The sequence below is a fragment of the Oncorhynchus masou genome, chromosome 3 (genome assembly GCF_036934945.1).
Source record: "Oncorhynchus masou masou isolate Uvic2021 chromosome 3, UVic_Omas_1.1, whole genome shotgun sequence".
Classification (NCBI taxonomy): Eukaryota; Metazoa; Chordata; class Actinopteri; order Salmoniformes; family Salmonidae; genus Oncorhynchus; species Oncorhynchus masou.
This window is the reverse complement of record NC_088214.1, coordinates 7,527,583-7,598,301: the sequence shown is the minus strand read 5'-3', so window position 1 is coordinate 7,598,301 and position 70,719 is coordinate 7,527,583. Positions and strand designations below refer to the sequence as shown.

Sequence of the window (70,719 nt, the reverse complement as noted above, 5' to 3'; positions counted from 1 at the left end):
GGGTTAGGGTTGCAGTCTAAAAATATTTATTTTATTATGTTCCAGCCCCCCAGCCATCCGCTCAAGAAACAATTGGCCCGCGTCTGAATCTAGATAATGATCTCTGTCTTAGAGACTTACTCAGACTCACAGCTTTAATCACTTCCAAAGGTGATTCTAACATGTATTGACTCAGGGGCGTGAATACTTATGTAAATTAGATATTCCATTATTTCCTTTTTGAAGAAATGTGACAAAATGTCTAAAAACACATTTTCACTTTATCATTATGGGGTATTGTGTGTAGACTAGTGAGATAACTATTGAATCCATTTTGAATTCCGGCTGTAACACAACAAAATGTGGAATGAATCATGGGGTATGAATGCTTTCTGAAGGCACTGTAACAGGTGCTAGTCATCAGTAAGGGACAAGGGTTCATGTAATGAGATTGTATCAGAGAAGGTCACTCCATAGCTTGAAATAGTACCAATGACGTTTTCCGGTGCCAGGGCAACTGGTTTGTACATTGTCAAGCAGGGCATTCCCGTGTGTTGATGAGCAGAGTGTCACTAGTTCCAGCCATGGAAAGTGACAGTGGAGGAAGCGATACTGTTTGCAGCACAGTGATTTCTGTCACGTTTTACTTTTACTCTCGTCTATAGTCAGAGACAGAACATCTCAGAATCAAACTCTCTAAACCTTTAGATATAAACAAAACATATCTGACCTAAACTCTCTAAACCTTTAGATATAAACAGAACATCTCTGACCTAAACTCTCTAAACCTTTAGATATAAACAGAACATATCTGACCTAAACTCTCTAAACCTTTAGATATAAACAGAACATCTCTGACCTAAACTCTCTAAACCTTTAGATACAAACAGAACATCTCTGACCTAAACTCTCTAAACCTATAGATAGAGACTGAACATCTCTGTGTCACGCCCTGATCTGTTTCACCTGTCCTTGTGCCTGACTCCACCAGGTGTCGCCCATCTTCTCCATTATCCTGTGTACTTATACCTGTGTTTTCTGTTTGTCTGTTGCCAGTTCATCTTGTTTGTCAAGCTCACCAGCGTTTGTCCTGTCAGCACCTGTCTTTTCCCAGCCTCTCTTTTTCTCGTCCTCCTGGTTTTTGACCCTTGTCTGTCCTGACCCTGTACCCACCTGCCTGACCACTCTGTCCTGTCCTGACCCTGTACCCACCTGCCGGACCACTCTGCCTGTCCTGACCCTGTACCCACCTGCCTGACCACTCTGCCTGTCCTGACCCTGTACCCACCTGCCGGACCACTCTGCCTGTCCTGACCCTGTACCCACCTGCCGGACCACTCTGCCTGTCCTGACCCTGTACCCACCTGCCTGACCACTCTGCCTGTCCTGACCCTGTACCCACCTGCCGGACCACTCTGCCTGTCCTGACCCTGTACCCACCTGCCGGACCACTCTGCCTGTCCTGACCCTGTACCCACCTGCCTGACCACTCTGCCTGTCCTGACCCTGTACCCACCTGCCGGACCACTCTGCCTGTCCTGACCCTGTACCCACCTGCCGGACCACTCTGCCTGTCCTGACCCTGTACCCACCTGCCTGACCACTCTGCCTGTCCTGACCCTGTACCCACCTGCCGGACCACTCTGCCTGTCCTGACCCTGTACCCACCTGCCTGACCACTCTGCCTGTCCTGACCCTGTACCCACCTGCCTGACCACTCTGCCTGTCCTGACCCTGTACCCACCTGCCGGACCACTCTGCCTGTCCTGACCCTGTACCCACCTGCCTGGACCACTCTGCCTGTCCTGACCCTGTACCCACCTGCCGGACCACTCTGCCTGTCCTGACCCTGTACCCGCCCGCCGGACCACTCTGCCTGTCCTGACCCTGTACCCACCTGCCTGACCACTCTGCCTGTCCTGACCCTGTACCCGCCTGCCTGACCACTCTGCCTGTCCTGACCCTGTACCCGCCCGCCTGACCACTCTGCCTGTCCTGACCCTGTACCCGCCTGCCTGACCACTCTGCCTGTCCTGACCCTGTACCCACCTGCCTGACCACTCTGCCTGTCCTGACCCTGTACCCACCTGCCTGACCACTCTGCCTGTCCTGACCCTGTACCTGCCCGCCTGACCACTCTGTCTGTCCTGACCCTGTACCCGCCTGCCTGACCACTCTGCCTGTCCTGACCCTGTACCCACCTGCCTGACCACTCTGCCTGTCCTGACCCTGTACCCACCTGCCTGACCACTCTGTCTGTCCTGACCCTGTACCCACCCGCCTGACCACTCTGCCTGTCCTGACCCTGTACCCGCCCGCCTGACCACTCTGCCTGTCCTGACCCTGTACCCACCTGCCTGACCACTCTGCCTGTCCTGACTCTGTACCCACCTGCCTGACCACTCTGCCTGTCCTGACCCTGTACCCACCCGCCTGACCACTCTGCCTGTCCTGACCCTGTACCCGCCCGCCTGACCACTCTGCCTGTCCTGACCCTGTACCCGCCCGCCTGACCACTCTGCCTGTCCTGACCCTGTACCCGCCTGCCTGACCACTCTGCCTGTCCTGACCCTGTACCCACCTGCCTGACCACTCTGCCTGTCCTGACCCTGTACCCACCTGCCTGACCACTCTGCCTGTCCTGACCCTGTACCCGCCCGCCTGACCACTCTGCCTGTCCTGACCCTGTACCCGCCCGCCTGACCACTCTGCCTGTCCTGACCCTGTACCCACCTGCCTGACCACTCTGCCTGTCCTGACCCTGTACCCACCTGCCGGACCACTCTGCCTGTCCTGACCCTGTACCCGCCCGCCTGACCACTCTGCCTGTCCTGACCCTGTACCCACCTGCCTGACCACTCTGCCTGTCCTGACCCTGTACCCGCCCGCCTGACCACTCTGCCTGTCCTGACCCTGTACCCGCCTGCCTGACCACTCTGCCTGTCCTGACCCTGTACCCACCTGCCTGACCACTCTGCCTGTCCTGACCCTGTACCTGCCCGCCTGACCACTCTGCCTGTCCTGACCCTGTACCCACCTGCCTGACCACTCTGCCTGTCCTGACCCTGTACCCACCTGCCTGACCACTCTGCCTGTCCTGACCCTGTACCCACCTGCCTGACCACTCTGCCTGTCCTGACCCTGTACCCACCTGCCTGACCACTCTGCCTTTGCTCTACCTCTGGATTACTGAACTCTGCCTGTCACTGACCCTGTACCTGCCTGCCGACCACTCTGCCTGTCCTACTCTGGATAATCGACCACTCTGCCGGCCTTGACCTGTCCCACCTGCCTGACCACCTGCCTGTTACAATAAACCCTGTTACCTCACACTGTCTGCACTTGCCTGTCTTACTGTACCTCCCCCTGACCACTCTGGAGATTCCAGAATCTGCCCTGGCCCCTTCCACTCCCTGTCCTGACCCTGTTTCCACCTGCTGCAGCCTGTCCTGACCCTGTCCCGCCCGCCTGACCACTCTGCCTGTCCCGAAGATAGCATACATTACCATGCTGATGTCCTGACCCTGCACCTGCCTGACCACTCTGCCTGTCCTGACCCTGTACAATCCGCCACTTTGCCTGTCTGGAGGTATTCTGCCTGTCCTGACCCTGAGGTGGTGGACCAGTTTGTCCTGACCCTGTACCCGTATCTGGGAGAGACTCTGCACTGTCCTGACCTGTCAGGATACCCTCAGTGTGTCAGACTATACGGTAGAGTTCTGCATGCTAGCAGTGGAGGGTACCTGGAACCCAGAAGCTGTTTGACACGTTCCTGCACAGATTATCAGAGGGGTCTGACCACTCTGGACCCTTACCCGCCAGCCCGACCACTCTGCCTGTCCTGGATCTCAACCCAGTCATCCTGAACCTTCCGGATCGATGGTACCCGCCCGGAACTCTGCCTGTCCTGAGAAGTACCCGCCCGCCTGACCACTCTGCCTGTCCTGACCCTGGGATCCCGCCCGCCTGACCACTCTGCCTGTCCCAGACCCTGTACCCGTCCCGCCTGGCCATCTCTGCCTGTCCTGACCCTGTACCCACCTCCTGAGCCTCCGGACCCTGACTGCCCGCCTGACCACCTCTTCCCGACCCTGCAGCTCAGCAGGGCTGCCTGTCCTCCCTGACCCACTTGGACCACTCTGCCTGTCCTGACCTCTGGGACCCGCCCGCCTGACCAGCCTGTTGTCTGTATTTCCATTTGCCTGTCCCTGACCCTGAGCCATCCTGTACCTTTGCTCTACCTCTGGATTACTGTTCTGAGTCTTAAAGATAACCTGTTCCTGCCTGCCGTCCTTACTTCTGCTCCCTCTCCATGCCACCCTGCTGTGGGGCTTGACCAGTCGTTTGTCTCTCCAGGTACTCATCAACTTTGTTACCTCACACGGTCTGCACTTGGATGTTACCCTGACCTCCCCGAGCTGGAGCATCCCAGAATCTGCCAGGCCCTTTCCATTCCCAGGGCTGTTAGTTTCCAAGCTGGCTCTCTTAAGTCGGGTCACCCACCAGATCACCCCATCAATTATGCTGATGTCCGGGGGCACCATTGACTGGGCCATCCAGTTCCTGCTGGTTGAGTCTCCGCTGGTTCTGGAGGTATTCTTGGGATTCTCTGGGCTCCAGCGACATCAGATCTCTCCCTTGATCAGGGCTACTGGTGTCAGACTATACTGGGAGTTCTGCATGCTACACTGGAGGGCTCTGCCTGCAGCTGGACGTTCCTCTTATCAGAGGGGGTGGAAATTGCCCCGAACCTTCCACCAGCTCCACAGAGTACCAGGACCTTCCGGATCGATGTTCGGCTATGGGAACGTAGGTGGGAGAAGAGGCCTGATTGTGGTCCCAATCACTCACTCAGGGATCCCACCTTGCAGCTGATAAACTCCAGAAGTCCCAGGTGTCTACGTCCCGAGAGGATCCGGCGTACCCGAGTACCTCCAAGAGCCTCCGGAGACTGCTTTCCCCCCCGAGCCCAAGCTCAGCAGGGCTCTGCTGTCTCCGGAGGCTCTTGCCCATCCCTCTGGGTACGCTCGGATCCTCTTGGGACGCAGACGTGACAGAGTTGTCTGTATTTAATTTTGTGTCCCTGCAAGAGACCTAGCTCATTCGTTGGAGTGAGTTACTAAAGATAACTGTCCTGTTACTCCCCTGTTCACCTCCCTCTCCATGCCACCCTGCCTGTTACTACATGTTGATGAGTGTCCTGTTACTACACGTTGATGGTACTCACTACATGGAGACCGATGTGCCTGTCTCATGGATGTGTACCCTGTTACCATATTAGCTGGGTCCCCACTACCCCTGTTGATCCATTCCCATGTTACTACATGTTGATGAGTGTCCTGGACATGTTGATGAGTGTCGTCACCCATGAGTGTCACTACCGTTGAACCTACATGAGTGTCCTGTTACCATGTTGAGCCTGACCATCCAGTTCCTGCTGGTTGAGTGTCCTGTTACTCCGTTGATGAGTGTCCTGTTAGCGACATGAGTGTCCTCCCTTGATGGGCTACTGTCCTGTGGACTGGATGAATGTCCTGTTACGATGAGTGTCTGCCACACTTGATGAGTGTCCTGTTACTACAGCGGAGTGTCCTGTTACTGATGAGTGTCCTGTTACTACATGTTGATGAGTGTCCTGTTACTACACCAGCTGATGAGTGTCCTGTTACTCTGGGAGGGGTTCATGAGTGTCCTGTTACACTTTGCTTGTCCTGTTACTCACCGTTGATGGTATCCAAGAAGTTGTCAAGCCTGTTAACGTTGTGGCACACCGTTGCCCCGCGGGTGTCCCCCTGAAACAGAGACCTTTGAGTGTCCTGTTACTACACGTTGATGAGTGTCCTGTTACTACACGTTGATGAGTGTCCTGTTACTACATGTTGATGAGTGTCCTGTTACTACACGTTGATGAGTGTCCTGTTACTACTATTCAAATCTGAATCTAACTGGACAAACTACACAGTGGGATGGATGGCTGTGGAGCAAACTGACTTGAGAATGTTGTGTCCTTCGTTTTCTCTTGTATCCTACATCGCCCTCTGCTCAGTCATCACAGAATGCTTGGATTGAAATGTTAAGGAGAGTAACACATCTGACCACTAGAGGGCCATGTTGTCTATATATCACATCATATCACATCTGACCACTAGAGGGCCATGCTGTCTACATATCACATCATATCACATCTGACCACTAGAGGGCAATGTTGTCTACATATCACATCATATCACATCTGACCACTAGAGGGCAATGTTGTCTACATATCACGGCATAGAAATGAGTGAAAGCCTACTGCCCAGCCATCAGTGGTCAGAGGGAACCTGATCGCCCTCTTGAGTGAAATAACTTGCTTCTGTCTGCACCTTGGACGAAAATGTAAACATCAACATAAAGTGTCTGTTGACCTATGCCAGTACCCAGTCAGTCTTTTAGCCGACTTCAAAGCTGAAGCTGGGTCCTGACTGACACGTGGAAAGACGGCAGACTGAAAAACAGACAGACAGACACACACACACACACACACACACACTTAAGAGGGGATAGGAAACCTGAGTTACCTCAGGGAGACACGAGGAGAAGAACAGGATGATATTTCACCACTATGCTGCTTGAATCCCCCGTCTCAAGCTCCCCCAACCTACGCCACTGTCTCAGAATAGAAGTGATTGGAATGATGACGGACGGAGGGTGTCCGCCGAGGGAGATGACCGTCCTGAATAGAAATACAATACAACATGTCTAGCCTGGGCTTTAATATAAACGCTGTGGGAACCTTTTAGTCCAGGACCGGGGCTTAACCCAGGCCTCTCTGGAAAGCGGTGGCAAGTGCATCCCAGGTGAATCTAGTCCCTGTACATTCCATCCCAACAGTCACAAACTAGAGGTCTACCCTGGGGTTAGGAGAAAGGGCTGTGTTTCATTAAGGGGGGGCAACTGTTACTGAGAGGACTACCGAGTTGCAAAGCGGTCTAAGACACTGCGGTCTAAGACACTGCATCTCAGTGCTTGAGGCATCACTACAGACCCTGGTTCGGTCCTGGGCTCTATCACAACCGGGATACAGGGCTGGGTTTCATCAAAAGTAGCTGAGGTGGGCTCCAGAAATGAGTCCCCTGATCCCGAGGATGATAATATAAAATGTTCCAGACGTCAAACATAAGCACAAATGGAGTGGCCAGTGGGTTCCCAAACCTGTGTGTGTGTGTGTGTGTGTGTGGGGGTGTCATAACCCTTTATGTATTCCGATCTGTGACACACACAAACATACATACACACAGTGTATCCATTCCCATAGCGTTTGTGTATGAACTTAGCTGTACTTTGGCTGGACTGCATGGTCCCTCGGGGACCTGGCTGCTTTTAGGGGAGTTTTTACCATACAAGGAGAAGAGGATTTGAGCTGCATTTCCTGTGGGAGGGTTCTGATTTCTCTCTCTCTCTTTCCTTCCTTCCCTCTCTCTCTCTCTCTCTCTCTCTCTCTATCTCCTTCATTCCCCCCTCTCTCTCTCTCTCTCTCTCTCTCTCTCTCTCTCTCACTCTCTCTCTCTCTCTCTCTCTCTCTCTCCTTCCCTTCCCTCTCTCTCTCTCTCTCTCTCCTTCCCTCTCTCTCTCTCTCCTTCCTTCCCCCTCTCTCTCTCTCCTTCCCTCTCTCTCTCTTCTACCTTCCCTCTCTCTCTTTCTCTCTCTCTCTCTCTAAAAGGGTCTACCCACCTCTCTACTCACTCTCTGTCCATCCTGAAGGAATGTGACACTCTTAGGACAAAAAAGGTTCTACAGTGCCTTGCGAAAGTATTCGGCCCCCTTGAACTTTGCGACCTTTTGCCACATTTCAGGCTTCAAACATAAAGATATAAAACTGTATTTTTTTGTGAAGAATCAACAACAAGTGGGACACAATCATGAAGTGGAACGACATTACAGCTGTAAGTCGCTTGGGGTATGTCTCTATCAGTTTTGCACATCGAGAGACTGAAATTTTTCCCAAATGCACTGTCCGTATCCATCCACTACAATGGCTGTCAAAGATTCCCCTCAACAACGTAATCTGAGTTTTAGAGGGTCAAAGACTTCCTCGGGACATGAACTATAGACTTATGTCTCACTCATGTTGATTTTAGTAGTTGTGGGGGATTTGTACCTTAGTGATGTATTCAGATGCTACTACAGGGTAACCTGATATACAGAGAGTGTGTGTGTGTGTGTGTGTGTGTGTGTGTGTGTGTGTGTGTGTGTGTGTGTGTGTGTGTGTGTGTGTGTGTGTGTGTGTGTGTGTGTGTGTGTGTGTGTGTGTGTGTGTGTGTGTGTGTGTGTGTGTGTGTGTGTGTGTGTGTGTGTGTGTGTGTGTGTGGGTGTGTGTGTGGGTGTTCTGCTCTACTTTCACCCAAACCCTAACCATCAATAGTCGGTGTCTCATTGTCTTCCTCTCTGACCATCATCACAATCATCATTATCACCATATTTCTCAAACATAACATTACATTCTTTTAATTTGATCCCCTGGGGCATTTGTCTGTATTCAACAAGCTCACACAGTTTCAAGTCAGAATTAATGTTATTCCCTGGGGTTTTAGTCTAAATTCAACAAGTTCATACAGTTTCAAGTCAGAATTCATTTTATTCCCTGGTTTCAAGTCAGAATTAGACATTAATCTGTGGTTCTCAAACATCAAATGTATATGTTGTTCCAAACGTCAAATTTCAAAGTGTTTAAGTTCAGACATTAACTCCGAAATCTTAAGTTTAGACATTAACTCTGAATGGTTAAAATAAGGGTTAAGTTTTGGGATAGGCTTAAAACAAAATCTCAAAAACAACTTTTTATTACCGTTGTGACAACACTGCTCTATAATTTCACCACCCTTTATTTTTAGACAGAGCAGCTGTTAGTGTTCGTGAAAGTCAATTCCACAGGCACGGAATTACGCTATGATTCTATTTTAACTTTAAAATGCCAAACCAAAACCACTGATTTCAAAGTTAAACAAGCCATACAACTCTATGCACAAGAACTACTTTGAACAATTTACACAGACATTTTCAGGCTCCTGAGTGGAGCAGCAGTCTAAAGCACTGCATCTCAATACTAGGGGTGTCACTACAGACCCCGGTTTGATTCCAGGCTGTATCACAACCAGCCGTGACTGGGAGTCCCATAGGGCAGTGCACAATTGGCCCAGCGTCGTCTGGGTTAGAGTTTGGCCTGGGTAGGCCGTCATTGCAAATAAGAATTTGTTCTTAACTGACTTGCCTAGTTAAATAAAGGTTCAATAAAATAAAAATGTTTTAAAAAATCACACATTAACTGAAAGAACTGTGGAAGTGCAAAGCTTGGTAACAGAATTACGGTAAATCTCTTGTCAGGTTTTTATTTTCCATCAAGTTTTCTAAAAACTATGTTGAATATCTGCTCTGAATTAAAACCCAGAGATGTCTGCAGGGAATTGCACATCCAGGTGCAGGACAGAAGAACGTATCGAAGAAGAAAAAAATCATGTCCGCAACTCTGGTATGCTCCCATGGTGATTTAATCAGACACACAATAAAGACAACGTTTTTCGATGACCTGACGAAGATCCATTGTCTTTATTGTGATTTAAATCACCTAGAGCTGTGGACATTTCTTTTAGCTATAACATGACACCTTGAGTCTGATCTATTTTTATTTGCTTATTGAACTACAGTAGGTGAAGGAATTACTGTAACAGAATCACATTATGGGTCCCTGATCTGTACTATAGAGAAATAGATAATTATGGATAAAAATATAATTCTCTTCATGGTGATGTATGTTAATTAAATTGGTGGTAGATACATGCAATGGTAGAAATATGCCCCTACCCCACCCCCCCACACCCACACCCCCCACCCCCTTGCACACGTGTCCACACCACGTCTATTTTAACCCCAACCCTAAAGCTAATATTCTTGCAATTCTATACATTTTACCATGTCTAATGTGTCTTCATGTGATATTTGAGTGACAAAGAAATGACAACAATATCTATGGGCTAAAAAATAGTTGACATGGTCTAGTTGACCTTTCTGACAAGTTGTAAATATCTCTCTAAGGTCGACAATGACTGACATGACAAGAGGAACTGATGATGCACTACCCAATTCAGAAATGGCACCTTGTGCGTTCTACTATTAGATCTTTAACGAGTAAAGGTTCAAACCGGACAGAGTAAAAAAATATATAATAGAAATAATGATCAAATCATTTGAAACTAATCCGATCAGTTAGTTAGATTTATTGCACCCGTTACGGAGATGGTCGTTCCAGTTTAAATGGTTTAGGTCATCTCCTTTGTCAGTGTTCCTGACCCTGACAGTCATTCTGAATGTTGCAGGTGATTTCCAACTGTTGGATGTGTCTGCATAACGAGACTTACAGGCCTGATGTGGCCTGTAAACCAGGAGATTCCTAACACCACTATGGTAAGAAACTCACTTGGTGAAGTCCACAAGACTGAAAATGAATGAATTCAACAACCATGTCTCTGTCACTAACAAATACAGTCATGGGTAGTAACTCTACAATTCACTCAAAAAAAAACAAGGCTCAATGGAAATTATATTGGAAGTGAGGCTTGTTGGAGGCGTGACTTTCAATGAATTATTTTTGGCTCCCCGTGAGTGTAAGTGTTGTACCAGTTTAAGTGGTTATGTTAATTAAAGATTGAGAGTGTCTGCTGCCAGTTCTGATGTTTTTGTAAATGTTTACATAAGAGTATGTGACAATAAAGACTTAAATATAAATATTAGTGTAATGTCTTAACTCAGCACTGAGTGACCTTGTCAAGATATACGGACCACTTGGTGTATCGATTAAAAATACTATAGGAGGTGTTATTGCATAACACTGACAAAGTGTAACAGCATCAGCACGAAGCACAGTGTTGAATTAACACTGGAGAATTTGCTGTGCAGAGACAGTAGCTGGCAGCTGACGGAGTCTTTCTGTCCCTAGTCATCAGAGACAGTAGTTCCCAGCTGCCTTCTGTCACGTGTGGTGAAATCAACCTATCCTCACACTTTCTTTACAGCACATCACATCGCCGTGCCGACAAACGGTTAAAAACAGCCGTTGGCCACCTGCTTAGTTACAAACCCATTTTCAGACACAGGGAGGTAATCACCTTACTAAACTATAGTAGTGATGCTGCTCTTCTAAAAAATATATACAAAATACAGCAAGTATTCAAATCATACACATAGGTTGGTCAACCGAGCAGTAATTAAAGAGATCTTAATTAGAAAGTAGGGTAATTGTATTCATTTGGAGTTTTAGTTTACAGCCTTGAATGTAAATTCTTTTGAAGATAATATGTGCACACATACAGAAATTCTACCCCATTTCCTTGGCTGGGTCTTTTTCCGTCTGACTCTTTTTAATCCACGGTAGAATGATAACTATGTCTCCCCCAACCAACGCTGGTATTAACATCAATTTCAGCATTCCTCAGTGAGGGAGGAAACCCAAGCCTGGAATAAAATGCTTTACAGAGCATATAGCATTATAGAGCCCCGTGTTGTTCAGACAGAGACTGAAACTTATGTTTCAGTTATTTATCTTGTAAAAAATGTTTTGGAAACCCTGCTCACACATACTACTAATTGTAGATTTTTTGTGGAATGTGTGGTGCGTAGACCAAGCGTTAATCTGTTATGAACGTCTATCAACGGTTATTTCTTTGTGAATAATACACTGTGTCTGTGGTGCCACAGGTTCTTCTCCAGACAGGTGTGTGTTATCTCAGCAATGATGCTTTTCCTCTGATCTTTCTCTCTCCCTTCCTCAAGATCTTTCTCTCTCTACGTTCCTCAAGATCTTTTTCTCTCCCTTCCTCAAGATCTTTCTCTCTCTGTTCCTCAAGATCTTTCTCCTCAAGATCTTTTTCTCTCCCTTCCTCAAGATCTTTCTCTCTCTGTTCCTCAAGATATTTCTCTCTACGTTCCTCAAGATCTTTCTCTCTCCCTTCCTCAAGATCCTTCTCTCTCTGTTCCTCAAGATCTTTCTCTCTCTGTTCCTCAAGATATTTCTCTCTACGTTCCTCAAGATCTTTCTCTCTCTCTTCCTCAATATCTTTTTCTCTCTCTTCCTCAAGATCTTTCTCTCTCCGTTCCTCAAGATCTTTCTCTCTCTCTTCCTCAATATCTTTTTCTCTCTCTTCCTCAAGATCTTTCTCTCTCCGTTCCTCAAGATCCTTCTCTCTCTCTTCCTCAATATCTTTTTCTCAAGATCTTTCTCTCTCCGTTCCTCAAGATCTTTCTCTCTCCGTTCCAGCCCGTCCCCTTAAGAAAAAAAAGGAAATGAGAACATGCTTCCAAATAAGGAGAGCGGGTGAATATCGCCAGAGTGTCTGTTACGTTCTTAAGAAAGCCTTAGGAGGAGTGAGTGGGGAGGTTCAGACCAGAGAGGGAGGGGTAGAGGGAGGGGGGATACTGTGGCTGCTGAGGTTAGCTAGCTAACCAGGCGCGGGGGGTGGGGGGGGGGGGTGGAAGGGGGTAGTGGTCTATGTCACTGGGGACTGCATGGGGCTGTCTCTTCAAAACCAGTCAGGTTTAAATCACTTATATCAGCCCTGGTTTCCAGTCTGCATCCTCTGCTCTCTCCTCTCTCTCTCTCTCTCTCTCTCTTGCTCTCTGTATCAGCTGGCGTATTGGCTCTGGTGGACTTGGAAACTGAGAAAGGACTAGTCTCTCTCTCTCTCTCTCTCTCTGTGAGAGGGTTTGTCTTTAAGTGTCTAACTAGACCTTCCTGTCCCACGTTTCTGTAGCCACTGACCCCTAACAACCGTCAACCATGGAGGCCATCAAGAAGAAAATGCAGATGCTGAAGCTGGACAAAGAGAACGCCATCGACAGGGCGGAGCAGGCAGAGACCGACAAGAAATCAGCTGAGGACAAATGCAAACAGGTGAGGGAAGGATATTGAGAGGGGGGGGAGATAAGGTGAGGGAAGGATATTGAGAGGGGGGGGATAAGGTGAGGGAAGGACTGTAAAGAGGGGAGAGGAAAGATAAGGTGAGGAAGGACTGTAAAGAGGGGAGAGGAAAGATAAGGTGAGGGAAGGACTGTAAAGAGGGGAGAGGAAAGATAAGGTGAGTGAAGGAAGGTAAAGAGGGGAGAGGAAAGATAAGGTGAGTGAAGGAAGGTAAAGAGGGGAGAGGAAAGATAAGGTGAGTGAAGGAAGGTAAAGAGGGGAGAGGAAAGATAAGGTGAGTGAAGGAAGGTAAAGAGGAATTCTAGGGAAATAAGGTGAGTGAAGGAAGGTAAAGATTTCCTGGAAATTCTAAGGTGATTGCTTGGATATTGAGAACCAGGAAAGATCTGAGGAAATAAGGGGAAGAGCTGAGAGGGAAGAACTGAGAGGGGGAAAGGGAAAAAGAGCTGAGGAGGGGGAAAGGGAGAGTGGGAAGAGCTGAGGAGGGGAAAGGGTGAGAGGGAAGAGCTGAGGAGGGGGAAAGGGTGAGAGGGAAGAGCTGAGGAGGGGAAAGGGTGAGAGGGAAGAGCTGAGGAGGGGGAAGAGCTGAGAGGGAAGAGCTGAGGAGGGGGAAAGGGAGAGAGGGAAGAGCTGAGGAGGGGGAAGAGCTGAGAGGGAAGAACTGAGGAGGGGGAAAGGGAGAGAGGGAAGAGCTGAGGAGGGGAAAGGGAGAGAGGGAAGAGCTGAGGAGGGGAAAGGGTGAGAGGGAAGAGCTGAGGAGGGGGAAAGGGTGAGAGGGAAGAGCTGAGGAGGGGAAAGGGTGAGAGGGAAGAGCTGAGGAGGGGGAAAGGGAGAGAGGGAAGAGCTGAGGAGGGGGAAAGGGTGAGAGGGAAGAGCTGAGGAGGGGGAAAGGGTGAGAGGGAAGAGCTGAGGAGGGGGAAGGGTGAGAGGGAAGAGCTGAGGAGGGGGAAAGGGTGAGAGGGAAGAGCTGAGGAGGGGGAAGAGTTGAGAGGGAAGAGCTGAGGAGGGGGAAGAGCTGAGAGGGAAGAGCTGAGGAGGGGGAAGAGCTGAGAGGGAAGAGCTGAGGAGGGGGAGACAGAAAGCAGCTAATGGATACAAGTGATGAATTGTACAGAGTGGTAAAATATACATGGGTACTTAAAAAAAATCTAATGTAATATAGGCTAATGTTGAAGTACTTGATAATGAACGTGATGCTGTTCCTCTTGTGCTGTGTGCTTGAATGTCAATATCTCGGATCCAATGTATTAGATACATGGGTGGAAATTATCATTAGTAAATAGATGCTGTATATATATATATCATAAATGTCATTTCTGAGGTATAAATAAATGCAGTTCTTCTCATGGAAGAAATGGAAGAAACTAGCCCAAGGCAGAGTGTGATGGAATACATTTGTGGATGACCTATACTCCTCACAGAGTATAAAGTAGTTTATGCAGAGTAAAATTAGCCCGGGGAAAAGAGCTACTTAATTGATTGATTAAAATAAGCTCTGAGACATAGAACAGCTAGCTGATTGTATTGAGGATGGTTCTCCTTTCCTCTGATGGAGAGAGATGAAGCCCTCAGGGAGAGAGGGATGGAGAGAGAGATGAAGCCCTCAGGGAGAGAGGGATGGAGAGAGAGAGGGATGAAGAGATGAAGGCCTCAGGGAGAGAGGGATGGAGAGAGATGAAGCCCTCAGGGAGAGAGGGATGGAGAGATGGAGATGAAGCCCTCAGGGAGAGAGGGATGGAGAGAGAGAGATGAAGCCCTCAGGGAGAGAGGGATGGAGAGAGAGATGAAGCCCTCAGGGAGAGAGGGATGGAGAGAGGGATGAGGCATCAGGGAGAGAGGGATGGAGAGAGATGAAGCCCTCAGGGAGAGAGGGATGGAGAGAGATGAAGCCCTCAGGGAGAGAGGGATGGAGAGAGATGAAGCCCTCAGGGAGAGAGGGATGGAGAGAGAGATGAAGCCCTCAGGGAGAGAGGGATGGAGAGAGGGATGAAGCCCTCAGGGAGAGAGGGATGGAGAGAGAGATGAAGGCCTCAGGGAGAGAGGGATGGAGAGAGAGATGAAGCCCTCAGGGAGAGAGGGATGGAGAGAGAGATGAAGCCCTCAGGGAGAGAGGGATGGAGAGAGGGATGAAGCCCTCAGGGAGAGAGGGATGGAGAGAGAGATGAAGGCCTCAGGGAGAGAGGGATGGAGAGAGAGATGAAGCCCTCAGGGAGAGAGGGATGGATGGAGGGAGAGGGAGATGAAGCCCTCAGGGAGAGAGGGATGGAGAGAGAGATGAAGCCCTCAGGGAGAGAGGGATGGAGGGAGAGAGGGATGAAGCCCTCAGGGAGAGAGGGATGGAGAGAGGGATGAAGCCCTCAGGAAGAGAGAGGGATGGAGAGAGGGATGAAGCCCTCAGGGAGAGAGGGATGGAGAGAGAGATGAAGCCCTCAGGGAGAGAGGGATGGAGAGAGATGAAGCCCTCAGGGAGAGAGGGATGGAGAGAGATGAAGCCCTCAGGGAGAGAGGGATGGAGAGAGAGATGAAGTCCTCAGGGAGAGAGAGATGGAGAGAGAGATGAGTCATCAGGGAGAGAGGGATGAGTCATCAGCGAGAGAGGGATGGAGAGAGGGATGAAGCCCTCAGGGAGAGAGGGATGGAGAGAGGGATGAGTCATCAGGGAGAGAGGGATGAGTCATCAGCGAGAGAGGGATGGAGAGAGGGATGAAGTCCTCAGGGAGAGAGGGATGGAGAGAGGGATGATCCATTTGGGAGAGAGGGATGGAGAGAGAGATGAGCCCTCAGGGAGAGAGGAAAGAGCAGTGAAGGAGTTCTTCTGCATCCCAAACCCACCCCTTCCCCGTAACCTCCCGGACACTCCTGTAGACGTGAAAGGAAGAAATATGGCCCAAATTCCACCCAGCTTATCAGTTGATATGGTTGAAAATTCCAATGTGATAACAAATTCCATGCAGCACATCAGAAGGCTTGGTGAATCAATCTATGAATTATTAAAGCTACCAGATCTAATCATTTTGTATCTCCAGGCTAAGGGGACAGGGGTTCCCCTGTCCATTTGGTATCCAGCAGCAGGCTGCATCACGACTGATCATAGATAGATCGTAAGAGAGCCATAGAGCTCCAGAAGGATTAGCCCCCCCGCGTTGTACAGGGACAACAAGGGGTACCAGGAATAAAAAGCTAGCTATGCCAGCTGTCGCTCTGCTCCTCACTTTGGTGTGACTTTACATGGCCCTGGGGTGCAGATCCACTCACCAACATTCCTTTGTCTGATCTGTCTAAAGTTCAAGAACATACCAGAGGAGATACTAAGGATATGTCCCAAATGGCACCCTATTCCCTTTATAGTGCACTACTTTTGACCACAGCCCTGTAGGTATTGATCGAAAGTAGTGCACTATATAGGGAGTAGACTTCCATTGTGGACGTAGTCGAACGAACAACACAACATTCTTAGAACCGTGTGCGTAAGTGTGAGCACCGTGGTGGCAGGCAGTCGTCAGTAGCACTATCCACAATACCCTCAGCCATTTCAGATATGGGGAGGTTCCGTCTGCCTGTATCATGGTGGATTACACAGACCTCTTTAGACAGTTAGGTGGATAGAGTTAAACAGTGATGAGTGCTGATGCTTTCCTCTGGTATTCTATGAGTCTCTGGGGCTTTGTCCCCAAGGGCACCATATTACCTGTGTAGTGCACTGCGTTTGACCAGAGCCCCGTCAGCAGCCTGTGAGGCAAAGGCCAGCGGGGTAGTGAACACTTGTACCCTTCTGCCATCTACTGGGATCACACTTCGTGGCTATGAAGCACTGCAGGACAAAGTACGGTTGAATCCAACAACAACATTCTAGTCTTTGGAACAAGCACTAAACATTAGCAACATTAGCAATATACATGCAATGTTGGAGTCAATTCAATTCTATTTTTCTAGCTACAAAATACTGAGTGGTTGGTTATTCTCTTCCTTTGCAGGCCTTTTCTCCTGACTTCCCCACTGGAGGCACAATGTTGTAGATATACATCTGTTTAATATAGAGCTGACGTGATTCTGTTTTATATAGAGCTGATGTGATTCTGTTTTATAGAGCTGACGTGATTCTGTTTTATATAGAGCTGACGTGATTCTGTTTTATATAGAGCTGACGTGATTCTGTTTTATATAGAGCTGACGTGATTCTGTTTTATATAGAGCTGACGTGATTCTGTTTTATATAGAGCTGACGTGATTCTGTTTTATATAGAGCTGACGTGATTCTGTTTTATATAGAGCTGACGTGATTCTGTCTAATAGAGCTGACGTGATTCTGTTTTATATAGAGCTGACGTGATTCTGTCTAATATAGAGCTGACGTGATTCTGTCTAATAGAGCTGACGTGATTCTGTTTTATATAGAGCTGACGTGATTCTGTTTTATATAGAGCTGACGTGATTCTGTCTAATAGAGCTGACGTGATTCTGTCTAATAGAGCTGACGTGATTCTGTTTAATATAGAGCTGACGTGATTCTGTCTAATAGAGCTGACGTGATTCTGTCTAATAGAGCTGACGTGATTCTGTTTTATATAGAGCTGACGTGATTCTGTTTAATATAGAGCTGACGTGATTCTGTTTTATATAGAGCTGACGTGATTCTGTCTAATATAGAGCTGACGTGATTCTGTTTTATATAGAGCTGACGTGATTCTGTCTTATAGAGCTGACGTGATTCTGTTTTATATAGAGCTGACGTGATTCTGTTTTATATAGAGCTGACGTGATTCTGTCTTATAGAGCTGACGTGATTCTGTTTTATAGAGCTGACGTGATTCTGTTTTATATAGAGCTGACGTGATTCTGTTTTATAGAGCTGACGTGATTCTGTCTTATAGAGCTGACGTGATTCTGTTTTATATAGAGCTGACGTGATTCTGTTTTATATAGAGCTGACGTGATTCTGTTTTATATAGAGCTGACGTGATTCTGTCTAATAGAGCTGACGTGATTCTGTTTTATATAGAGCTGACGTGATTCTGTTTTATATAGAGCTGACGTGATTCTGTTTTATATAGAGCTGACGTGATTCTGTTTTATATAGAGCTGACGTGATTCTGTTTTATATAGAGCTGACGTGATTCTGTTTTATATAGAGCTGACGTGATTCTGTTTTATATAGAGCTGACGTGATTCTGTTTTATATAGAGCTGACGTGATTCTGTTTTATATAGAGCTGACGTGATTCTGTTTTATATAGAGCTGACGTGATTCTGTTTTATATAGAGCTGACGTGATTCTGTTTTATATAGAGCTGACGTGATTCTGTCTAATAGAGCTGACGTGATTCTGTTTTATATAGAGCTGACGTGATTCTGTCTTATAGAGCTGACGTGATTCTGTCTTATAGAGCTGACGTGATTCTGTTTTATATAGAGCTGACGTGATTCTGTTTTATATAGAGCTGACGTGATTCTGTCTTATAGAGCTGACGTGATTCTGTCTTATAGAGCTGACGTGATTCTGTTTTATATAGAGCTGACGTGATTCTGTTTTATATAGAGCTGACGTGATTCTGTTTTATATAGAGCTGACGTGATTCTGTTTTATATAGAGCTGACGTGATTCTGTTTTATATAGAGCTGACGTGATTCTGTTTTATATAGAGCTGACGTGATTCTGTTTTATATAGAGCTGACGTGATTCTGTTTTATATAGAGCTGACGTGATTCTGTTTTATATAGAGCTGACATGATTCTGTGTGACAGAACGCATATCTGAACATTTCCTGACTCTGTCACCTAGTCTGTCCTTTCTGTGACAGGGGTACAGGTATGTCTGTTGTATAAAATATTGATATCTGAACACCCTTCCCTGATTCTCTGCTTCGCTCTGACTCTGTGTGCCCCCAGTTGGAAGATGAGCTGCTAGGGCTGCATAAGAAGCTGAAGGGGACAGAAGATGAGTTGGATAAATACTCTGAGGCTCTGAAGGACGCACAGGAGAAACTGGAGCTGTCAGAGAAGAAGGCTACTGACGTGAGTACAGCACAGTACTAGAGATACTGCCGGGTTGTCACTGTAACGCTCAAATAATCCCTATTTCAGACACATACAGATGTTTTAAATGTATCATATCACATCCAAGGTTAAGCAATAAAACACCTTCCTTTGTACTCAAACATTTCACCAGTGTACACACATGGTTTAGAGAACTTTGGTTCTATCTTGGCAAGTTTGTTCAGACATCTTCGAATACCGTTGGACAACAGACTCTGATCTAGTCTGGTTGCATCATCAAAAGAGCCAAGATTAAACAGCATTCCTTTTTCCTGATCATTTAGAGAGATCAGGTCAGAAAAATAACATGTGGGATAACATCCACTTCCCTCAGACCACAGCAGGGTCTCTTTCATCAACAGCACAGCCAACTGCTTTCCCTCAGACTACAGCAGGGTCTCTTTCATCAACAGCACAGCCAACTGCTTTCCCTCAGACCACAGCAGGGTCTCTTTCATCAACAGCACAGCCAACTGCTTTCCCTCAGACTACAGCAGGGTCTCTTTCATCAACAGCACAGCCAACTGCTTTCCCTCAGACCACAGCAGGGTCTCTTTCATCAACAGCACAGCCAACTGCTTTCCCTCAGACTACAGCAGGGTCTCTTTCATCAACAGCACAGCCAACTGCTTTCATCCTCAGACCACTGCTTTCCCTCAGACAGGGTCTCTTTCATCAACAGCACAGCCAACTGCTTTCCCTCAGACTACAGCAGGGTCTCTTTCATCAACATTCCCGTGATTCACAGCCAACTGCTTTCCCTCAGACCACAGCAGGGTCTCTTTCATCAACAGCACAGCCAACTGCTTTCCCTCAGACCACAGCAGGGTCTCTTTCATCAACAGCACAGCCAACTGCTTTCCCTCAGACTACAGCAGGGTCTCTTTCATCAACAGCACAGCCAACTGCTTTCCCTCAGACCACAGCAGGGTCTCTTTCATCAACAGCACAGCCAACTGCTTTCCCTCAGACTACAGCAGGGTCTCTTTCATCAACAGCACAGCCAACTGCTTTCCCTCAGACTACAGCAGGGTCTCTTTCATCAACAGCACAGCCAACTGCTTTCCCTCAGACTACAGCAGGGTCTCTTTCATCAACAGCACAGCCAACTGCTTTCCCTCAGACTACAGCAGGGTCTCTTTCATCAACAGCACAGCCAACTGCTTTCCCTCAGACTACAGCAGGGTCTCTTTCATCAACAGCACAGCCAACTGCTTTCCCTCAGACCACAGCACGGTCTCTTTCATCAACAGCACAGCCAACTGCTTTCCCTCAGACTACAGCAGGGTCTCTTTCATCAACAGCACAGCCAACTGCTTTCCCTCAGACTACAGCAGGGTCTCTTTCATCAACAGCACAGCCAACTGCTTTCCCTCAGACCACAGCAGGGTCTCTTTCATCAACAGCACAGCCAACTGCTTTCCCTCAGACTACAGCAGGGTCTCTTTCATCAACAGCACAGCCAACTGCTTTCCCTCAGACTACAGCAGGGTCTCTTTCATCAACAGAAAACACCCAATAAATCAACGAAGTACAGTCAATGTGACTTTCCAACCTTCACTCCCATATATGAACAAAGTCAACAGTCTCCTCTCTCTCTATGAGGTTTTCTCAAAGATAGCATCTACTGAACTGCGTTACGGTCTTCTCCCAGGTCTGAAACAAAGGTTCAGGGGCTGCTATTTCATATATATATATATATATAGTGCATTACTTTTCACCTGGACCCATAAGGCTCTGGTCAAAAGTAGTGCACTGTATAGGGACTAGGATGCCATTTGGGACACATGCAGAGTCTCAGCTCCACTACTCCACATATGCAGCAACACAGAAATGTGAGGAATGCAGCTAAAACAAACAGAGAACCTCACACTGCTGTGGCTATTGAAGACTATACTGGAAACGCTTCTGGTAAGGAGACCACAGACACAGTTACAGACATGGCTACAGTTACAGGCATAGCTACAGACACAGTTACAGACACGGCTACAGACATGGCTACAGTTACAGGCACAGCTAAAGACACAGTTACAGACACGGCTACAGACACGGCTACAGACACAGTTACAGACACGGCTACAGTTACAGGCATAGCTACAGACACAGTTACAGACACGGCTACAGACACGGCTACAGTTACAGGCACAGCTAAAGACACAGTTACAGACACGGCTACAGACACAGTTACAGACATGGCTACAGTTACAGGCACAGCTACAGACACAGTTACAGACACGGCTACAGACACGGCTACAGTTACAGGCACAGCTAAAGGCACAGTTACAGACACGGCTACAGACACGGCTACAGACACAGTTACAGACACGGCTACAGTTACAGGCACAGCTACAGACACAGTTACATGCATAGCTACAGTTACAGGCACAGCCACGGACACAGTTACATGCATAGCTACAGACACAGTTACAGACACGGCTACAGACACGGCTACAGACACAGTTACAGACACGGCTACAGTTACAGGCACAGCCACGGACACAGTTACATACACAGCCACGGACACAGTTACATGCATAGCTACAGACACAATGACAGGCGCAGCAACAGACACAGACACGTTTACAGACCCGGCTACAGACACGGTCACAGACACAGTTACAGAGTCACAGACACGGCTACAGACACAGATACAGACACAATAACAGAGACACAGCTACAGACACAGACACAGCTACAGACACAGATACAGACACAGATACAGACACAATAACAGAGACACAGCTACAGACACAGACACGGCTACAGACACAGATACAGACACAGACACAGCTACAGACACAGATACAGATACAGTTACAGACACAGATACCGACACAATAACAGAGACACAGCTACAGACACAGACACAGTCACAGACACTGTCAACATGTTGTGATTCTGAACTGCCATATGTGAAATAGTAAGTGGCTTGTTTCAGCTCATTTCACCTTGTTTTTGATACCATGTCTTATTTTGAGGTGTTTTGACTGAAAATGTCAATGTTAATATCGCCCCTCAGGGGTGCATGCTTAGTCCCCTCCTGTACTCTCTGTTCACCCATGACTGCATGGCCAAGAACAACTCCAACACCATCATAAAGTTTGCCGACGACGCCACAGTGGTAGGCCTGATCACCGACAACGATGAGCCTATAGGGAGGAGGTCAGAGACTTGGCAGTGTCGTGCTAGGATGACAACCTCTCCATCAACGTGATCAAGACAAAGGAACTGATTGTGGAGTACAGGAAAAGGAGGGCCAAGCACACCCCCATTCTCATCGTGGAGCAGGTTGAGAGCTTCAAGTTCCTTTGTGTCAACATCACAATACACTATCATGGTCCAAACACACCAAGACAGCTGTGAAGAGGGCACATCAATGCCTTATCCCCCTCAGGAGACTGAAAAGATTTGTCATGGGTCCCCAGATCCTCAAAAGTTCTACAGCTGCACCATCGAGAGCATCCTGTCTGGTTGCATCACCGCCTGGTATGGTAACTACTCGGCATCTGACCGCAAGGCCCTACAGAGGGTAGTGGGGCCAAGCTTCCTGCCCTTCCAGGACCTTTATACAAGGCGGTGTCAGAGGAAGGTCCTAAAAATGATCAAAGACTCCAGTCACCCGAGTCATAGACTGTTCTCTCTGTTCTCAAGTCTAGGTCCAAAAGGCTCCTTAACAGCTTATTGTGCGAAGCCACTGCTGAACAATTAATCAAATGGCTACCTGGAATATTTGCAATGACCCTCCATTTTTTTTACACTGCTGCTACTCGCTGTTTATTACCTATGCATAGTCACTTTACCCCCTACCTACATGTACAAATGACCTCAATTACCTGGACTAACCTGTACCCCCGCACATTGACTCAGTACCGTCACCTCCTGTATCTAACCTTGCTATTGTTATTTTATTGTGTTACTTTATTTTTACTTTAATTTATTTTGTAAATATTTTTTCTTAACTCTTATTTTTCTTACGACTGCATTGTTGGTTTAAGGGCTTGTAAAGTCAGCATTTCACGGTAAGTTTACCTGTTGTATTCAGCATATCACGGTAAGTTTACCTGTTGTATTCAGCGCATTGATTTGATTTGAATGATTAGAATGATTGATCTTCTTCCTGTGTTCATATTCAACCTTAAATCAGTGTCATCCAACCCCAGAGGAAAAGGAGAAAGAAAGACAGGAACCACTAGCCTGTGGAATGTGTTGCTGCCCAACGGCTACAGGTTATTGCAGCCAATAAATCAGTTAACATTACAACCATTTCTTTGTCCAGTATACATGTTATAAAGATTGTTTTAGAAGAAAAGAAACGCACACCTATTAAGACGAGGTGCTGGCTAGCGGAGTAGAAACTTGAAAATAAAAGAAAGCCGCACACTCTTGGAGCTCAGATGCAAAAATTTTAATACCCTGATGAAGACAGCTTGGCTGTCGAAACGTTGGTATTAAAATTTTTGCATCTGAGCTCCAAGAGTATAAAGATTGTTTTAACAGATATGAAAACATATTTAGAGGCAAGTTTACTTTGCCCATCACACCTACTTTATTATGCACTGATATGAATCTCTCACACACACACACACACACACACACACACACACACACACACACACACACACACACACACACACAGGGCCTCAGGGTTATTTTTATAGAAATGAGTGGCTACACTGACAATTAAGCAACACACAGATTGTACAATATTATGAGGCAATATAGATACAGTATATATATCATGAACTACAGTAGTCTACTAAATAATGTTTTCAGTGGCACACTGACTCACCTAATGATAAGGATGAAGACATAGGCTAATCACAGTGATGAACGATGAGCTCGTCTCAAGATGAGCTACTTTGAAAAACGGCGCTGCTGTTAGCTACAAATTGGGAGTGAAAATTGTATTTTGAAATCTGCAAAAATGCAAAACAACAGCCTTAACCAACCATAGAAATATAATCCATAGATGGCCGTTCCCATTCAAGTCAGGACTGGCATTCATTACTAGTGTACCGATGAGTTTTAACATTCAAATTGCCAGGGTAAGAGGTTACAAGACCCATCTATGGATTATATATCTATGGCCACAATGCAACAAGCTGTAGCCTATACGGTATTTGGTGCAGATGCTGCCCAAACTGCAGCCTTACAAACTGTAGGAATACCAGTAATTGCCAAAATAAAGGAAACACTGGAGTAAACAAGTAATACAAAGTATATGTTATGGTGTGGGGTGCGTTTTCCTGGCATGGTTTATGTCCACTTGTAGAATCTATGCCAAGGAGCATTGAACTGTCCTGCCAGCTCGTGGTGGCCCAGTACCCTTTTAAGACATTATGTTGGTGTTTCCTTTATTTTGGCAGATACTTGTATGTGCTTGTGATAAAACATAATCCAAGGTCACAATCCAGTCACATTTATTTATTATGTATTTATTTTAATTTTGTATTAATCAGTTACCCAAAATATTATTTATTATTTCTTATGTGTTTTTGTATTTTATTTCATTAATCAGTTACTCAATATATTATTTATTATGTATTTTTAAAAATGTATTAATCAGTTACCCAATATATTATTTATTATGCAGTTGTTGTTTTTTTGTTTTTTTAATCAGTTATTTAATATATTTCCTTCATCATTTTTGTTTTCTTCTTCTCTTTTTTTTGCTGCCTCTTGGGCCCCCCAAGTGCCTGGGGCCCAGGGGCTTCAGCCCGGTAAACCTCAGCATTAACCCAGCCCTGCACACACACACACACTCTCTCTCTCTCTAGCATACTCAATTCAATTCAAGGGCTTTATTGGCATGGGAAACATATGTTAGCATTGCCAAAGCAAGTGAAGTAGATAATAAACATAAGTGAAATAAACAATAAAAATGAACAGTAAACATTACACTCACAGAAGTTCTAAAGAAGTTCATAGTCTCTCTCTCGGGTACTCGCTCTCTCTCTCTAATCAGTTCAGGGTGGACATAACTGCAGACATAAACCTACACACACCTTGCACTGAAACTGAAGTGAAAGCTAAAAACCATAGACATTAAAACCAGCTATAAATCCACACCCTCTCATGGGAACAAAGATCAAGACCTTCATGCACGAAAACCTCCCTCCCTCTGGTTAATCTAATCATGATGTCATCTGAGACTGCTCAGGATTGGAGGATTTCAGCCATAACTTTCCTCAAACCTCCAGCCCTTTCCCGGCCCTCCACTTCTTAAACGTATTTTAAATTTGATATCCAATTTACAGTAGGCTAGATCGATCACTTCGTTCGATAATGACAGGTGGATCATTGGACGCGGTGAAAAGGAAAATCCAGGCGCTTCAACAGCAAGCGGACGATGCTGAAGATCACACGATACTTTTACAGAAACAGTTGGACGATGAACGGGAATTGCGCGAAAACGTGAGAATGTTGTGGCTACAGTTGTATAATTCCCTGTTTGCCACGTTTATTTTACTTTTGGTTTTCCTCCGTTCTTATTTTGCAGAAAACTCATTTGAAGTAGTCTAAAATTATATCGACTAAAAAGTCAGTGCCACTATGCACTACCTTGAAGTGAGGCATGTAATTGAGTTCATTCATATTCTGGTTGTAATGTCGGCTGATCATTGGAAGTGGAGGTACGTTTTCTATTTTCGATGTGAAGAGAATGGGACAGTCAGGAAACCAAGTATTCCCATAGTCAAGTCAAGTGCCTTCAAATTTAATTCCCATAAAATCATTCACTTTTGATGACCTTTAATTGTATTGTAGCGACCTTAAAACCCAACACCTAGCAACGGTAAAGGTGTTGGCATGACATTCGATGGACCCGGGTTCGCTACACTGGTGTCAGAAGTGGGATGGCACCCTTGTGGCCATCGGAGAGTTGTGTACACGTGAGGGGGCTTGGTGTAGAGAAGTGTGGGGACCACTCTCCTGAAGGAAGGGTAATGTACCGACCTTAACCCAACCCAACACCTCCTCAAGGGGTTCGGCCCTCTTGGCTTGACAGTTGCTGGACCCGGATTTGAGTCCCAGTCGTGGCTAACCCCCTAATTTACTATAGCATTATATTGAAAAGCTAACAATGATAGGCTTGTCAAATGCCTTGTCTTGAACAAGCAGAGGTTAGTTTTTCCTATTGAATGAAGGGACCAGACAGGAGAGAAGCAGACAGACAGACGTCAGGGTTATTTTTTACAATGGGCGTCTCACAGGAAGCACATTGATAAGCAGCCATCCCAGACTGCCAACTATTCACACTGACTGACTGTTTACAGTAGGTTGTTGAGGAGGGGATGTTGCACTAGTGTGTACAATTTATCAAGATTCAACCATTTCCATCATGAGTCCCCCTACTCTTCTGAATGAGTCCTTAATTCTTGGATAATACACAGTGTGGGTTGAGGACTGACTTGAACAGTGACGATACACTATCTGCAGGCTCCCTGTTTCACCTCATCACCCATTGTTGGGAATATTTTTTTTCTTTTTTGTTTCCTCTGATCTTTATCATGACCTCTAACCTGCGACCTGTGCCCCCCCCCCTGCAGGCGGAGGGCGACGTGGCGGCTCTGAACCGTAGGATTCAGCTGGTGGAGGAGGAGTTGGACAGGGCTCAGGAGAGGCTGGCCACTGCCCTGCAGAAACTAGAGGAGGCGGAGAAGGCTGCCGACGAGAGTGAGAGGTCAGATCAGGACTACAACAAGTCACCATGTCATTATATAGATAGGACAGCGCCACAGGGCTTTTCTATGGGTCCATGTTTATCAATGGGTATGGACTGCTATAAGGAGGGATTGTGTTTCTTTTTGGACAAAGGAGAAAGTGGCCTCCACACTTTGCGGACTTCCTCTGTATGTAGGTGGGGGGGGGGATTGTAGTTATACACAGTTATTCTTGATATAATGGTAATCCGAGTTAGCTTACAGGTAGATAGTTTACAGAGCTATCTAGCGTTTTTCTTAAGTCTTCACATACAGTAGGTTATACTGTGGCTAACCCTGTGTTGCTGTTGCTCCAGAGGCATGAAGGTGATAGAGAACCGAGCCTCCAAGGACGAGGAGAAGATGGAGATCCAGGAGATGCAGCTGAAGGAGGCCAAGCACATCGCTGAGGAGGCCGACAGGAAGTACGAGGAGGTAAGAAGCACAGAATAGTAGGGTGAAGGTGCCCTTAGATGCTGACCTTGGGTCTGTTTTGCATTTTCCCCACTAAATGGAAGCTGATCCTAGATCCTGTGCCCAGTGAAAACTTCACCCTGGAGTCACAGCATAGTTTGTTATTAGGGGAAGGGGGATACCTAGTCAGTTGTACAACTGAATGCATTCAACTGAAATGTGTCATCCTCATTTAACCCAACCCCTCTGAGTCAGAGAGGTGCAGGGGGCTGCCTTAATCAACAGCCAGCCACATTGTGAGCACCTGGGGAATACTGGGTTAGCTGCCTTGTTCAAGGGCAGAACAACATATTTTTACCTTGTCAGCTCAGGGATTTGATCCAGCAACCTTTTAGTTATTGGCCCAACACTCTAACCACTAAGCCAAGAGTTTCCCCTGACCAGGAAAACCTCTGGGTCTAATCCGTAAGGCCCTAGTATAGCTGGTCATACCCAGTATAACACAGTTTTTCTTGGTTAGTTGTTGTGGTCATGAAGACCTCAGGTGCCGTTCATGACATCATACATTTTCAGATGAGTCAATGTCATGAGGCACGATTATTGATTTCATGTTGAATTTAGTCTCCAAGAGATCCCTTCTGACCCATGGTTTGTGTTGTTCTGTTTCAGGTTGCTCGTAAGCTGGTCATCCTAGAAGGGGAACTGGAGAGGGCCGAAGAGCGAGCAGAGATCTCTGAGCTGTAAGTACCAATACTCATCACACTAGATGTGTGTCAACTATGTTAGTCAGACTACAGGGTGGCGTTAGGGGCGGGCCTTAGGGGGCCTGGCCGACCCTAACGTGCATCGTTGCATGTCCAAATCAAATATTAAAATATTGATAATTTATTTGACTGAGATGCGAGCCAACAGAAAGACTCATCAATCTCAAATAAAGCATTGGAGCAAGCAAAACAGCGCCCCCTCTGTCTCGGTATGGATAGTCCATGAATCTGATGCTGTCTGGACAGGGAAACAGCGCCCCCTCTGTCTCGGTATGGATAGTCCATGTATCTGATGCTGTCTGGACAGGGAAACAGCGCCCCCTCTGTCTCGGTATGGATAGTCCATGTATCTGATGCTGTCTGGACAGGGAAACAGCGCCCCCTCTGTCTCGGTATGGATAGCCCATGTATCTGATGCTGTCTGGACAGGGAAACAGCGCCCCCTCTGTCTTGGTATGGATAGCCCATGTATCCGATGCTGTCTGGCCATAAATGGTATGGCATGTAAAATGACATGTCTTTACTATAAAACCCATTTTTATAAAATGCGTAGGAGGTCCCATTGGGGGAAAAAAAAAAAAACTTGCCCCTTATGGAAATCAAATGCCAGTCCAACTGATTTGTTCTGGTGCTGGCCCTGGTCAGACTTCTTGTGTTAGAATGCTTTTACTTGCTACTCGCAGGGGTTTGCAACTCTAGTCCTCTGGGGCCTGATTGGTGTCTTTCTTTTACCTCCATCCTAGCAAACACAGCTGATTAAACAAATTGCGTTCTAAACTGAAGATCATGATTAGTTGATTATTGGCGTCTGGTGTGTTAGCTGGGGCAAAACTGTGACACCAATCAGCCCCCCCCCCTCGAAGTAGTTGTTCCCTTTGTTCATCAAGGGCCATGGCTTTTGTGGAGCGATGGGTAATGATGCTTCGTGGGTGACTGTTGTTGATGTGTGCAGAGGGTCCCTGGTTCACGCCCAGGTATGGGCGAGGGGACGGTCTAAAATTATACTGTTACAACAAGATTGCCTTGTTGATGTCAGTTGATTCCCTCTGTCCTCCTCTACAGTAAATGTGGTGACCTGGAGGAAGAGCTGAAGAATGTAACCAACAACCTCAAGTCCCTAGAGGCACAGTCTGTTAAGGTGAGTCCCCTATTTTGTTCTCTTTCTCTGTGCCCTGTCTGAACGATACTTTTGCAAAATATCAGCTCTGAAATCTGCTACCGAATAATAATTAATGACATGTAACATGAGTTCCATTTTAATAAATATGTTGTTTTGTCTCTGCAGTATTCAGAAAAAGAAGACAAGTATGAGGACGAAATCAAAGTGCTGACTGACAAACTGAAAGAGGTGAGGACAGCTGTCTGTCTGTGGTGGCATGTTGCCCTTAAGGCTTCAGCCGAACTCGGCTAAGTGAACCGAACAAGTGTGCTCACATACTCCCTTAAAAGACCATTGTTTGAAAAACCGAGAAAAAATAGTACTGTTTGTCCATCTTGAGACACCGTAGCCAGTATGCACTTCCTTTTAAAATAGTCTGAATTAATCGAAGATAACTCAATAAATCTGTCTTTAATTTTGACGTCTTAGTTGCAAATTTACAAATTTACAAATTTACATCCAACTAAGATGTTTGGTACAGTATTTCACAGTGGAAAAAATGTAAATGAAAACAAGTCGTCTATTGTTGAACAACACACACACTTCATTGAAGAATCCCTACTGTTGACCAATGACCTGACGAATAGGGATAGACTTCGGCTCCCAAACTTTTATATACATATTTATTTAACCAGGCAAGTCAGTTAAGAACAAATTCTAATTTACAATGTCGGCCAAACCCTCCGCTAACCCAGACGACGCTGGGCCAAATGTGCGGCGCTTGAGATGCAACTCATCCAGTAGGAAGGTGTTCCTAATGTTTGTTATACTCTGTGTATATTGGTCCTATTTCACACACATAGTGTGTAAGGGGATATCTGTCGTTACTGGCTATAACCGGTCCTCTGTCCCGTCTCTCTAGGCTGAGACTCGTGCTGAGTTTGCAGAGAGATCGGTGGCTAAACTGGAAAAGACCATTGATGACTTAGAAGGTACAGTTCACACACAGTGCATTTCATGGCTGTTTATATCTCTGCACACTATGGTTCCTCAGAGTCAAACCATCTGGATTCTAGACTGTTTCTCTCTACCTCTGTATTATTCTTTGACCCTAATCTCTCAATTTCCCTCTTTCTTTCTCTCTCCCTCCACCCTCTTTCTTTCTCTCTCCCTCCACCCTCTTTCTTTCTCTCCCTCCACCCTCTTTCTTTCTCTCCCTCCACCCTCTTTCTTTCTCTCTCTCCACCCTCTTTCTTTCTCTCCCTCCACCCTCTTTCTTTCTCTCCCTCCACCCTCTTTCTTTCTCTCCACCCCTCCTCTCTCCCACCCTCTTTCTTTCTCTCTTCTCTCTCTCCCTCCCCTCTCTTTCTCTCTCTCCCCCTCTTTCTTTCCCTCCCTCTCCCACCCTCTTTCTTTCTCTCTCTCCTCCCCCTTTCTTTCTTTCTCCACCCCTCTCTTTCTCTCTCCCTCCACCCCCTCTTTCTTTCTCCTCCCTCCACCCCTCTTTCTTTCCCTCCACCCCTCTCCCTCCCCCCCCCCTCTTTCTTTCTCTCTCCCCCTCCCCCCTCCTTTCTTTCTCCCTCCCTCTCTTTCCTCCCTCCCCCTCTTTCTTTCTTCTTCCACCCCTCTTTCTCTCCCTCCACCCCTCTTTCTTTCTCTCTCCCTCCACCCCTCTTTCTTTCTCTCTCCCTCCACCCCTCCTTTCTCCCCCTCCACCCCTCTTTCTCTCTCCCACCCTCTTTCTTTCTCCCCCTCCACCCTCTTTCCTCTCCCTCCACCCTCTTTCTTTCTCCCCTCCACCCTTTTCTTTCTCCCTCCACCCCTCTTTCCTCCCCTCCACCCCTTTCTTTCTTCTCTTTCTTTCTCTCTCCCTCTTTCTTCTCTCCCACCCCTTTCTCCCCCACCCCTCTCTCTCTGTCTCTCCCTCCACCTCTCTGTCTCTCCCTCCACCCCTCTCTCTCTGTCTCTCCCTCCCCTTTTCCTCTATGGTCTCTGTGCTGTTCTCTCTGCTCTTCTGACCCTGCTGCATCCTGCCACGCCTGCTCATTTCCTCTGATCGACTGACCTCTAGATGAACTGTACTCTCAGAAGCTGAAGTACAAGGCCATCAGTGAGGAGCTGGACCATGCCCTCACCGACATGACCGCCATATAGATTACCTTTAACCTTTCACACTTCACCAATCGAAATGGGACGCTTTCACCTTTTCTCATCTTCTCTTCTCCTCCCTTCCTTTATTTTCTTCTCTTCGCCTCTTATCTTCTCCTCTCTTCTATTGCATTCTCTTATTTTATCTTTTCTTCGTGCCTTTTCTGTCTTGTTGTGAGACCTTTTCTGTCTTGTTGTGAGAACTTTTCTGTAAAATCAACATTTCAATAAAATGTGACCTGTTCTATGCACTTCCTCTCCTTGAATCCTTACTTTGTAAATCTGCTACCTCAACTTTACTGCTTTTATCCTCTCCTTTTTCTGCTAATAAATATTTTTATTTTTATTTTTAACATTAGTATAACTATCAACTAAAGAATAACAAAACAGTTTACAGGTGCAGTCATTACGTTTTTGTCTTCTCAATGTCTGTGTCCCAGCAAATCTCATTAAAGAGAGATATATCAAAGTGGACTGAATTTCTCAAGTTTGAATATTACAACCTTTTATTACAGAACATTTATCCAGTGCAAAAGAAGAGAACTTGGATATGCATCAGGTCCTGGACCAAACACTGATAGAGCTGAATAGTTTGTAAAGAAATTAAACATAATTAGAAGCCGAAGAAGAAGAATCAACGTTCCATGATTTATTTTTTATTTCTATAACGTCACAATTCTAATGGCATGTCCAGTTTTAACGTCTCAACCATTGAAAGACGTTGTGCTTTCCGACCACTATTTGTAATTCTTGTTTTTCCATTCTCTATTTTAGTGTACTACCGGTAGCTTTTATGTTTTGATGTCCTTTCCTACTGTCATGAGTACCGTTTTATAAGTACAATGAGCATATACTGACAGCTGTAGCTGGATACCAAAACACTACCAAAGATTCCTCTCTGACTCTACATAGGAATGCTTGTATCAGTTGTATAGCTACCATGGACCAGTGTTTTTCACAGACATATTCTACAAACAAACAAACATTTTGGGGGTTGAAATGTCTGTGGTTAGCTATAATAATAAAAATGTATAATACAACCTTTAATTTGTGTGTGTATGTTTTCCTATACTGAGTAATAGAAGTTTTTACAAAAATAGTAAGCCAACATAAATTCAGAGAAGTGAGGACATTTTGCTGGGTCTCACTTGTAAAAAGGTTATTTTAGCGTCAGGGTTGGGGTTAGGGAAAATGGGATTTTGAATGGGAATCAATTGTTCGTCCTCACAAGTATAGTAAGACATAGCTGCATGGGTGCTCATGCACATGTTTGTATGCGGACATTTTGTGTAATAAATCCGCAATCGGAAATAATGAACACATATTCAACGTTTACATATTTATGTTACATCACAATGGTATGTTTGCTAGTAGGTGTGATAAACGTTGAATTAGTCATTCAATCATAATGATTTATTTAGATGTGTATTTGGATACTGACCTCATAACGTGACAGAAGGGGGCGTCGCCGTTCTGTAACGACGCCGCAGCGCGCAGCTTTTCGCCGGGCGGGATTTCCGCAATATCAAGTATGGCGAAGACGTACGATTATTTGTTTAAGTTACTGCTAATCGGAGACTCCGGTGTCGGCAAAACCTGCGTGCTGTTCAGGTTCTCAGAGGATGCTTTTAACTCGACATTCATCTCTACCATAGGTAGGTGTGACTTTGGTTAGCCACAATGCAATGTTTACAAAACGACAGTCATCCCGACCAGAAAGCAGCTAGCTAACGTTACTAGTATATGCTGTTAACTGTAGCTTATTAGGCGAAATTCATTCAAGTAACTGACTAACTCAAGTTAACTTGCTGTTTAGGTGACAAGTAACACTAGGTGACAAGTAACTGGCATTAGCTGTGTAATAGCTGCATTATAGCAAGCTATATAGGTAATGCTAGCTAACGGTCGGTATATAGAATGCTAGCCTGTTGGCTAACTTCCTGTAGCTTACTAGTAACGTTACTAGCTAACAGTTAGCCATACTAGCTAACAGTTAGCCATACTAGCGAACAGTTAGCCCTACTAGCTAACGCTGCTTAACTCTGTAACTCGCAGCTGGAAATCCAAACGATAAAGTGCTACAATACGTTAACTATGTAACGTTAGCTGCCTGCTCTGGCTAACCGTTATGAACGTTAACTAGCCACCAAATGTCCATAACTGTGTACAACTAACTTAGCTAACCTTTTTATTTAACGAACTCGCTTGTTAGCTTTAGAGCTTGTTCTCCTTTTACATTTTGTATTGCATTGATTGGAGTATAACTACAGCCACAGTCATAGCCATAGTGTGTAATGGCTAGGTTGTTTAATTTCATGATTCTTCTCTTCTGTTTCTCCTGAAGGCATTGACTTTAAGATTAGAACGATAGAGCTAGACAACAAGAAGATAAAGTTACAGATATGGTAAGCCCTCCATGTCACCTCGAGCACCACGACTGCTTTTTATACAGGAAAGAAAACGGGTAGGCTTACACTCAACGCGTTTTGCCTTGCAGTTATAGCTAGGTAACTATTAGAAAAGGAATTGTATGACTGTCTATGTACCTAACTAACTGTTGTCCTTGTGTTTTTGTAGGGACACAGCAGGGCAGGAGCGATTTCGAACAATCACAACAGCATACTACAGAGGCGCGATGGTGGGTTAACAACATGCTTGTTACGTTTTCATATTTTGTTATGCGTTTTCTTCTTCATCACAACGTTGAGGTGTTGACTTTCTGGTTGTATTCTTTCATTTTGACGTTTCTCATCACAGGGTATCATGCTAGTCTATGACATCACCAACGAGAAGTCCTTTGAAAACATAAAGAACTGGATACGGAATATAGAGGAGGTATGTTTGCTTAAAGTTCTATTCTGTTCTAAACACGAATACCATACTGACTGACTGGTAAATATTCAGTGTACTCTTGTCAAAGTCGACCGTATGTACAGTGAGGGAAAAAGTATTTGATCCTCTGCTGATTTTGTATGTTTGCCCACTGACAAAGAAATGATCCGTCTATAATTTTAATGGTAGGTTTATTTGAACAGTGAGGGAGAATAACAACAACAAAAAAACACACCTCAAAAATGTTATAAATTGATTTGCAATTTAATGAGGGAAATAAGTATTTGACCCCTCTGCAAAACATGACTTAGTACTTGGTGGCAAAACCCAATCAGAGGTCAGACGTTTCTTGTAGTTGGCCACCAGGTTTGCACACAACTCAGGAGGGATTTGTCCCACTCCTCTTTGCAGATCTTCTCCAATTAATTTAAGGTTTTGAGGCTGACGTTTGTTAACTCAAACCTTCAGCTCCCTCCAGATTTTCTATGGGATTAAGGTCTGGAGACTTGCTAGGCCACTCCAGGACCTAAATGTGCTTCTTCTTGAGCCACTCTTTTGTTGCTTTGGCCATGTGTTTTGGGTCATTGTCATGCTGGAATACCCATCCACCACCCATTTTCAATGCCCTGGCTGAGGAAGGAGGTTCTCACCCAAGATTTGATGATACATGGTCCCTTTGGTGCAGTGAATTTGTCCTGTCCCCTTCGCAGAAAAACACCCCCAAAGCATAATGTTTCCACCTCCATGTTTGACGGTGGGGATGGTGTTCTTGGGGTCATAGGCAGCATTCCTCCTCCAAACACGGCGAGTTGATGCCAAAGAGCTCCATTTTGGTCTCATCTGACCACAACACTTTCACCCAGTTGTCCTCTGAATCATTCAGATGTTCATTGGCAAACTTCAGACGGGCATGTATATGTGCTTTCTTGAGCAGGGGGATCTTGCGGGTGCTGCAGGATTTCAGTCCTTCACGGTGTAGTGTGTTACCAATTGTTTTCTTGGTGATTATGGTCCCAGTTGCCTTGATCATTGACAAGATCCTCCCGTGTAGTTCTGGGCTGATTCCTCACTGTTCTCATGATCATTGCAACTCCACGAGGTGAGATCTTGCATGGAGCCCCAGGCCGAGGGAGATTGACAGTTCTTTTGTGTTTCTTCCATTTGCGAATAATCGCACCAACTGTTGTCACCTTCTCACCAAGCTGATTGGCGATGGTCTTGTAGCCCATTCCAGCTTTGTGTAGGTCTACAATCTTGTCCCTGATATCCTTGGGGAGCTCTTTGGTCTTGGCCATGTTGGAGAGTTTGGAATCTGATTGATTGATTGCTTCTGTGGACGGGTGTCTTATACAGGTAACAAACTGAGATTAGGAGCACTCCCTTTAAGAGTGTGCTCCTAATCTCAGCTCGTTACCTGTATAATAGACACCTGGGAGCCAGAAATCTTTCTGATTGAGAGGGGGTCAAATACTTATTTCCCTCATTAAAATGCAAATCAATTTATGACATTTTTGACATGGATTTTTCAGTTTTTTTGTTGTTGTTATTCTGCCTCTCACTGTTTGAATAAACCTACCATTCAAATTATAGACTGATAATTTCTTTGTCAGTGGGCAAACATACAAAATCAGCAGGAGTTCAAATACTTTTCCCCCTCACTGTAGTATACTGTATGTATTGTGGTGTTCAACTACTCTTATCTCCTTAGCATGCATCGGCTGATGTTGAAAAGATGGTCCTCGGTAACAAATGTGACATCAATGACAAACGGCAGGTGTCCAAAGACCGGGGAGAGAAAGTGAGTTCTGCTGCAATTGTGATGAATTACAAGCTCCGTTCTGGTTGTGTACTGTACAACATTACAGGGCTTGGGATGATATAGAGCACTTTTCAAACTTAAGCCCTGCCATGTTGTCTAGGTCAACAACAACAACAAAGACCTGCTTGATTTACCAAAACCAGATAGAAACTGTGTAGAAATGATGATCGTAACAACAGTCAAAGCATTACTCCCCCCATTTCTCAGCTGGCGCTGGAGTACGGTATTAAGTTCATGGAGACTAGTGCAAAGGCCAACATCAACGTGGAAAACTCGTTTTTGACACTTGCCAGAGACATCAAATCAAAGATGGACACAAAATTGGTAAATTCAAACTCATTTAGGTTTTAGAAGGAACTTTTTTTTTTTTTGAAGATCAAAAATGCTGGACATTTTGATTTGAAAAACTGAACTTTCTGTCTTTGTTGCAGGAGGGCAGCAGTCCTCAGGGGAGCAGCCACAAGGTGAAGATCTCTCAGCCCCAGAAGAAGAGCAGCTTCTTCCGCTGTGCCCTACTGTGAGGACCAGACCATGGGTGTATACCAAATGGCCCACTATTCCATATATAGTGTGCTATGTTTGACCAGGGCCCATAGAACTCTAGTCAAACGTATTGCACTATGTAGGGAATAGGGTGCCATTTGGGATGCATACCAAAGGCCTTACCTACCCTCCGCCTGCCCTGGCTGGGATATGCTGGGGTGCTGGCTGGACACAACTGGACTGTGCTTGCTCCCAGCACCCCCCTCTCCTTCTACCCTATTCCCTTCAGCCAGTCCCAATTCACTCCCCACCTCTTCCCCTCGGCCCTAACCCTTAGATGTTTGTGTATCTGAAGTGTTTGAATAGATATATGCAGTTGTTTACACCTTGCATATACAGCGAGCTCCAAAAGTATTGGGACAGTGACACATGTTTGGTTGTTTTGTCTCTGTACTCCAGCACTTTGGGTATTTGTGCACCTGTCATTCTTCTTTCACTTGTCATTATTCACGATTCATTCAGGACTATCCGTAACCATGGTAGCATCCACATTTAATGTAGATACGTTAAGAAACATTCTATTGTTATTTACAATAACAGTGACTGAAAAAAATAGCACAATAACAAACAGCAAATGCATCCAACAAATCTGTAGAATCACAAGCTTGACGTAGTCATTGTGTGCTATGAATATGTGATGAAATACTTCACGTTTAATTACGTTAATACATGTATAAGTGAATTTGTCCCAATACTTTAGTTCCCCTAACATGGGGTGGGACTATGTACAAAAAGTGCTGTAATTTCTAAACGGTTCACCCGACAATGAAAATACCCTCAAATGAAAGCTGACAGTCTGCGCTGGAGTACCGAACCTGAACAACCACGAATGTGTCACTGTCCCGATACTTTTGTAGCTCGCTGTTCGTGAACATCGAAGACTTGGGGCCAATGGTAATTGGTAAGGAGATAATTAGGACAAGTTGCCTCTCTTGCGCTCTCTCTCCCTCACTGTCCACCTCTCCCAACGTCACGCCCTGGGGTAGCTGGAGTACGGTAACCGCGACTCCATCCACAATGGCCCCGTGACACCTGGTAATGCTGCTGTCCTACCTGCGGCACACCAACCTCCTGTTTTCTCTCACCACGGGTCGGACAGACAGACCAACCGGTGGAAACACCACTTGTTTTTTAAGAAGGTTCAAATGACATGTCACACAGAAAAGCTCTTCTTCCTGTTTCACACTAGTCTCTATGTACATACATTTTTCACATGCAGCCACCTGGCTCCACACCTGCCAAAGTTGGAGCCCCGTTTACTTTTCAGTTCGACCGCTTGAATGACCCAAAGGTTTGGGATTGGGAACATGATGCGTGGATGTTTAGATACTATTTGTAGGCCTCTCTTCCCCTAGCCACATTGTTAACATGAGCCAGAGACTATTTGTAGGCCTCTCTTCCCCTAGCCACATTGTTAACATGAGCCAGAGACTATTTGTAGGCCTCTCTTCCCCTAGCCACATTGTTAACATGAGCCAGAGACTATTTGTAGGCCTCTCTTCCCCTAGCCACATTGTTAACATGAGCCAGAGACTATTTGTAGGCCTCTCTTCCCCTAGCCACATTGTTGACATGAGCCAGAGACTATTTGTAGGCCTCTCTTCCCCTAGCCACATTGTTAACATGAGCCAGAGACTATTTGTAGGCCTCTCTTCCCCTAGCCACATTGTTAACATGAGCCAGAGACTGATAAGCTTATTTTTTTGATGAAAGAGTTTTTAAATGAATATAATATGACTTGAATATTCACAATCCTTCAGGAAAGATTGATCGCTAAATAATTTAATTACGCAGACTAAAAGAAAATTCAATTTGAATGATATTCCGTTTTGTTTACATTCCAAGATAATAATTTGATGCTATTCTATACATGAGAGGCTTGCAACAGGCCTCTCTTCCTGGACAAAGTTATTGTACTGAATCCAAGTGTTTGACTTGTTTACTGCCAGTCCCAGATGTTGTCTTGAGAACAAACACACAGCCTCTTAACCATAGTGCTGCAGCACCACCTGAAAAATTTGAATTTAAAAATATATTTAGACTTTTTTTTATATACATACAGTACCAGTCAAAATTTTGGACACCTACTTATTCAAGGGTTTTTCATTAGTTGTGCTATTTCTTTCTACGTTGTAGAATAATAGTGAAGACATCAACATGTCATGTTATTTCATAGTTATGTAGTAACCAAAAAAATTGTTAAACAAATCAACATATATTTCAGATTTTTTAAATTAGCAACCCTTTGCCTTGATGACATCTTTGCACACTGTTGGGATTCTCTCAACCAGCTTCACCTGGAATGCTTTTCCAACAGTCTTGAAGGAAAAGTACTAAGCACATGTTGGCTGCTTTCTTTCACTTTGTGGTCCAATTCATCCCAAACCATCTCAGTTGGGTTGAGGTCGGGTGATTGTGGAGGCCAGGTCATCTGATGCAGCACTCCATCACTCTCCTTCTTGGTCAAATAGCCCTTACACAGGCTGGAGGTGTGTTGGGTCATTGTCCTGTTGAAAAACAAATCACAGTCACGCTAAGCGCAAACCAGATGGGATGGCGTATCTCTACAGAATGTTGTGGTAGCCATGCTGGATAAGAGTGCCTTGAATTGTAAATAACTCATTGACGGTGTCACCAGCAAATCACACCACCTCTGTGTTTCATGGTGGGAACCACACATGCAGAGATCATCCGTTCACCTACCCTGCATCTCACAAAGACATGTGCAGTTGGAATTAAAAAATCTCACATTTGGACTCATCAGACCAAAGGACAGATTTCCACCAGTCTGATGTCCATTGGTTGTGTTTCTTGGCCCAAGCAAGTCTCTTCTTCTTATTGGTGTCCTTTAGTAGTGGTTTCTTTGCAGAAATTTGACCATGAAGACCTGATTGACGCAGTCTCCTCCGAACAGTTGATGTTGAGATGTCTTTTAATTGAACTCCGAAGCATTTATTTGGGCTGCAGTCTAAGGTGCAGTTGTTCTAATGAACATATCCTCTGCAGCGGAGGGAACTCTGGGTCTTCCTGGGGAACTCATTTCCTGTGACGGTCCTCGTGAGAGCCAGTTTCATCGTAGCGCTTGATGATTTTTACGACTGCGCTTGAAGAAACTTTTCCGACTTGACTGACCTTCAAGTAATGATGGACTGTCGTTTCTCTTTCCTTGTTTGAGCTGTTCTTGCCATAATAATGACTTTGCCCTATTTGGTAAAAGACCATCTTCTGTATACCACCCCTACCTTGTCACAGCACAACTGATTGGCGCAAATGCATGAAGAAGGAAATTATTTACACAAATTAACTTTTAACAAGGCACACCTGTTAATTGAAGCTGGTTGAGAGAATGCCAAGAGTGCAAAGCTGTCATCAAGGCAAAGGGTGGCTACTTTGAAGAATTTAAAATACATTCTGATTTAACTTTTTTGGGGGGTTACTACATGATTCCATATGTGCTATTTCATAGTTTTGATGACTTCATTATTATTCTACGATGTAAAAAAAATAACAATAATAAGATGAAAAACCCTGGAATAAGTAGGTGTGTCCAAACTTTTGACTGGTTCTGTATGTATGTGTGTATTCACAGGTGTACAGCACTGGGCCTTAAATAGTCTTGTATTAGCTTCCCACGGCTATGCTCTTAACACAAGGCCTGGGACTACTTTTTCTACTCTAGAACATTCTTGTGTGAAATCTGTTGAAATGTGGCCCAATGGAGCAGGGCTATTTAATTCTTACCCTACGAGGGCCGGAGCCTGCTGGTTTTCCGTTCTACCTGATAGTTAATTGCACCTACCTGGTGTCCCAGGTCTAAATCAGTCCCTGTATAGAAATTAGGGTGCCATTTCGAAAGCAGCGATAGTGTTTTTTTTTTTTTTTTTCAGTCAAGTTACAGCAACAACATCCATTTATAAGCTCATGTTTATTCCCAGCTATATGACGTCTCTGGTAGTTAGCTAGTGAAACACTCAGCTTTTTCACTCTAAACTGGAGTGGCTGTCTGCTAGTACAAACATCCATGTTACAATGTGGACGGACAAACAGACAAACCCCTTCTGATCCAATGCAATCCATCCCTTTGCACTTTACCAGTAACCCTTTGTGTTGTGTGTAGTCTGTGCCAAGTGATAGTTTTGCAATATAGAACAAGCATATTTTTGTCCATTTAATTGAATGACATGATCTGTTGGATTTATGGTAATGGTTGGTAGATACTTTGGGCACATTTTAGATGAGTGTTGTTTATTACGCCTTTATAAATGGCTTCCTCTCCGTTGCTACTTCTGATATGACTTGTGTTCTATGGTTCAGGGCCTTTGGTCACAAATGTCCCTGAATATTAATGCTGACCTAGGATAAGGTTGTCTTATTTGTTATGATTTAAAGACAAAACTGATCCTAGATCAGTATCCTGCTCTGAGACGCTTTAAGAATACAGGCCCTGGTATCAGTTTTTAGTAAAAGGGTTTTTAGTTGTATGCTACTGCCCTGACAAATTTGAGTATAATCTAAATGTGACGTTCTCTTGGCTTATGAAGTCAAGCTAAAACTTCATCAAGGTCTTGTGAGTCTTGGTTTCATGTGGTCGTGTCTGTCTTTTTTTGGTCAGTACCTTGTTTGACAGCTAGGTGGCAGCGCATCACCACCGGCAGCTGTTTATAACATTGGAATAATGCGTTGAAAGAAATGTCCAGAATTATGAATTGAAAAATCCATTGAAAAGCAGTGTGATATTTTTGAATATGTTTTGGAAGTGCTAGGATAAAATGGTGTGTATATATGATAGACACACCTAGGATCGCTTGTGTCCTACGTTGATACAGTGTTTAACCATTGAGTCCTCTTACTCCAACACTTCCCAGTTTGTCCCTTCCTGTTCTATTAAATGTCTGTGTTTTGAAGAGTTAAAAATAGCCTGAGTTCCAGTCTGTTTGTGTTATAATACCAACTCCTTGTCACTCATCGTCATGTTTAGCTTGACAATGAAGTTGGCAGTGGCACAAACCGATCTGGGACCAGGCTAAAACAATGAAAATACATGTACAACATTGACAGGAGGGGTCCTTTAAACTAGCCTTCCCCTTTTCGATATCTACTGTACTGGGACCTGCTGCTGTCTCTCAACCACGTCTTAATAATAACTAATACTCTTCCCGGTTTGGACCTAGCCTGGTCCCAGATCTGTTTGTGCTAGTTTTCCATCCGATTGGGGACAGATTTCCATGTGAATATTGTAAAAAAAAAAAAAAACTGCATAAAAACAATACACGCATTTTCCCACCAGAGATGTTTCCGTCAAATTGTATAGTTCCTGATGAAAAAACGTAAGTGATGACGTAGTGCACATAAAAACAATTCAATGTGCCGAATAGGAAAATAAACTCAGCCAAAAGATAAACGTCCTCTCGCAATCAACTGCGTTTATTTTCAGCAAACTTAACATGTGTAAATAGTTGCATGGACATAAGATTCAACAACTGAGACATAAACTGAACAAGTTCTACAGACATGTGACTAACAGAAATGGAATCATGTGTCCATGAACAAAGCAAGGGTCGAAATCAAAAGTAACAGTCTGTATCTGGTGTGGCCACCAGCTGCATTAAGTACTGCAGTGCATCTCCTCCTCATGGACTGCACCAGATTTGCCAGTTCTTGCTGTGAGATGTTACCCAACTCTTCCACCAAGGCACCTGCAAGTTCCTGGACATTTCTGGGGGGAATGGCCCTCACCCTCCAATCCAACAGGTCCCATACGTGCCCAATGGGATTGAGATCTGGGCTCTTCGCTGGCCATGGCAGGACACTGACATTCCTGCTTTGCCAGTCCTGTTTGGTCCAGCGACGGTGGGTTTGTGCCCATAGGTGATGTTGTTACCGGTGATGTCTGGTGAGGACCTGCCTTACGACAGGCCTACCAGCCCTCAGTCCAGCCTCTCTCAGCCTATTGCGGACAGTCTGAGCACTGATGGAGGGATTGTGCATTCCTGGTGTAACTCATGCAGTTGTTGTTACCATCCTGTACCTGTCCCGCAGGTGTGATGTTCGGATGTACCGATCCTGTGCAGGTGTTGTTACACGTGGTCTGCCACTGTGAGGACGATCAGCTGTCCGTCCTGTCTCCCTGTAGCACTGTCTTAGGCGTCTCACAGTACGGACATTACAATTTATTGCCCTGGCCACATCTGCAGTCCTCATGCCTCCTTGCAGCATGCCTAAGGCACATTCACGCAGATGAGCAGGGACCCTGGGCATCTTTCTTTGGTGTTTTTCAGAGTCAGTAGAAAGGCCTCTTTTAGTGTCCTACATTTTCAGAACTGTGACCTTAATTGCCTATCATCTGTAAGCTGTTAGTGCCTTAATGACCTTTCCACAGGTGCATGTTCATTAATTGTTTATGGTTCATTGAACAAGTATGGGAAACAGTGTTTAAACCCTTTAGAATGAATACCTGTGAAGTTATATGGATTTTTATGAATTGTCTTTGAAAGACAGGGTCCTGAAAAAGGGCCGTTTCTTTTTTTACAAGTGAAATGTGTTTCCATTTTCCACTCTGCTGATGGTTTTCTCACTAAAAATGTTGTGTTCTATAGCAAATGCCCACTGGTATTAGAACCTGCACTCTAGCCAACAGCTCGCAGATACAGTACAGCTCGCAGATACAGTGCGAGTATAGCCTACAGCATGAGATAATTCTGGACAAAAGACAGAGATTCATTTTGTTTGTCAAATGGCAGCCAAGCATCAGTGGTCGTGTCACCAGAATAAAGCCCTCTGCATTTATTGGAAAGCTAATCACTATACACTGTTACCACCCTGTTAAATTCATGATGTATTTCATCTGTTGCCTAATTAACTGCATGCTTTCTCAAAGACAAGTCATAGTAGGAGGACAAATAGCATGTCATCGCGTAACTCCAAAATGGATTTTGATATGATAGTTATTATATCCATATTTGCTCATAAAATCTTTTCCACCAACATTTCTCTCATTGCAAAAGGATAGATTTGGAGTTTAGGCAGGTATATACAGTTGATAGATTTTAGGCAGGTATATACAGTTGAAGTCGGAAGTTTACATACACTTAGGTTGGAGTCATTAACTTGTTTTTCAACCACTCAATACATTTCTTGTTAACAAGCTATAGTTTTGGCAAGTTGGTTAGGACATCTACTTTGTACATGACACAAGTCATTTTTCCAACAATTGTTTACAGACAGATTATTTCACTTATAATTCACTGTATCACAATTCCAGTGGGTCAGAAATTTATATACACTAAGTTGACTGTGCCTTTTAAACAGCTTGGAAAATTCCAGACAATGATGTCATGGCTTTAGAAGCTTCTGATAGGCGAATTGACATCATTTGAGTCAGTTGGAGGTGTACTTGTGGATGTATTTCAAGGCCTACCTTCAAACTCAGTGCCTCTTTGCTTGACATCATGGGAAAATCTAAAGAAATCAGCCAAGACCTCAGAAAACAATTGTAGACCTCCACAAGTCTGGTTCAACCTTGGGAGCTATTTCCTAACACATGAAGGTACCACGTTCTTCTGTACGAACAACAGTACGCAAGTATAAACACCATGGGACCACACAGCCGTCATACTGCTCAGGTAGGAGACGCGCTGTGTCTCCTAGAGATGAATGTGCTTTGGTGCAAATCAATCCCAGAACAACAGCAAAGGACCTTGTGATGATGCTGGAGGAAACAGGTACAAAACTATCTATATCCGCAGTAAAACGAGTCCTATATCGACATAACCTGAAAGGCCGTTCAGCAAGGAAGAAGCCACTGCTCCAAAACTACCATAAGAAAGCCAGACTACCGTTTGCAACTGCACATGGGGACAAAGATTGTACTTTTTGGAGAAATGTCATTCTCTCTACTATTATTCTGACATTTCACATTCTTAAAATAAAGTGGTAATCCTAACTGATCTAAAACGGGACTTTTTACTAGGATTAAATGACAGGAATTGTGAAAAACTGAGTTTAAATGTATTTGGCTAAGGTGTATGTAAACTTCCAACTTCAACTGTATGTAGGATGCTACACTCCACAGCATGGCCTTCGCCCCAGATCAAAACTCCAAACCTACAACCTAATTTTGACCAAGATTAACCAAAGAGATTACTGCTGCCAAGGTTTTATTTTTCCAAGCTTTACGGAGGTTGCTCTAGATCAACAAACAGCAGAGTCCCGAGGACGCCATTCCAACCTAGAATTGAGCCAGATACCAATTCAATTAGCACTAAGGTGTGAAGTAAAAGGCCTTTGGGCCCAACAAGTGTCAGGAGTCTTTGAAGCATCCTCAGAAGTCCCCTCCTGCTGTTCAAAGATCAGTCACTGGCATTTTCTACAGGAAATTTGCCTACAGAAATAAAGGCTTCTCCCAAGTGGGTGTGACTCCCATTACCTGCTGCACTGCTGCTTGGATTCCACCTGGCGATCTGTTCCCCGTCTGCCCTGGTCTGTCTCCACCTGTCTGGTACAGGTACCCCCACCACACTCACCCCTCTCTGGTCACCGTCTGCCCTGGTCTGTCTCCCCCTGTCTGTTACAGGTACCCCCACTACACTCACCCCTCTCTGTTCACCGTCTGCCCTGGTCTGTCTCCACCTGTCTGGTACAGGTACCCCCACCACACTCACCCCTCTCTGTTCACCGTCTGCCCTGGTCTGTCTCCCCCTGTCTGGTACAGGTACCCCCACCACACTCACCCCTCTCTCCCTGGTCTGTCTCCCCCTGTCTGGTACAGGTAGCCCCACCACACTCACCCCTCTCTGTTCACCGTCTGCCCTGGTCTGTCTCCCCCTGTCTGGTACAGGTACCCCCACCACACTCACCCCTCTCTGTTCCCCGTCTGCCCTGGTCTGTCTCCCCCTGTCTGGTACAGGTACCCCCACCACACTCACCCCTCTCTCCCTGGCCTGTCTCCACCTGTCTGGTACAGGTACCCCCACCACACTCACCCCTCTCTCCCTGGTCTGTCTCCACCTGTCTGGTACAGGTACCCCCACCACACTCACCCCTCTCTGTTCCCCGTCTGCCCTGGTCTGTCTCCCCCTGTCTGGTACAGGTACCCCCACCACACTCACCCCTCTCTGTTCACCGTCTGCCCTGGTCTGTCTCCCCCTGTCTGGTACAGGTACCCCCACCACACTCACCCCTCTCTCCCTGGCCTGTCTCCCCCTGTCTGGTACAGGTACCACCACCACACTCACCCTTCTCTGTTCACCGTCTGCCCTGGCCTGTCTCCCCCTGTCTGGTACAGGTACCCCCACCACACTCACCCCTCTCTCCCTGGCCTGTCTCCCCCTGTCTGGTACAGGTACCCCCACCACACTCACCCCTCTCTCCCTGGCCTGTCTCCCCCTGTCTGGTACAGGTACCCCCACCACACTCACCCCTCTCTCCCTGGCCTGTCTCCCCCTGTCTGGTACAGGTACCCCCACCACACTCACCCCTCTCTGTTCACCGTCTGCCCTGGCCTGTCTCCCCCTGTCTGGTACAGGTACCTCCACCACACTCACCCCTCTCTCCCTGGCCTGTCTCCCCCTGTCTGGTACATGTACCCCCACCACACTCACCCCTCTCTCCCTGGCCTGTCTCCCCCTGTCTGGTACAGGTACCCCCACCACACTCACCCCTCTCTCCCTGGCCTGTCTCCCCCTGTCTGGTACAGGTACCCCCACCACACTCACCCCTCTCTGTTCACCGTCTGCCCTGGCCTGTCTCCCCCTGTCTGGTACAGGTACCCCCACCACACTCACCCCTTTCCCTGGCCTGTCTCCCCTTTCTGGTACAGGTACCCCCACCACACTCACCCCTCTCTGTTCACCGTCTGCTCTGGCCTTCTCCCCCTGTCTGGTTAAACAGGTACCCCCACCACACTCACCCCTCTCTCCCTGGCCTGTCTCCCCCTGTCTGGTACAGGTACCCCCACCACACTCACCCCTATCTCCCTGGCCTGTCTCCCCCTGTCTGGTCAGGTCCCCCACCACACTCACCCCTCTCTCCCTGGCCTGTCTCCCCCTGTCTGGTACAGGGCCTTGATTGTACCCCCACCACACTCATGATCTCCCTGGCCTGTCTCCCCCTGTCTGGTACATGTACCCCCACCCACTCACCCCTGTCTCCCTGGCCTGTCTCCCCCTGTCTGGTACATGATACCCCCACCACACTCACCCCTCTCTCCCTGGCCTGTCTCCCCCTTCTGGTACATGTACCCCCACCACACTCACCCCTCTCTCCCTGGCCTGTCTCCCCCTGTCTGGTACAGTGTGGGTCCACCACACTCACCCCAGATGTCTCCCTGGCCTGTCTCCCCCTGTCTGGTACAGGTACCACCACCACACTCACCCCTCTGTTCACCGTCTGCCCTGGCCTGTCTCCCCCTGTCTGGTACAGGTACCCCCACCACACTCACCCCTCTCTCCCTGGCCTGTCTCCCCCTGTCTGGTAATCAGGTACCCCCCACCACACTCACCCCTCTCTCCCTGGCCTGTCTCCCCCTGTCTGGTACAGGTACCCCCACCACACTCTCTCTCCCTGGCCTGTTCCCCCTGTCTGGTACAGGTACCCCCACCACACTTTCACCCCTCTCTGTTCACCGTCTGCCCTGGCCTGTCTCCCCCTGTCTGGTACAGGTACCCCCACCACACTCACCCTCTCTCCCTGGCCTGTCTCCCCCTGTCTTTCCTGGTACCCCCACCACTAACCCCTCTCTCCCTGGCCTTTGTGTCTGGTACAGGTGACCCCCAAACTCACCCCTCTCTCCCTGGCCTGTCTCCCCCTGTCTGGTACAGGTCCCCCACCACACTCACCCCTGACTGTTCCCCTGGCCTGTCTCCCCCTGTCTGGTACAGGTGATCACCACACTCACCCCTCTCTCCCTGGCCTGTCTCCCCCTGTCTGACAGGTACCCCCACCACACTCACCCCTCTCTGTTCACCGTCTGCTCTGGCCTGTCTCCCCCTGTCTGGTACAGGTCCCCCACCACATAATCCTGAAATCTCTGGTGTTTTCTGGTACCTACTCTGGCCTGTCTCCCCCTGTCTGGTACAGGTACCCCCACCACACTCACCCCTCTCTCCCTGGCCTGTCTCCCCCTGTCTGGTACAGGTCCCCCACCACACTCACCCCTCTCTCCCTGGCCTGTCTCCCCCTTCTGGCAGGTACCCCCACCACACTCATGGTCCCTGGCCTGTCTCCCCCTGTCTGGTACATGTGGAGGGTCCGTCATGGTCATGGACCCCCCTCTCTCCCCTGGCCTGTCTCCCCCTGTCTGGTACATGTCATGGTCTGGAGCCCTCTCTTTGGCCTGTCTCCCCCTGTCTGGTACATGTACCCCCATTGACCCCTCTTCCCTGGCCTGTCTCCCCCTGTCTGGTCAGGTCTCCACCACACTGACCCCTCTCTCCCTGGCCTGTCTCCCTCTGTCTGGTACAGGTACCCCCACCAAACTCACCCCTCTCTGTTCACTGTCTGCCCCTGTTGATTTGGTACCCCCACCACACTCACCCTCTCTGTTCAACATCTGCCCTGGCCTGTCTCCCCCTGTCTGGTGGAGGGTCCCACCATACTCCCCCTGGTCTGTTCACCGTCTGCCCTGGCCTGTCTCCCCCGTCTGGTCTGGAGCGGGATTGATCTCTCCCTGGCCTGTCTCCCCCTGTCTGGTACAGGTCTGGGCGGGATTGATTTCCCTGGAGGTCTCCCTCTGTCTGGTACAGGTACCCCCACCACACTCATCCCTCTGTTCAACATCTGCCCTGGTCTGTCTCCCCCTGTCTGGTACAGGATTGATCCCCCCTTCTCCCGGAGGGTCCGTCATGGTCTCCAGCACACACGGGCTTGATTTGGGTGACTGACTCTGAACTTACAATGGGTAGCCCCAAGTCATATATCTTTTTAATTATTGTGCATTTTGCTTTTTTGCTATTTACTTCAGGACTCCTGAATACTTTGTTGACTACAAATTTCTTTACCCAACATTGGGACAGACAATGTTTGTTCCCACACTTGGTCTGATTCTCTATTGGTTACACAGACTTTTGATTCCCATCCTATTCTAACCACCTCTCTCCAGCTTTGTATTCATGTTACTTGATGAAATTGCTGTACAATATGATCTTGTTACCATCTGATGCACAGTCAGATGTCATAAATCAGCACTGCAGATCTCTCCCTGTCCTCTGCCGGGCCTTGATTGTATTACTACTGATGATATCTGGAAATGTGCATGTACACCCTGACCCATCTATTGTCTGGAGCCCCATTGACTTGCGCTCTGATATCTGCTTCACTGATTTTTGCTCTGGAGCCTGGTTTTTCTGGGATTGATTATTACATAAAATGGATCAATTGAAAGTGTGGGTTCATAGCTCCAATCCAGATGTGTTGGTCATTACTGAGATGTGGTTAAGAGTGTTTTGAATACTGATGTTAACCTTTCTGGTTATAACCTTTTTCAGCAAGACAGATCTTCCGAAGGTGGAGGAGTCCGTCATGGTCTTTACCGGGATCACCTTCAGTGCTCGGTTGTCTCCATCAAGTCTGTTCCCAAGCAATTTGATTTACTTTTAAGCATTAAACTTTCAAATAGCTCTTTGTTGACTGTTGCTGGGTGGATCGTCCTCCATGGTCTGGGGCTGGATTGATTTGCCCTGGAGGGTCTTTCCTGGCCCCTTAAACTAAGTCTGAATTTGTGCTGCGGTGACCTAAACTGGGACATGCTTAAACCACCTGACAAAGTCCTAAAGCAATATGATCCCTAAATCTTTCGGTGGATTATCACGTCCCATGGTATGACTCCAAACACCCAGAAAAGGCTACTCTTCTTGATGTTATCCTCACATATAATCCTGAAATCAGTCTGGTGTTTTCTGTACTAACAGGTTCAGTACTCTGGAGCGGGATTGATTTGGCGGTGGAGGGTCCGTCATGGTCTGGAGCGGGATTGATTTGGCGGTGGAGGGTCCGTCATGGTCTGGAGCGGGATTGATTTGGCGGTGGAGGGTCCGTCATGGTCTGGAGCGGGATTGATTTGGCGGTGGAGGGTCCGTCATGGTCTGGAGCGGGATTGATTTGGCGGTGGAGGGTCCGTCATGGTCTGGAGCGGGATTGATTTGGCGGTGGAGGGTCCGTCATGGTCTGGAGCGGGATTGATTTGGCGGTGGAGGGTCCGTCATGGTCTGGAGCGGGATTGATTTGGCGGTGGAGGGTCCGTCATGGTCTGGAGCGGGATTGATTTGGCGGTGGAGGGTCCGTCATGGTCTGGAGCGGGATTGATTTGGCGGTGGAGGGTCCGTCATGGTCTGGAGCGGGATTGATTTGGCGGTGGAGGGTCCGTCATGGTCTGGAGCGGGATTGATTTGGCGGTGGAGGGTCCGTCATGGTCTGGGGCGGGGTATCACAGCATCATCGGACTGAGCTTGTTGTCATTGCAGACAATCTCAACGCTGTGCGTTACAGGGAAGACATCCTCCTCCCTCATGTGGTATCCTTCCTGCAGGCTCATCCTGACATGACCCTCCAGCATGACAATGCCACCAGCCATACTGCTCGTTCTGTGCGTGATTTCCTGCAAGACAGGAATGTCAGTGTTCTGCCAAGTCCAGCAAAGAGCCCGGATCTCAATCACATCGAGCACGTCTGGGACCTGTTGGATCAGAGGGTGAGGGCTAGGGACATTCCCCGCAGAAATGTCCGGGAACTTGCAGGTGCCTTGGTGGAAGAGTGGGGTAACATCTCACAGCAAGAACTGGCAAATCTGGTGCAGGCCATGAGGAGGAGATCCGCTCCAGTACTTATTGCAGCTGGTGGCCACACCAGATAACTGTAACTTTTGATTCTGACCCCCCTTTGTTCAGGGACACATTATTCTTTCTGTTTGTCACATGTCTGTGGAACTTATTTGGTTTGTCTCAGTTTATTGAATCTTATGTTCATTCAAATATTTACACATAAATTTTGCTGAAAATAAACACAGTCGACAGTGAGGACATTTGTTTTTTTGCTGAGTGTCGATCTCATCTTTGGCACAAAAAAAAGGTATAAGAACAGTAAGAGCAGTATCTTTCTGCCCTGTCTCTTTCTCTGTGATGTCATTCTAATGGAATCCAGACAGAACACAACCCTGTCTCTTTCTCTGTGATGTCATTATAATGGAATCCAGAAAGAACACAACCCTGTCTCTTTCTCTGTGATGTCATTCTAATGGAATCCAGAAAGAACACAACCCTGTCTCTTTCTCTGTGATGTCATTCTAATGGAATCCAGACAGAACACAACCCTGTCTCTTTCTCTGTGATGTCATTCTAATGGAATCCAGAAAGAACACAACCCTGTCTCTTTCTCTGTGATGTCATTCTAATGGAATCCAGACAGAACACAACCCTGTCTCTTTCTCTGTGATGTCATTCTAATGGAATCCAGAAAGAACACAACCCTGTCTCTTTCTCTGTGATGTCATTCTAATGGAATCCAGAAAGAACACAACCCTGTCTCTTTCTCTGTGATGTCATTCTAATGGAATCCAGAAAGAACACAACCCTGTCTCTTTCTCTGTGATGTCATTCTAATGGAATCCAGACAGAACACAACCCTGTCTCTTTCTCTGTGATGTCATTCTAATGGAATCCAGAAAGAACACAACCCTGTCTCTTTCTCTGTGATGTCATTCTAATGGAATCCAGGAATCCATGACAGAACACAACCCTGTCTGTCTCTTTCTCTGTGATGTCATTCTAATGGAATCCAGACAGAACACAACCCTGTCTCTTTCTCTGTGATGTCATTCTAATGGAATCCAGAAAGAACACAACCCTGTCTCTTTCTCTGTGATGTCATTCTAATCCATAAATCCATAAATAAATAAACCTGTCCTCAAACATTGACATCAAAAGGTGCAAAGTTATGGACAAAGATAAAAACATAGATTTTTCTTGATCAAATAACATGGAAAACAACCCATTCTTGTGCAGTATTAATTTACCATCCTTACAAACCACAATGTAAATGAGCATTACTGTATTGTACATACAGTAGGCTGATAATCTAGGTTTGTACCTGTAGACTTTCTATCACCATGAAGAAAAACAATGACCACTACAGTAATGTGATGTGACAATGTGGCTCAGTTAGTAGAGCATGCATGGTACTTGTAATGCTAGGGTTGTGGGTTCGATTCCCACAGGGGACCAGTATGAAAATATATACACCCACTACTGTAAATTGCTCTGTTTAAGAGCGTCTACTAAAATAGAAGAGGAATGAATAGACCATTGCAGTTTACACATAGTAAGTTTCATTTGCAAAGCATTTGAAGAAACTTGAAAACATATACTGTATCAGGCAAGTACTTTTACATTCCACAACTATTATCAGATTAACTGTTTTGTAAAGATAATTATCAGACTGAAGTTACAAATGCTGGTAAACACTCAAATACATTTAGTTTGAAAAAAAATTCACAAAGGTAGTGCTCTGGCTCTTTACTAGTCCTGTATTAGTGGACAGATATAGATGTCTTCAGTCCCGGCAAAATTGCAGCACAACCACCCTCAAACAACTTCCATCGGCTGCGGACAGTAGAGGTGAGCACAAAGGAGACTACTTTTATCTTTTTTATTTTGATAGCTTGACATCTTACAACAGTGTAGAAAAAGACAGGTGTGTGTCATTTTAGTCAAAACATTTTTCTGTCAAAACTTCCTCTAAAATGTGTTATTCATCCCTCCTTGTTCCTTCTGTCAGTACGTGGCGAACTTCCACTTGACACCAATGCATGACTAAGTGGAAAGGTAGGTGTAGGAAAAGTCAGTTCACCCCTAAATGCATATCACTTACATTGCTTTTTTTTATGACCACATCTTTATTCCATTGTCGATTGTGAGGTACACCACGAGAAAGAAATGACATTTTAAGAAAATATAAAATGCTGTTTTTAATATATCACATTCAAAAGAGAGAAGAGATCTACTGTAATTGTACTATACTTAATACAATCATATTGAAATTGATCTACAGTTTTGTAGATATCTGCACTTTGATTGAATAAAATCTAATAATTTGAAAGAGCTGTGAGTCATCTTTTTTTTTCTTCAAAGGGGCAATCTGGAATTGGTACATATAATCTGGAATTGGTACATACAATCTGGAATTGGTACATACATTTTTGGACTTTAATCTTAATATATAGTCACTGATTCTTGAAGAATAAATGTATACATTCCTCATGAGCTTAGTTTGACTGTCTTACTCCATCAGAACCCCAAATACAAGCTTGTTTTACAAAAAAAAATGTAAACAATATAATTGTAAACAAACACGGTATAGCTTGAAACTATAATTTTGATCTCATGGTCCTTGCATCCATAGCTTCATCTATGAATTTGAGAGTGGTTACATTTCTACAGCCCCATCCCTCAGCTGTTTACCAAAGAAGAGTTGGGGTGCACGACTGCTTTGTTGTTGTTTGAATCTCAGATTGCCTCTTTAAATGACATTGTATGAATGTATCCAGAATGATTAAGCACAATTGACTGTTATCTGAACCCATGATTTTATAATGGAGCGTTAATTCATACATGACACAGATGCCTCACCCTCCACTGCCCCTCCATGGTTCAGTGGAATATGGGGGAAGATGTTTATTTTAAAGCCTGGTGTAACTGAGCCTTCATAGAAGAGAATACAAATCAACTGTTGGCCGTCATAGCTAATGAGCCCTGTCCTGATAGCTACAATAGCTCTATAATAATAGACTATTCAGCTGTCAACAGGTCAGTGGGCTGTCTCCGGCCTACATCAAAGTAAAAAACAACTAGCCTAAGCCTGCATAGTGCACACTTTAAAGGTCCCTATAACATCTTTGGTAGAGAAAATGTTTGGATCCATGGTGGTATTGTCCATGGCATCTCTTTAGTCTTCATATCCTTATATGGAAGGTGCTGTGGAAGAAAAGTCAACATGTTAGAATTTGTTCCAAATGAGTTATGCTGCATTCAAGAACACTCAGAACTGGGAAAACTCCTACTTCAGTGCGTTCAAGACAACTCAGAATTGGGAAACCTCCTACTTCAGTGCGTTGATGACAACTCAGAACTGGGAAAACTCCTACTTCAGTGCGACAACTTCAAACCTCCTACTTCAGATGACAACTCAGAACTGGGAAAACTGTGGAAACAACTCAGAATTGGGAAACCTACTTCAGTGCGTTGATGACAACTCAGAACTGGGAAACCTCCTACTTCAGTGCATTGATGACAACTCAGAACTGGGAAAACTCCTACTTCAGTGCGTTCAAGACATCTCAGAACTGGGAAACCTCCGACTTCAGTGCGTTCAAGACAACACCCAACTGCGAAAAATTTTTTGAACAGTCATCCAACTCAGAATTACAAGTCAGAAACTCTGACATCATCCTAGAGCTCTGATTTCTCCGACCTAAAGATCACTGATGTCATGATTTTCCCAGTCCGAGATTATTTTTTTCCTGAGTTCCCAGTTGTTTGGCTAAATTAAAGTTAAGAACTGCCCAGGAAAAAAAACGCTTGGCCATTGGTTAGGTGACAACTACTGCAGACCTGAGGAAGTCTGGAGCACGGACGATCATGTGCTGGAAGTCCTCCAGTGAGAGACGTCCATCGTTGTCCAGGTCGGCCTCGCCGATCACCTTCTCACATACCATCCTGACCTCGTCCTCCGTTAGCTCATTCCGCGTCAGCTTGTTCAGCGTCTTCTCCAGGTCAGACTTACACAGGAAGTCATCATTGTTGAAGTCTGAGAGGATTGCAGGAGGAACAGAAACAGTAGTAGGATGTCATTATTCAAATGATCAGTTAAAGATTAAAGTTCACATTCCCCTCTTTTAGTTTACAGCTTACTTTGGTCCCTGGTAGTAGCAGTGTACTAAAGGGAAAGAGGGATACCTAGTCAGTTGTACAACTGAAATGTGTCTTCTGCATTTAACCCAACCCCTCTGAATCAGAGAGGTACAGGGGGCTGCCTTAAATCGACATCCATGTCTTCAGCGCCTGTGGAACTGTGGGTTAACACTGAGCCTTGCTCAGGGGCAGAATAACAGATTTTTACCTTGTCAGCTCAGGGATTCGATTCAGCAACCTTTGGTTACTGACCCAACGCTCTAAACACTACTTTTCGGGAAGCATAGACTTCCCTTTTTATCCTGTAACTAAACAATTCCAAACAGAGCCTTGCTTTGCGTTTTATTGACCCATGACTGTGGTCATGTCACTGCATAGCTGCCTGCGGTGAAACGTCATCTGTCATCGCCAGTTAATTAGGGTGTGACTCTAGCAACACAGACCGTGCAAGGCCTTTTTTGTACAGGCCTGCCCTGTCCATACAGCCTGTTTGGGCCCTCTATAATGCCCTTATCAATCATTCACAGAGATGGGGCAAAATGAGTGGCTAATAAGTCTGGCTGCACTGCATTTGATTGGCTGACTTACTGCAAATCTTTCATCGAATCAGATGGCATATTTATCACAAACTATTTGATGTTGCCAATTATTTGAATGATTACTTCATTGGCGAACTTCACAGGAAATGTCAACAACGAACAGCCATCGTATTCATGCATAAAAAAACTAATAATGAAGGAAAAGCATTGCAAGTTAGAATTTTGTATAGTTAGTGTGGGAGAGGTGGAAAAATGATTGTTATCAATCCATAATGACAAACCTCCTGGCATTGAGAACTTAGATGGAAAGCTACTGAGGATGGGAGCTGACTCTATAGCCACTCCTATCTGTCATACCTTTAATCTGAGTGGAAAGTCTTTGTCCTCAGGCCTGGAGGGAAGCCAAAGTCATTCCGCTACCCAAGAGTGGTAAAGCAGCCTTTACTGGTTCTAACAGCAGACCTATCAGCTTGCTGCCAGCTCTTAGCAAACTGTTGGAAAAAATTGTGTTTGACCAAATACAATGCTATTTCTCTGTAAACAAATTAACAACCGACTTTAAGCATGCTTATAGAGAAGGGCACTCAACATGTACTGCACTGACACAAATGACTGATGATTGGTTGAAATAAATTGATAATAAAAAAGATTGTGGGAATCGTTAGATTTCAGTGCAGCCTTTGATATTATTGACCATAACCTGTTGTTGAAAAAACATATGTGTTTTGGCTTTTCAGCCTCTGCCATATCGTGGATTCAGAGCTATCTATCTAATATAACTCAAAGGGTTTTCTTTAAATGGATGCTTCCCTAATGTCAAACATGTAAAGTGTGGTGTACCGCAGGGCAGCTCTCGAGGCCCTCTACTCTTTTCTATTTTTACCAATGACCAGCCACTGGCATTAAACAAAGCATGTGTGTCCACGTATGCTGATGATTCAACCATATACACATCAGCAACCATAGCTAATGAAATCCCTGAAACCCTTAACAAAGAGTTGCAGTCTGTTTTTGGAATGGGTGGCCAGTAATAAACTGGTCCTGAACATCTCTAAAACTAAAAGCATTGTATTTGGTACAAATCATTCCCTAAGTTCTAGACCTCAGCTGAATCTGGTAATGAATGGGTGTGGCTGTTGAACAAGTTGAGGAGACTAAATGACTTGGCGTTACCTTAGATTGTAAACTGTCATGGTCAAAACATATAGATTCAATGGTTGTAAAGATGGGGTGAGGTCTGTCTGTAATACAGAGATGCTCTGCTTTTTTTGACACAGCACTCCAGAAATTCTGCAGGCTCTAGTTTTGTCTGATCTTGATTATTGTCCAGTCGTGTGGTCCAGTGCTGCAAGGGAAGACCTAGTTAAACTGCAGCTGGTCCAGAACAGAGTGGGACATCTTGCTCTTCATTGTAATCAGAGGGCTGATATAAATACTATTCTGCCAGTCTCTCTTGGCTAAGAGTTGAGGAGAGACTGACTGTATCACTTCTTCTTTCTATTTAGAAACATTCATGTGTTGAAAATCCCAAATTGTTTGCATAGTCAACTTAGACACAGCTCTGACACACAGACTTATCCCACCAGACATGCCAACAGGGATCTTTTCACAGTCCCTAAATCCAGAACAAATTCAAGATGGCCTACAGTATTTCATAGAGCCATTTTGTATCGAACTCCGTTCCATCTCATATTGCTCAAATAAACAGCAAACCTGGTTTCAAAAAACAGATGAAGAAACAACTCACGGCACAAGGCCTCTCCCCTATTTGACCGAGATATTCTGTGTGTATGTATTAATATGTAGCTATTTATGTAGTTCTGTCCTTGAGCTGTTCTTGTCTATTTAATGTTCTGTATTATATCATGTTTCCTGTTCTGTGTCGACCCCAGGAAGAGTAGCTGCTGCTTTTGCAACAGCTAATGGGGATCCTAATAAAATACCAAAACTCCAAATACCAAACATCAAGTTGCTGATTATGTTAAAATGATATTATTTCTTGCTGGGCAGATTGTTTCACATAACCAAAACTGTTTTGAGAGCAAACCAGAAGTATTTCTGACCTGCTGATGGGAGATGTTATTCAAGGCACAACCATCTCACACACTAACCGTAGATTTTAAATGCATAGTAGGCTTTCAGATCTCGTGGAGCCATCTCACTCAGCACGGAGAACATATCCAGGAAGTCATCCAGGGTCATGTTTCCCTCTCCGTCCTCCGAGAAAACCTCAGCGATCCTCTGGCGGAACGGGTTGTCCTGAGGAGAGACACATTGACTGCGTTAGCACGCTGAGCTAAAGCTTTGACATTCGCTTTGGGGGAGCTAACACAATCACAGGGAATAAGCCAGAAGGGACAGGATAGGAAATACAAGAGCACTGCGTCGATATCAGTTGTTTCTGCTGTTGTCGTTGTGAGGAAATGTGTGTATGTGTAAAGAAGCTCATAGTGGACCCAGTCGTACTCAGTTGTTTCTGCTGTTGTCGTTGTGAGGAAGTGTGTGTATGTGTAAAGAAGCTCATAGTGGACCCAGTCGTACTCAGTGCCCTGTAGGTCGCCCTGGCCTTCTTGTGGTTTATTAGAGTCAGATAACATATAGCCAACCGTTCAGAGACGACTGTCAATTAGTTGTGTATTAATAATGGATAGACACATTCCAAATTGTACCCTATGCCCTAGATAGCGTTCTGGTCAAAACAGGTGCAGTATAAAGGGAACAAGTTGTCATTTGGGACTTATCCACTAATATGTGTGTGCAAACACGGGACAGAGGGTATACCTTCAGTTCTGGCATGCTGCCAATGAGCTCGTATGGTAGCCTCACATCTGGCTGGTCTGTGTAGTCGAGAGGAACGAGCTGGGGTGCCAAGTCTCGATAACGGTCGAATAGTCTAGGAGGGGGGAAGGAAAGTTGAACCTGAAGTATATCAGATGTGCAGACTGGATAATATCCACTTTCTATATCAAATCAAATAATGAGAGATTTCAAAGAATAGCAGGTCAATTTGTGAAGTGAACAAATTCAAAATGTACTGTTAAAGCCTAGTAAACAACTTTGTTGAAACTGCAGTAGATACAGTATATTCAACCTAAGCAATGTGTAAAGCTGAAGCGTTGGTCTCAGGCTTTTGTTTTGACATGTGAGCTCAGATAACATACAGTATGTATGTCCCAGTATCGTTGGTCTACTGTTACATGTGTGTGTGTGTGTGTGTGTGTGTGTGTGTGTGTGTGTGTGTGTGTGTGTGTGTGTGTGTGTGTGTGTGTGTGTGTGTGTGTGTGTGTGTGTGTGTGTGTGTGTGTGTGTGTGTGTGTGTGTGTGTGTGTGTGTGTGTGTGTGTGTACAGAATAACTTTCATCCTAGTGAAAGGTTTCACGATGCAGAACTGAACAAAATCCAAGCAGCAACATTTGGAAGTGGTTAAGAACTTATCAGTGGTTAAGTGTCATATTCTGCTGAGGCTTAGTTAGTTATACTGAATACTTAACTAGTTCCCTTTTGCAAAGGCAAAACATCATGTAGGAGCTTTCTCTCACCTTAGAATTTCCTTCCTTGTGAAGAATGTGCAGTCCTGCAAATGCAACATTTTTTTAAATGTATTTTATTTAATCTTTATTGAAGTAGGCAAGCCAGTTAAGAAGACATACTTATTAGCAATGACGGCCTACCCCGGCCGGCCAATCCCTACCCCGGCCAAACCCTACCCCGGCCAAACCCTACCCCGGCCGAAACCCTACCCCGGCCGAATCCTACCCCGGCCAAACCCTACCCCGGCCGAATCCTACCCCGGCCAGCCAAACCCTACCCCGGCCGAATCCTACCCCGGCCGAATCCTACCCCGGCCAAACCCTACCCCGGCCGAACCCTACCCCGGCCGAAACCTACCCCGGCCGGCCAAACCCTACCCCGGCCGAATCCTTCCCCGGCCGGCCAAACCCTACCCCGGCCGGCCAAACCCTACCCCGGCTGAATCCTACCCCGGCCGGCCAAACCCTACCCCGGCCGGCCAAACCCTACCCCGGCCGAATCCTACCCCGGCCGAATCCTACCCCGGCCAAACCCTAATTGTGCGCCGCCCCTACGGGACTCCCAATCACAGCCGGTTGTGATACAGCCTGGAATCGTCGAACCAGGGTCTGTAGTGATGCAGTGCCTTAGACCGCTGCGCCACTCGGGAGTCCCAATACACTATTAAAAAAAATAATGATTCACAGCTGCAACAATTCAAGAGGTTCCTTTTTCATTTCAAGAAAGTGACTTGTGGCCAGATTAAACATTGTGCTGTGGTTGTCCCGCTTTGGTTTGTTAGACCTGAATCCTACCCCTGTGGTCCAAACCCATTAAGCACTTGACGCCGCCTCTGTTTGGGTCTCCCAATCTTAGCAAATTGTGATACAGCCTGGAATCGTCGAAGACCAGGGTTTTGTATCAATGATGCATGCACTAATTACAGTACCCCATCCACTAATTACAGTATCCCAATACACTATTAAAAAAAATAATAATTACAGCTGCAACAATTAAGAGGTTCACTTTTTACATTTCAAATTACAGTGACTTTGGCTCAGATTAAACATTGTGCTGTGGTTACAGTCTCCATTCACTAATTACAGTTTGTTCACCTAATAAGACCACACAGCTGTGGTCCATAACATCACATTAAGCACCCCCATCCACTAATTACAGTACCCCCATCCACTAATTACAGTACCCCATCAAATAGAGCTGCAAAGGAATTACAAGTACCCCATTTTGTAATTACAGTACCCCATCCACTAATTACAGTACCCCATCCACTAATTACAATTACAGTACCCCCATTCACTAATTACAGTACCCCATTCACTAATTACAGTACCCCCATTTACTAATTACAGTACCCCCATTCACTAATTACAGTACCCCCATCCACAATTACCATCCACTAATTACAGTACCCGCATCCACTAATTACAGTACCCCCAATCACTAATTACAATACCCCATCCACTAATTACAGTACCCCAATCACAAATAACAATACACCCATTCACTATTTACAGTACCCGCTTCCACTAATTACAGTACCCCCCAATTCACTAATTACAGTACCCCAATCACAAATAACAATACCCCCATTCACTAATTACAGTACCCCCTTCCACTAATTACAGTATCCCAATCACAAATTACAATACCCCCATTCACTAATTACAGTACCCCAATCACAAATTACAATACCCCCATTCACTAATTACAGTACCCACATGAAAGCAACACCAAGCTAGACAGGTGAAGCAATTTGTTTCAATCAACAAGCTATCTGAAGAAAGTTAGTCATCACCACACTGAGGGGGTTAAATAAATGCACACACACACACACACACACACACACACACACACACACACACGCACGCACGCACACACACACACACACACACACACACACACACACACACACACACACACACACACACACACACACACACACACCGACCTGATACGCATCAAGCTGCTGCGCCGTGAAGATGGTCTGCTTATTACCCATTTCTCAGCCCACCACCCTGGTGCCTCTGTGCCATGGCACGTATCAGCATGAAGGCAGGCCTGTGGTGTGGTGTGGTGTGGTGTGGTGTGGTGTGGTGGGTGGACTGTGGATATGTCAGATATGAAATGGCTGCATGGGGGACAAAGGGAGGCCAGGTTGCCAGGTTAGATCGGGTGTCTCCTGCCACCGAGCCCTTTGGTTCTCTTTATAATGGCAGCATTTCATCATTCCCCCCCCCCCCACCACCACCACCACTGCCACCACCGCCACCACCACCACCACCGCCATCTGAATGGCAGCCGCTTTGACAGCAGAGAATAAGGGCTGTCTTCCAGCATGCCTTCAGCGTTGTATCAGCCTTTAGTGCTGCTCTGTGGCTGACTGATGCCTCACACTGCTCTCAGGTTACACTGTATGTGTCCCAAATGGAGCCCTATTCCCTATATATTGGACTACACTTGACCGGAGACCCTGGTTAAAAGTAGGGGCTGTGGTCAAAAGTAGTACACCATACAGGGAAATAGGGTGCCATTGTCTTTTACAACTGGGGCTTGGGAGTGGGCATGCAAGACTTTTTGGAGGGATTATGAGAAATGTATGTTTTATTTATGTATAACTCTGAGAATTTTATATCTACATGTTTATTGGCTATATTGACATAGTTTTTTCCCAATGTTAATTGAAACATGATTATTGACACAACCAATATGTTGATAAATGATATCCATCTCCGCACACCGTGGGTGAACTCTTGGATAAGGCCAGTGTTCTGGTATTTAGGGTCACTGCACATGCCCTCTCTTCTTGGCAGTGGCACATTGATGAGAATACCACCTGTTAGGGCCTGCATTCAACTCCCGGCACAATAGGTTGTATCCAACGTAACTATTGAGGAGTAGAATCAAAAATGAATTTGAATTGGCATTAAAGAACACTGCATCGTTTAAAAGGTTTAAGTAGGCCCTATATTGTCACAGAAATAACGAGAGCCCAATATACCACTCACCGGACTGTTTATTGGGTGTATGACACTTGTTTCCCTGGTTACATATGTTAATGTGGGCTATTTATTGGGGACTCTATATTTGTTTTATTGCTTTTCTGGGAGGCTTATCAGAGGTAGACATGACAGTGGTATTTATTTGTATAGTGCAGTGTGAGCTGCACACAGTGGTCTTCTACTAGGGCACAGATCAGCTCAGGTTCATGGGCGCATGATTGCTGACAATAGCTGTTGGATTGACAGAGGCATTCAGGGGAGATAGAGGAGCATAAATTAGATTACTTACATTATTATTACTTACTTTCAACGCCCCTGGGACAATGTACATTTGCAGCAACACTACAACAATTCAGTAACACAATGATAGGGAGCATGGCTCGGGTCCCTAATAAGTCATTGTCTCAACGCGGCCTTGAAATATGAGGACAAAGTCCAGGCAACAAGATCATGTGGATGGATTCCGTCATTCCTGTAGACTAGAGCATCCTCTGTTTCCAAAATGTGTCAAAGTTATCTATACAAATTATGCCAACAGAGCTACAGTAGTCTTTTAGCCAGATGTGTAAAGCCAGTAGCCTGTTGCCCAGCAATGATATAGGGCTTGAAATAATCGGACGATTTTGGAGTCTTTCAGAGTTAGAATCAGTTCTTTCAAATCCAGTTTCAGCAGTTTCGAGTTAGCCCTCCTAATGTCGTTTGACCCCACATGTACTAAGACAGCATGGTAGAAAGCAGCCCTCCTCCTCCAGCCCTCCCAGCCCTACAGGGGTTCAGGGGGGTGACATGGTGCCCGTTGTGGGCTCCTCCAGTAGGGTGAATGCCCTAGGTCTAGTGGTCTTTCTCTATAGGCTTTGGTCTGGTCTGGTCCTGAGAGAGTTGAAGACCTCTGAAGGACTTCTTTGACTGCCTGAACGAAGCCATCATGTGCCAGGTTACTTACCATCATCAGGTAAGTTAACAAAACATTAATAGTGGGCTGGACCATCTTGCTATGTATATATATTTTTTAAATAATAACAATAACAATAATAACTATATAAATAATTTTAGAACACAATTGCTAAAGAAGGCATTTGATAATATTCTGCCTGTGTATATTCTGGGTGGCCCTAAAGCTGCGTTCATGCTCTCTTAGAGGTTTCCCTGTGGGATTGTTTATTTCTTTCCAATGTTCAGTGGTGCACATAAATGCAACACAACTCTGCTTTGTCTCCGTCCATCAGGTACGCCCCCAGTGAGGATCCTGTCCTTGATAGCAGGGAAGATCTTGGAGAGATGGGTGGATGTCAGCTGCACACTGTGTGTGATAACAGGCCAGCTGGTTCACAGTCTGGTTACACTGCCTCGACTTTACCTCACCATGACACACAGGAATCCCTACTTGTTAATAGGCCTGCTGCAAGCACTACTCACAGCCCTGGGAACCTCATCTAGGTGAGGCTACTCATAAGAAATACTGTACACACTGGATATTTGGTTTGACTTCAGGAAGTGGTTTTAAGGGAAACGTTATTGTTTGTTATTATTCCGAATAACATAAATGAAGGAACTCAGGGTCCTGATGAAGGTCTTATGATTGAAACTGTCATTCATCCAGGGGCCTCCCGGTTGGCGCTGTGGTTAAGGGCGCTGTACTGCAGCGCCAGCTGTGCCACCAGAGACTCTGGGTTTGCGCGCAGGCTCTGTCGTAACCGGCCGCGACAGGGAGGTCCGTGGGGCGACGCACAATTGGCCTAGCGTTTTCCGGGTTAGGGAGGGCTTGGCCGGTAGGGATATCCTTGTCTCATCGTGCACCAGTGACTCCTGTGGCGGGCCGGGCGCAGTGCGCGCTAACCAAGGTTGCCAGGTGCACGGTGTTTCCTCTGACACATTGGTGCGGCTGGCTTCCGGGTTGGATGGCGCTGTGTTAAGAAGCAGTGCGGCTTGGTTGGGTTGTGTATCGGAGGACTCATGACTTTCAACCTTCGTCTCTCCCGAGCCCGTACGGGAGGTGTAGCGATGAGACAAGATAGTAGCTACGAAAACAATTGGATACCACGAAATTGGGGAGAGAAAAAAACGGTCATTCATCCATCAACTCACTCAACCATTCATCCACCCACACACCCATCCACCCATAAACACTCACCCATCCATCCACTCACTCACCCATTGATCCATCCCATTCATTCATCCATCCATCCACACACCCATTCATTCATCCATTCATCTATCCTATTCATTCATCCATTCATCCATCCCAATCATTGATCCATCCCATTCATTGATCCATCCATTCACCCACCCATTCATTCATCCATCCATCCATCTATCCTATTCAAATGTACTTCTTTTCTTCTGAATCATTCCCTCAGCTCTGCCACACTGCCCAACAGTGTCTGGAAGAGACCGATGGCGTGGACAAGAGAGTTTGCCTTCAAGTGAGCTCCACCATCAACGTGGACAGGACAGTGCTCTACGAGGCTGTGGCAGCCATCTTCATCGCCCAGGTTAACCACATGGACCTCACCATCAGGTAGATAGTCACCATTGGGTAGATAGTCACCATCAGGTAGACAGTCACCATCAGGTAGACAGTCACCATCAGGTACACTCTTTGAAAAAAAAGGTGCTTTCTAGAACCTAAAAGGGTTCTTCGGCTGTCCCCAACCCTTTGAATAACCATTTTAGGAATCAGGTAAAAAGTATTTTGGGTCTCAAAAGGATTCTACCTAGAACCAAAAAGAGTTCTACCTGGAACCAAAAAGAGTTCTACCTGGAACCAAAAAGAGTTCTACCTGGAACCAAAAAGAGTTCTACCTGGAACCAAAAAGAGTTCTACCTGGAACCAAAAAGAGTTCTACCTGGAACCAAAAAGAGTTCTACCTGGAACCAAAAAGAGTTCTACCTGGAACCAAAAAAGGTTCTCCTATGGGACAGTCGAAGAACCCTTTTGGAACCCTGTTTCCTGTCACCAGTACCATAATCTACTTTATATTTACTTGTCCTGTTTTCTGTCACAAGTATTATATTAGTGTTTTTTTTAATCAATGTCATTGTTTATAAAATTGCAGTTTGTTGAATGTTGTTCAGATGTTTTGTGTGTTTTCAAGTTATTTTTAAGAGTAATATCAAATATGTTTTACATTATATGTTTTTTTGTTGCATTTTTAAGTGAACTCATTATCGAAATCATTATAATGAACTAATTATCACTGAGACTCTTTATATAAAATAACAAATGAACACTATCACTTCTTTATCGTTATCTACAAAACAATTTTAATGCAACAGTGACAGTGAAAAACATGATGCAAATCACAAAATATATAATACAATTGATTATATGAGAAAAACAAGGATGTATGACAAAAATATATATATTAGATAAGAATAGTGTTTAGTTTACACAGTAAAAATCATTCACAGTATAAGTAACCCTACAAATGACTATGTTTCGTGTGGGTTGTGTCACACTTAACTAAATCACAATACTCCAAATATAAAAACATGGAAATATTTTTTGAAGGCAAAGAATCCTTTGTCATTGCAATGTCCTCTTTCTTTCTCAGAACAAAGAAAACTTACATGAATGAGTCTCAAGTATATTAGTGATTGTATAGCCTCATGTTGTTAAAGTAGCTTCCAAGACATTACCAGAGACAACCCAATAAAAACTGTTATGTACATCTCATTATCGTTAATTTAATTTAGTCTCGTGTTGTTAAAAGTGCCATTTGCTTCAAGGTCCTTCTTCTGCTGAATGCCGCTCCTTATCATAAGACACACAGATTTATACAGTTGTCCTAGCAGTGAGTCTGATGAGGCCTAGACTCCTCCCCGTCTGACTGGCTAGACTCCTCCCCGTCTGACTGGCTAGACTCCTCCCCGTCTGACAGGCTAGACTCCTCCCCGTCTGACTGGCTAGACTCCTCCCCGTCTGACGGGCTAGACTCCTCCCCGTCTGACGGGCTAGACTCCTCCCCGTCTGACGGGCTAGACTCCTCCCCGTCTGACTGGCTAGACTCCTCCCCGTCTGACTGGCTAGACTCCTCCCCGTCTGACAGGCTAGACTCCTCCCCGTCTGACTGGCTAGACTCCTCCCCGTCTGACTGGCTAGACTCCTCCCCGTCTGACAGGCTAGACTCCTCCCCGTCTGACAGGCTAGACTCCTCCCCATCTGACAGGCTTGACTCCTCCCCGTCTGACAGGCTAGACTCCTCCCCGTCTGACTGGCTAGACTCCTCCCCGTCTGACTGGCTAGACTCCTCCCCGTCTGACTGGCTAGACTCCTCCCCGTCTGACTGGCTTGACTCCTCCCCGTCTGACGGGCTTGACTCCTCCCCGTCTGACGGGCTTGACTGGCTAGACTCCTCCCCTGTCTGACTGGCTAGACTCCTCCTTGTCTGACTGGCTAGACTCCTCCTTGTCTGACTGGCTAGACTCCTCCTTGTCTGACTGGCTAGACTCCTCCCCGTCTGACAGGCTAGACTCCTCCCCGTCTGACTGGCTAGACTCCTCCTTGTCTGACAGGCTAGACTCGTATCTGTCTGACTGGCTAGACTCCTCCCCATCTGACTGGCTAGACTCCTCCCTGTCTGACAGGCTAGACTCCTATCTGTTTGATTTGCTAGACTCCTTCCCCTCTACATGATTACACACAAAGCAGAAGGCCTCAACAGAGGTAAGGTACCCTCGCTCCAGCGTCTCTTGACCTGGAAGTCTTTGTGACACTCAGCGCTGTACCCCACCGCTTCCACTGTCTTCCTCTTATGGATACGGTGCAGCAGGATCCTATAGGCCCCCGTCACAGGGCTCCTCAAGTCATGGCAGGCGTTGTTCACCAGGTGGTTCTCTGTTATCCCCAGGTCCGCCAGAGCTGCCTTGACATCCAGCTCATCTGTACCCAGGACCCTGGAGGGCTCCACCAGGTGGGCTGGTGTCGGGCGGGAGGAGGGGTACGCCTGGGGGTAATCAATGCCCTTCAGCCAGGTGTAGGTCATGATATGAGCCACGGAGAGTCGGTCGGCGGGCACGGGCCTCAGGATGTCCTGGATGACCTGGTGGCAGGGGTCGGGCACGTAGGCTGGGATGGTGAAGGAGCCCTGAAGGATGCAGACCTTCAGCCGGCTGAGGTTGGCAGCGTTGAAGGGTAACGTGGCTGTAGTCATGAAGTAGAGTAGTACACCCAGGGCCCAGACGTCAGCGGACTGGCCCACGTATCCTTTGTCCTTGAAGAGCTCTGGGGCGACGTAGGGCGTGGAGCCGCAGAAGTTGGTGAGGACGTCATTGGGGCGCGAGGAGGTGCTGAAGCCGAAATCACCTACCTTGACGCAGTATGTGGTGGTGTAGAAAACGTTCTCTGCCTTCAGGTCCCGGTGGACTATGTTGTTATCATGCTGGAAGACGACAAGAAGAAGATACTTTAAACATAGATTTGTACACAGAGACTGAGTGAGGCACGTTAGGGCCCTAAGGATACATGGATGTATCGCACAACACTTATTTAAAATGGGGTCCTCCGTGTGCCATTGTTGTTTAGACAGACTTACAGCGCTATGCCACTGTAGTAGCTAGAGTTAATGCAAGACTATATTGTTGCTAACTCACCATGTGTTTGACTGCAGCTAGAATTTGGGAAAAGATGAGTTTGCTTTCCAGGTTTGAGAGTCTACCCCTGGTGGTAATGCGTGAGAACAGATCTCCTCCACTGGCGTACTCCATCACTAGGTACAGCCGCTTAAACGTCTCCACCACCTCGTACAGACGCACTATGTTGGGGTGGGACAGCCTCTCCATGCACCCGATCTCTGAGGCAAACAGCACGTGGGACCTCTTGTCCAGTTTGACTTTATCCAGGATCTTAACTGCCACTCTCTCTGGGTGTTGGAATCCAAGATGGAGGAAGAGAGAGAAAGGGACAGGACAGGGAGAGAGTTAGAGACATGCTATCACGTTTAGAATTCACTAAGCTATCCTCTCTCTTTATCTCTCTTCAGCTTGTCTGGCTATGGCTATTGTCCTCAATACTTTACTCAATACATAAGCTTGTGACTGAGTCTGAGACACGTGCAAGTGGCTGAAGACAATCCCACAGGGATTAGTGAAAGTTTAATGAGATTATAGCCATCGGCTTTTTCTCACATGTTGGATTAGCCTAGTTTGTTCTCCACCAGACTTAGTGTGGCTACACAGGCAAGGCAACACTAGCAATACCGACAAGGCAACACAGGCAAGGCAACATTGGCAAGGAAACACTGGCAACATTGGCAAGGAAACATTGGCAAGGAAACACTGGCAACATTGGCAAGGAAACACTGGCAACATTGGCAAGGAAACACTGGCAAGGAAACACTGGCAAGGTGGCTGGCAAGTTGCAGGTCTACCAGCTAGAGAGTCTGGTAGAGTCCACATGAAAAAAGTGTTCTTGAGATCGAGACTGTGAAGATAAAACGGGCTAGTGATGTAACCTAGCCATATTAACATGTCGTGTCCCCTCAGGGAAGTACATACTCTGGGGGTCCATGAATTCAAACCTTATCCCAGTCATGTTGATATTAAATATATCATCACTTGACATTATATATAGATGGGTAGTTTTCCAAGGAAACGACAAGAGGTACTTGTGTGATATGTATAATTGTTTTATTTATCTTTTATTTAACAAGTGAGCGCTGTATCGGTGGCAGGGATGTAAAGTAGTTAAGTACAAATACTTTAAAGTACTACATAAGTACGTTTTTGGAGTATCTGTACTGTACTATCTATATTTTTGACAACTTTTACTTCATTTCATTCCTAAAGAAAATAATGTACTTTTTGCTCCATCCATTTCCCTGACACCAAAAGTACATGTTACATGTTGATTGCTTAGCAGGAAAGGAACATGGTCTAATTCACACACTTATCATGCGAACATCCCTTCTGCCTCTGATCTGGCAGAATCACTAAACACACATGCTTCATTTGTAAATTATATGTTAGAACATGCCCCTGGCTATCCGTAAAATAAAATTTTAAAAAACAAGGAAATTAAGCTGTCTGGTTTTCTTCACTTTTACTCAAGTATGACAATCTGGTACTTTTTCTATCACCGATAGGTGGCTCCATGTTCCAGGCCTGTGTCTCACCTTTAGTTAGGTCATGAAAGCCCAGTTTCACCTGGGAGAAGTTCCCACAGCCGATCTCCCCTCTCAGCTCGTAGAAGGCCACCCTCCTTCCGAACGTCAGGTCATTCATCACCCTCTCCGTGTGGGCCAGGTCATAGACAGCTTTATCGAACACACTCTGCCTCTCCGGCTTCACCACTTCAACGTCCTCCACCGCATCCCCACGAAACCGCCGCTGGTTCTCCTTGTTCTCCTTGACGTTCTCCTCCTTCCCTCCCTCTTTCGGGTCTCCACATCGCTGAGCTATCGTCTGCTGAGCTTTGTTACCTGCACCAGAGAAACACAGGAAGAGGAAGAGAACATAAACGACACTACATAGACCTCACAGTATTTCAAAACAACTGAAACACCTCCAAACCTCTGACACCAATGGCTTGTCGTGGTTCATCACATTTCCAACGTTATCAATGGTAAAGGGTCCATTGGGTAGCTTGTGTGTTTAGTGAGTCCGCCATTTTCCTGTCCTGCTAAGCATTCAAAATGTAACAAGTACTTTTGGGTGTCACAGAAAATGTATGGAGTAAAATGTATATTATTTTCTTTAGGAATGTAGTGAAGTAAAAGTTAAAGTTGTTGAAAATATAAATAGTAAAGTGCAGATACCCCAAAATATGAGTTAGCCACTTGGAGAGTGATTGTCTATTAGCAACCTGTGATAATCAGAAAAATTTAACCTTTATTGAACTAGGCAAGTCAGTTAAGAAAACATTCTTATTTACAATGACGGCCTAAGCATATAAATATGGCATTACATCACCCTCTACAACCTCTGCGATTATTATTTGACCCTGCTGGTCATCTATGAACGTTTGAACATCTTGAAGAACAATCTGGCCTTCATGGCCATGTACTCTTATAATCTCCACCCGGCACAGCCAGAAGAGGACTGGCTACCCCTCAGAGCCTGGTTCTTCTCTAGGTTTCTAATCTCCACCCGGCACAGCCAGAAGAGGACAGGTCACCCCTCAGAGCCTGGTTCCTCTCTATGTTTCTAATCTACACCTGGCACAGCCAGAAGAGGACAGGTCACCCCTCAGAGCCTGGTTCTTCTCTAGGTTTCTAATCCCAGTTGACACAGCCAGAAGAGGACTGGCCACCCCTCAGAGACTTGTTCCTCTCTAGGTTTCTAATCTCCACCTGGCACAGCCAGAAGAAGACTGACCTCCCCTCAGAGCCTGGTTCCTCTCTAGGTTTCTTCCTAGGTTCCTGCCTTTCTAGGGAGTTTATCCTAGCCACCGCGCTTCTACATCTGCATTGCTTTGCTGTTTAGGATTTTAAGCTGGGTTTCTGTACAGCACTTTGTGACATCTGCTGACGTAAAAAGGACTTTAAAAATACATTTGATTGATTGCAATAAGAATAAATAAACAAAAGCCACAATTACTCACAAAGGACCTTCTCTTTAGCCCCTGTCTTGTTGCTCCTCACGGCTTTGATGCTTTTCCTCTGCTTCTGAAACATGGCTGATGGTCAGGGTGGGCTGACAGTGTTCCTGGATAGTTCTCCAAGCTCTCAAAGAATGTAGTAATTGTCCTAGTAGTTGGGCTCAGTCAGTGCTGGTGTCTGAGGACTCGAGAAATCCACTTAACAAACAGGTAGAATGCAACAGGAACATGGATTCAACAAAAACGTGTATATTGCTGTTACGTTCATAAACTGTCACAAAATGAAGAAAACAAGTATCTCTGATGTTTGGGATAGATCTACTGTCCTTTGTGGAATGTTGTGACAAATCACAACCTCTCCTACAGAGCACCTAGTTTCTCTCTTTCTCTCTCTCTACCTGTTCCTTTCTCTTTCTCTCCTTCCCTCTCTCCGCGTGTCTGTCCTGTTAGAACTGTCAGTGAGATGTTGCCACTCTGCAATGTCAATACCCATAATCCCCTCTGTGTCTGGCTCCTCCCACACAGACAGAACATTCTACACAGGCTATTCAAACCCCTAGCCTGGACCCGTCTTATGACTGTCTGTCTGACCCAACCATGACCCGGTCACAGACCAAACAGACAGACATGTGACGTTATATAAGAGTTCAGGGTAGCCTAGTGGTTAGAGCGTTGGCCTAGTAACCGGAAGGTTGCAAGTTCAAACCCCCGAGCTGAAAAGGTACAAATCTGTCGTTCTGCCCCTGAACAGGCAGTTCACCCACTGTTCCTAGGCCGTCATTGTAAATAAGAATTTGTTCTTAACTGACTTGCCTAGTAAAATAAATCAATTGAAAGGAGAGAGTTTGGGTTCTGGGAAATGTCAATTACAAATGATCTCACACTCCTGGTAATGGAAATAAACATTTATCAAATGAAGGACCAAAAGGTGGGAGTCTGCG

General features: G+C 45.8%; 4 protein-coding genes across 8 annotated transcripts; 2 read left to right on the top strand and 2 right to left on the bottom strand.

Annotated features, from left to right (window-relative positions):
• The first annotated feature begins 12,502 nt into the window (after positions 1-12,502).
• LOC135509347 (tropomyosin alpha-1 chain-like) lies at positions 12,503-32,129 on the top strand. 4 transcript variants are annotated; one of them, XM_064929927.1, is made up of 9 exons: positions 12,503-12,898; positions 18,811-18,936; positions 26,505-26,638; positions 26,975-27,092; positions 27,741-27,811; positions 28,898-28,973; positions 29,121-29,183; positions 29,857-29,926; positions 31,598-32,129. In XM_064929927.1, the coding sequence occupies exons 1-9, from the start codon at positions 12,785-12,787 to the stop codon at positions 31,678-31,680; spliced, it is 855 nt and encodes a 284-aa protein (XP_064785999.1). In that variant the 5' UTR covers positions 12,503-12,784; the 3' UTR covers positions 31,681-32,129. The 4 variants fall into 4 exon arrangements, with proteins under 4 accessions (XP_064785999.1, XP_064785989.1, XP_064786020.1 ...); XM_064929917.1 differs by lacking the exon at positions 31,598-32,129 and adding an exon at positions 31,006-31,333; XM_064929948.1 differs by lacking the exons at positions 12,503-12,898; positions 18,811-18,936 and adding an exon at positions 25,053-25,371.
• A 451-nt stretch (positions 32,130-32,580) lies between these two features.
• Positions 32,581-41,097, top strand: LOC135509359 (ras-related protein Rab-8A-like). The gene is made up of 7 exons (XM_064929960.1): positions 32,581-32,737; positions 33,427-33,487; positions 33,660-33,720; positions 33,840-33,917; positions 35,623-35,712; positions 35,941-36,057; positions 36,165-41,097. The coding sequence occupies exons 1-7, from the start codon at positions 32,614-32,616 to the stop codon at positions 36,252-36,254; spliced, it is 621 nt and encodes a 206-aa protein (XP_064786032.1). The 5' UTR covers positions 32,581-32,613; the 3' UTR covers positions 36,255-41,097.
• Positions 41,098-53,215: 12,118 nt separating this feature from the next.
• LOC135507626 (calcium and integrin-binding family member 3-like) lies at positions 53,216-60,242 on the bottom strand. Of its 2 annotated transcripts, XM_064927191.1 has the most exons (6): positions 60,192-60,242; positions 58,252-58,286; positions 57,494-57,605; positions 56,824-56,971; positions 53,874-54,069; positions 53,216-53,237 (listed from the first exon to the last, which is right to left on the bottom strand). In XM_064927191.1, exons 1-6 carry the CDS (start codon positions 60,240-60,242, stop codon positions 53,216-53,218), a joined length of 564 nt encoding a protein of 187 aa, XP_064783263.1. The 2 variants fall into 2 exon arrangements, with proteins under 2 accessions (XP_064783263.1, XP_064783271.1); XM_064927199.1 differs by lacking the exons at positions 57,494-57,605; positions 58,252-58,286.
• Positions 60,243-65,784: 5,542 nt separating this feature from the next.
• LOC135507619 (serine/threonine-protein kinase NIM1-like) lies at positions 65,785-70,511 on the bottom strand. The gene is made up of 4 exons (XM_064927181.1): positions 69,782-70,511; positions 68,355-68,660; positions 66,835-67,103; positions 65,785-66,623 (listed from the first exon to the last, which is right to left on the bottom strand). The coding sequence occupies exons 1-4, from the start codon at positions 69,852-69,854 to the stop codon at positions 65,871-65,873; spliced, it is 1,401 nt and encodes a 466-aa protein (XP_064783253.1). The 5' UTR covers positions 69,855-70,511; the 3' UTR covers positions 65,785-65,870.
• Between the last annotated feature and the right edge of the window lie 208 nt (positions 70,512-70,719).

What these genes read in the sequence shown, in the direction of transcription:
- LOC135509359 (XM_064929960.1), top strand. Translation starts at nt 32,614, where the DNA reads ATGGCGAAGACGTACGATTATTTGTTTAAGTTACTGCTAATCGGAGAC. An exon ending in AAGATAAAGTTACAGATATG is followed by an intron (nt 33,488 to 33,659) that starts GTAAGCCCTCCA and finishes GTGTTTTTGTAG; the next exon opens with GGACACAGCAGGGCAGGAGC. An exon ending in GGATACGGAATATAGAGGAG is followed by an intron (nt 33,918 to 35,622) that starts GTATGTTTGCTT and finishes TTATCTCCTTAG; the next exon opens with CATGCATCGGCTGATGTTGA.
- LOC135507619 (XM_064927181.1), bottom strand. Translation starts at nt 69,854, where the DNA reads ATGTTTCAGAAGCAGAGGAAAAGCATCAAAGCCGTGAGGAGCAACAAG. An exon ending in GGCTAAAGAGAAGGTCCTTT is followed by an intron (nt 68,661 to 69,781) that starts GTGAGTAATTGT and finishes TCTCTGGTGCAG; the next exon opens with GTAACAAAGCTCAGCAGACG. An exon ending in TAGCTGCAGTCAAACACATG is followed by an intron (nt 66,624 to 66,834) that starts GTGAGTTAGCAA and finishes GTCGTCTTCCAG; the next exon opens with CATGATAACAACATAGTCCA.
- LOC135507626 (XM_064927191.1), bottom strand. Translation starts at nt 60,242, where the DNA reads ATGGGTAATAAGCAGACCATCTTCACGGCGCAGCAGCTTGATGCGTAT. An exon ending in AGCAGCTTGATGCGTATCAG is followed by an intron (nt 58,287 to 60,191) that starts GTCGGTGTGTGT and finishes TTGCATTTGCAG; the next exon opens with GACTGCACATTCTTCACAAG. An exon ending in ACAAGGAAGGAAATTCTAAG is followed by an intron (nt 57,606 to 58,251) that starts GTGAGAGAAAGC and finishes CCCCCCTCCTAG; the next exon opens with ACTATTCGACCGTTATCGAG.
- LOC135509347 (XM_064929927.1), top strand. Translation starts at nt 12,785, where the DNA reads ATGGAGGCCATCAAGAAGAAAATGCAGATGCTGAAGCTGGACAAAGAG. An exon ending in CAGAGAAGAAGGCTACTGAC is followed by an intron (nt 18,937 to 26,504) that starts GTGAGTACAGCA and finishes CCCCCCCTGCAG; the next exon opens with GCGGAGGGCGACGTGGCGGC. An exon ending in CCGACAGGAAGTACGAGGAG is followed by an intron (nt 27,093 to 27,740) that starts GTAAGAAGCACA and finishes GTTCTGTTTCAG; the next exon opens with GTTGCTCGTAAGCTGGTCAT.